Source organism: Nerophis lumbriciformis, linkage group LG08, assembly GCF_033978685.3.
Source record: "Nerophis lumbriciformis linkage group LG08, RoL_Nlum_v2.1, whole genome shotgun sequence".
Classification (NCBI taxonomy): Eukaryota; Metazoa; Chordata; class Actinopteri; order Syngnathiformes; family Syngnathidae; genus Nerophis; species Nerophis lumbriciformis.
In genome coordinates this window covers 30,729,501-30,801,589 of record NC_084555.2, presented here as the reverse complement: position 1 = coordinate 30,801,589, position 72,089 = coordinate 30,729,501, and the positions used below count along the sequence as shown (strand labels likewise).

The 72,089-nt window shown below is 42.5% G+C and overlaps 2 protein-coding genes and 2 long non-coding RNA genes across 6 annotated transcripts; 3 read left to right on the top strand and 1 right to left on the bottom strand.

Annotated features, from left to right (window-relative positions):
- The first annotated feature begins 6,115 nt into the window (after window positions 1–6,115).
- On the top strand, window positions 6,116–6,625 carry LOC133611283 (uncharacterized). Its single transcript, XR_012050559.1, has 3 exons — window positions 6,116–6,265; window positions 6,370–6,399; window positions 6,506–6,625. It is a non-coding gene; the product is annotated as an uncharacterized lncRNA (long non-coding RNA).
- A 23,654-nt stretch (window positions 6,626–30,279) lies between these two features.
- On the top strand, window positions 30,280–31,888 carry LOC133611657 (interferon alpha-inducible protein 27-like protein 2A). Its single transcript, XM_061968656.2, has 4 exons — window positions 30,280–30,432; window positions 30,544–30,573; window positions 30,685–30,846; window positions 31,661–31,888. The coding sequence occupies exons 1-4, from the start codon at window positions 30,423–30,425 to the stop codon at window positions 31,744–31,746; spliced, it is 288 nt and encodes a 95-aa protein (XP_061824640.2). The 5' UTR covers window positions 30,280–30,422; the 3' UTR covers window positions 31,747–31,888.
- A 145-nt stretch (window positions 31,889–32,033) lies between these two features.
- LOC133611656 (cytosolic 5'-nucleotidase 1A-like) lies at window positions 32,034–69,680 on the bottom strand. Of its 3 annotated transcripts, none has more exons than XM_061968653.2 (8): window positions 69,283–69,680; window positions 68,908–69,205; window positions 53,566–53,706; window positions 41,727–41,856; window positions 38,377–38,499; window positions 38,048–38,232; window positions 33,502–33,625; window positions 32,034–33,438 (listed from the first exon to the last, which is right to left on the bottom strand). In XM_061968653.2, the coding sequence occupies exons 2-8, from the start codon at window positions 69,028–69,030 to the stop codon at window positions 33,290–33,292; spliced, it is 975 nt and encodes a 324-aa protein (XP_061824637.1). In that variant the 5' UTR covers window positions 69,031–69,205; window positions 69,283–69,680; the 3' UTR covers window positions 32,034–33,289. The 3 variants fall into 3 exon arrangements, with proteins under 3 accessions (XP_061824637.1, XP_061824638.1, XP_061824636.1); XM_061968654.2 differs by having other exon boundaries at window positions 32,034–33,435; XM_061968652.2 differs by having other exon boundaries at window positions 32,034–33,625.
- Window positions 69,164–71,418, top strand: LOC133611658 (uncharacterized). The gene is made up of 3 exons (XR_009816012.2): window positions 69,164–69,292; window positions 69,364–69,521; window positions 69,690–71,418. It is a non-coding gene; the product is annotated as an uncharacterized lncRNA (long non-coding RNA).
- Window positions 71,419–72,089: the final 671 nt, after the last annotated feature.

Sequence of the window (72,089 nt, the reverse complement as noted above, 5' to 3'; positions counted from 1 at the left end):
CGCCGCTGCTGCCCACTGCTCCCCTCACCTCCCAGGGGGTGATCAAGGGGATGGGTCAAATGCAGAGGACAAATTTCACCACACATAGTGTGTGTGACAATCATTGGTACTTTCACTTAACTTTAACTTTACACATACAAACTAGCACACAAAAAAGCACATTCAATTAAAAAAAACGTTATTATGGTCTTACCTTTACTTATAAATGAAGTCCATGCGCAGCTCCTTTTGAACAAAAGCATCGATAACTTGTTTATAGACGTCTTCCTTATCTTTCTTCAGTTTTAAAAGTCTCTCTGTCTCGATGGAGATCTTCCTTTAAGTATTACCTCCTGCTTCGATTGAAAGTCCAGTTTAGAAAACTGTTTTATTTTAGATATATAATCCTCCACGTTAATAGTCCAGGCAAGAGGAAAAAACAAACGATCGCTGCTACCTGTTGCTGCTTGTTGTCACTTCTTCTGCAGCCGAGTAGTCGCAGAAATGTTCCCTGGGATCACTACCGCCCTCTACCACCAGGAGGCGGGATTACTGCGAGCCTCACACAGTGCGTCTTCACAGCAGTTTTATGATTGCTCAGCACAAGAAATACGTTACACACATACAGTTGTTGACAAAATACACCGTACATTATATACTTCAGCTAACTAAACTATGGAAATGTATAATATAATTCAGATAGCAATACAGTCTCACTGCACAGCAGGCCAGCAGTTAGCCGAGTCATTGCGCAATCCATGGTGAGGCTCAACTCAGTGATGTGCCTCAACTGGCTGTTGACTCACCGCAAGTCTCTTCTCAGTATTTGATCGGCAAATGTGAAAATTCAGCGATTTTGAATAAAAAATTATCTAAAACTGGTGAAGTTAAATAGAAAATAACTTTATATTATAATCACTGGATACATATAACAATTGAATTGTTTTTTTTTCTTTTTTCTTTCTTTTTCTTTCCATGATGGCACGTGAGGCCCCGCCTCACCTGCCTCCCCTGACTGCACGTCACTGACATGTAGATACGTAGACGCGCACACAGCTGCTTGGCTTGATGTTGAATATTAGCAGAGTAAAGACCGCCCATCTAACGTCAACTAATGCAAGTGAAATTAGTAAATTTTGAAACAAATTCCTACAATTTGTGTTTTATCTTTAACAATGTGTGTTTTGCCTGCTACATGGCTTATCTGTGTACATGTATCCACAGTTTTGATTTTAGTACTTACTAATAATTGTATTTTTCTTAAAGGACACACCAGGAGTGGCAACCATAAATCATGAATAATTTAATATAATGTCAGTAAAACTTTCTGTTCTATTCTAACCTAATCATTGATTATGGGAGACTTTATGTAATATGGAAAATTGTAAATTGTTCTTTGAGTGCAAAAAGAAAAGTCCAATGTATTTATTAATGCTTTTTAATTTATATTTTAACCTTGTAAAATTGTTATTTGAGTGCAATAAGAAACATATGGTTATTTTATTGTAAGATTTCCTTTTAAAATAAAGCCAATATTGACATATTTTTGTAGTTCCCTTTATTTGAAAAAGTATCAAAAAGTATCGCATACTATCAATATACATTTTGGTAACGGTACCGGTACCAAATTATTGGTATCGGCACAACCCTAGTCGTGAGTTTATCAAAGTGAAGTTATCAATCTCAGTTTTTAGATCAGTTTAATTTAAAAGGGTAATATTAACCGTCAGAGGAGTGTTGTCGCCGTCTTCATTATTACGTTTATCGTTACATCCCTACAATATAGTTTTGTTTCCCGGTGAAAAATCCGAACACTGCATCTTAGTAGTTGTAGTTCTGATTGGATCCCCACCGTGATTTAGCCCAGCCCCTCTCCTGCATGCTACTGTAATTGGATGGATTCCTAACGTGTCCACTCGTCTAAAGACGAAATTAAATATGATTGGATTTCGTCTCTGTCAACATTTTTGTCTCGTTTTTATTTTCGTCGAATAAATTGTCAATTAATTTTGTCATTGTTTTCGTCAAAGTGCATTTGTTGTGATTCATTATCGTCCTATTTTAGTCAGGGGATAATAGGTTGTTGACGATTACTAATGCAACATTTTTTATTACCTGGGAGTAACCTTCGACAATAAACTTACCCTTGATCAGCACACAATGGACATTCAAAAAAGAAGTCAACAAAGACTGTCAGCAATCGTAAACTTAAAGGACTATACGTTTCACCTCACCTACTGTTATTAGTGTACCAAAGCATTGTTCAACCCATCCTTCTGTACTGTTCCACATGTTTCTTCACTATGCTTTCTGTAACCAAACTCACACGCATTACAAACACAGCAGCTAAAATCATCGGCCTACCCACACCCAACATCTCAGATCTAAACCACAGGTCCATCATTTGACTGGAAAACACAATAGTCCAGGATATCACTCACCCACTTTACCAATATATCATCCCACTACCATCAGGGCGCAGGTACAGAACCATCAAATTCCGGAGGGCCCGCCTCGGGAAAAGCCTCATCCCTGCAGCTATAGCCGCTCTAAACAGCAGGCCCGGCCAACCTGTCTGACAAGCCTGTAAATGTGTTGGTGCTGTCACTGTCCTGTATGATCAAATCAAATCAAATCAACTTTATTTATAAAGCACATTTAAAATTCACCACAGGGGTAGCCAAAGTGCTGTACAATGAACAGGTTAAAAGATAAAACGAGTACCGAGCAAACACAACGCAACACAAACAGAACACGATAAAAAAATAAATAATTAAAATAGAATTAATAAAAACATAAAAACAGGATCACAGCAGGTGTATTATGGGGCGCCATTGCAGGATGGATATCACTCAGTGTTAAAAGCCATGGAATAAAAGTATGTTTTTAAGAGAGATTTAAAAACAGGAAGAGAGGAGGCTTGTCTAACACTCAGGGGTAGGTCGTTCCAGAGCTTGGGAGCAGCAACGGCGAAAGCTCTGTCACCTCTAAGCTTCAGCCTTGTGTCAGGGACCGTCAACAGCAGCTGATCGGCTGATCTTAAGGATCGGGTGGGGCAGTAAGGCTGAAGGAGGTCGGAGAGATAGGTTGGCGCGAGGTTGTTTAGACATTTAAAAACAAATAAAAGGAGTTTAAAATTGATTCGGTAACGCACAGGGAGCCAGTGAAGGGACGCTAAAATAGGGGTGATGTGCTCACGTCTGCGGGTCTGTGTTAGCAGACGAGCAGCAGAGTTCTGCACGAGCTGCAGGCGGGCGAGGGAGGCCTGGCTAATGCCAACATACAGGGCATTACAATATGATGTCTTTTTGCTATTTTTTTTTGATTGATTGAGACTTGTATTAGTAGGTTGCACAGTGAAGTACATATTCCGTACAATTGACCACTAAATGGTAACATCCGAATAAGTTTTTCAACTTGTGTAAGTCGGGGTCCACTTATATTGATGCATGATACAGATATATGCTATCATATATACTATCATCATAATACAGTCATCACACAAGATAATCATCAGGGTGTATACATTGAATTATTTACATTATTTAAAATTCGGGGTGTGGAGAGGGGGGGGTTAGGTTTGGTTGATTTTTGTCGGTAATGTGTAATGTTTATTGTCTAAATGTGTACGATCAGTGAAAATGAATTTCCCCACAGGAACCAATAAATCTAAATCTAAATCTAAATCTAAATCTAAATCTGATCCAACAAAATTAACCCTGCCACAGGATAGCAAGGAAGAATGCCTGGCTCCGTTTGATTGGTGAAATGGAGTCAAACGTCATTAAAGCTAACATTGGATTGGCGAAACCGAGTCATGTGACAGTGCCGGCCAGAAAAAGGCTGGCTGACAAATTAGACTTAAACTTAGACTTAGACTTTCTTTTTATTGTCATTCAAATTTGAACTTTACAGCACAGATAAGAACGAAATTTCGTTACATAAGCTCATGGTAGTGCAGGATAAAAAAGCAATAAGGTGCATATATAAATAAATAAATATATATAAATAATATATATAATATACATATAAAATAAATAAATATATATAAATATATATAAATAAATAAATTGATTACTGTACAGATAAATATATTGCACTTTTTCACATGCGTCCACGTTTATGGATGTATGTTGTATTGTATTTTTTATTCCAGCGAGTTAATCCATTTTGGGGGGAGTTGAGGGGATAATTTAATTATGATGCGTTCAAGAGTCTTACGGCCTGAGGCATGGATTTGGACGAATGGATTTGTCTTTGCAAGTTTTAGTCAAGAGATTTTTAATAATTATGATATCAATAAATGCAACGATTGGAATGAAACTCAATGTAACATAGTAAAAGTAGCGTTTCTTCTTCACAAAAATACTCAAGTAAAAAGTATGTTACAATAAAACTACTCTGGCAACTACACGTTTTTTCTAAACGTTTCTAAAGTAAATGTAACGAAGTAGATTTAGCGCTTAACTACTAGGTTAGAAAAGTTGTATTTGCATAATAGGTTCCCTTTAAGCTTTGGACAATACTGAACCAATTATCAAGTCATAAAACTGTGAATTGCTATTTTTAAAGACATACATTACATCTATATCATAGTGTATTTGACCAGACTGCATGCAATGTTGTTGTCATGTATGGTGTATTTTAAAAATGTAACAAAAGATTACAAAAGGTGGATGAATGAAGTGTTTTTCATCTCACTGTAGGTAGAAATGGTCTGTCAGCCACTGCCTCTGCAGCTGTTGCAGAAGGGACTTTCGTCCATCCATCCATTTTCCATGGCTTGTCCTTCAAGGTGTTTCAGGTGGAAGGCAGGGTTCATGTCATCGGGGCCAACACTATGAATTTAATTTGTGTCTTTATTGTGAAAAGCTTTTTTTTTGGCACTGGATTTATGAAACTTAATTTTTTTCGTTTGAACTTTGTGAACTCATTGTTTGTTTGTTTTTACATCAAATTATGCTGACAATTTCATTGAAATAACAAATTTGTTGGCAAAATGCGTGTGTTTAAAAAGTAAGTGTTTTTAAATTGTGTATTATACTATTGTACAGTGTATAAAAATTCCATGTAAAAAAAACTGTATAAAAATGCAGTGTTTTAAAATGCGTTGTGAAACAAATATCAGTGGAAGAAAATTCAGTGTATAAAAATTCACTGTAAAAAAAATAATAATTCAGTGTCAGAAAATGTGCTGCTTCAAAAGGCAATACTCACTTCCTGAAGAAATCAGACTCCGACTGAAGCAATCAATCTTGTCTCAGAACCAGCCAATAAAGTGTCAAGTTTGAAGTCGTGGCACAGATCTTGCAAAACATCATAAAAAAAGCAGTTAACTGGGCTACCTTGGCATAATACAACATTATTTACATTTCAATGCGGCCAGCTGGATATTTTCAAGCTATAGAAATGATGCCACTGGTTAGAATCTGCACTTTTGAGTGACATATAAAGCTGTGCTTCATGCAGACCAGAAGAGAATGGGGCACAGTGGGCGGGGCTTGTTTACCAAGCAAAAAGCCTGATAGCAATTGTCAGACGGAGGCAGACTTCTACAGCAAAGTTCTTCAGAACAGTGATATTAAATCGAATATGTGGATGTTTTTTTTTAACCCTTGGCGTTTATGTTTCGCCGCGTTTGTTGCATCTTTGTTGTTCTTGTTCGATTATAAAAGATGTCATCAAGGAAGTGGTCTGGAAAGTAAAGGAGCAACGTTTATGTATTCTCAATATTCAGTGTTTTATTGTTCATAGTTCATATTGTAAATTCCACATTCTATATTTTATGTACATTCTGACAGTCAAATTCACTAAAGTTCACTTTGTTTTTTAAATGGTCAGTTTATTTTTTTACTGGGTTAGTAAAAACACAATTTTTTGCTTGCAAACTAGCATTACACTTACTCGAGAAACAGTTTGCATCCGGTAAAAACTCGTAAACTGTAGTACTGCTGTTGGTACTTGAACATGTTTACCGTGGACATGAATGGAGAAATGCGTTACCGAAACGTTGTGGTGAATTTACCGGTCAATCCACATTCCTAACCTTTCAAATGACGCACTCTAATTTAATGATAGGATCCACCTTAGTTCCCATAAACACCCATCTTTATGTTTTGAATGATTTCACCAGAAACAAAACTTTCATCCGTCTGTTGAACGAATGAAAGGACGGCCTTTTTTTGGTTAGGTTTGGTTTTCCACAACCGCCCTCTCACATCTAGTATATATATAAACTCCATGCAGACTGGAAGTGTACGGAAAATGGTCAACAACAGGGCATTGAGTGGGTATCCTTCTTTATACTTTTATCATCATGAAAAGTGGTATAAAATTACAACATTATATAATTGATGATATCTAATAAGTGTGGGGTGTTTTGCATTTCAGAGACGGCTGCTGCTTTTGCTGTGGGTGCAGGTAAGATGATGATGTAAACACAAATACCTCATGACTAACACCCTTTTGTCGACATGCACACATAATTGTGAAGTTTTTTTCAATAATGTGGTTCACTTTGGTCCAGGTGTTGCAGTGGTTGCGACTCCAGTGCTTCTGGGAGTAGTGGGCTTCACCTCAGCTGGGATAGCAGCAGGATCCATTGCTTCAAGCATGATGTCAGTTTCAGCCATCGCCAACGGAGGAGGGGTGGTAGCAGGTGGCGTGGTGGCTGTCTGTCAATCTGTTGGTAAATATTATAAATATAATATGTTATAATTTCTTATTCTAGTAAAGAAATGCCGATAATTTGACAATTTCTTCATTATTATTATTTTGGTTGTAGTTTGTAGTGGCTAAAGGAAAAACACAGATTTTAATGTAGTATCTTTAAGCTTATTTTTACAAGGCAACCTATTCTGCTGAGCAGCAGTGGTGCAATACAATAGTTCACATGAAACATGTTCTTGCTCCTGGAATAAGAACATGTTTCATTAGTATGTTTTCAAGTGGTGTGTATGTGTCTTTTATAAACATAATAGTTTAGAATACAAGTTATTGGATTCATTGCAGTACAAATAGAAACTGATCAAAACTTTATTTTGCATGTTTTAATGGTAGAAATGACTTCTCTTGTATCTGAATAGCCACTTTACAGTGATGTGCCAATGTAGTGTATTTTCTAAGTAAATAAAATACAAAGAACATAAGGTGGCTAAATGGAGTGTTTTTCATCTCAATGTAGGTGCAGCTGGTTTGGGTGCTGCCTCTGGAGTTGTGGCTGTTGTAGGAGGTACTTTAGGAGCGCTCTTCTCGTCATTGTTCCAAATCAAAAGAATCAGGCCAAACTATAAAAAGCATGACAATAAAAAAAAAAAAAAAATACAACTTCAGATCGTTTTCTTTGTCTTACTTTGGCCGATAATAGAACAAACACATTCTGAAAATATTACAATAAAAATATAGAAAAAAATACCAGCAGCGGTGGAGTTCAGATCCATGAAGGAAAGAAGAAAGTGAATGAATGTTTAGAACTGAATACATTTACATATGCATAAAAATCAGTTTTCTTTTGTATTTTTTTTTAAATGAATTAAGTAACGTTTATGACAACCTTTTTTCCAAAACACAATATAGAATATGAGATATAACAGGATAATGCATAGATTTATCAACTGTTTTAAAAACGTCTACAAAAAAGTGGGACCACAAAAATTTACAATGGGACTCCTTTTTTATGACTTGATGGCGTCCCAGGGATCCCATTTTAAAAATTCCTAGCGCCCAACACTGATGGAGGAGTATTGGTGTGTGCAAAACAGCAGCAGGTGGCTGTGGCCTGCGGGCCCGTTCTAATACTAATCAAATATCATCCCGGGGTTCATAGATAATTCATAATTCAGGGCCTTGACTTCGACACATAAGAACTACATAGTTTGAGAACCTGTGTACGTGTAAGTGTTTATGTATGCTATGTATCCATCCATCCATCCATTTTTCTACTGCTTGTCTCTCTCAGGGTTGCGGGGGTGGCTGGAGCCTATCCCAGCTACTTTTGGTCGGTAGGCGGAGTACACCCTGGACAAGTCGCCACCTCATCAGAGGGCCAACACAAACAGACAGACAACAGTCACACTCACATTTATGCTATGTATCCAATATCTAAATTGTTTCTTATATTCGGACACATTTTTGGCACAGCAGATTGCATGTTTACCTTGACATGTTTCGGCTGTTACCGTGGAGCATTTATGCTCTCTCACACCTGAGACTCTATCCTCCAGAGATGAGCAAGCTGCAGGGAGCGTGGAAAAACGCCTGGAAAGAACATCCAGATAGGCAACACATCCCAGTAGTAAGTTGACCCTTCTTAAGACTGCAGATGTCGGTAAAAACTCCATCTATTATCAGAAACTTACTTGAATATAATAAACCAAACATATATTCAATAAGAAGACATAATGAACAGGCTTCACGGTGGCAGAGGGGTTAGTGCATCTGCCTCACAATACGAAGGTCCTGAGTAGTCTTGGGTTCAATCCCGGGCTCGGGATCTTTCTGTGTGGAGTTTGCATGTTCTCCCCGTGACTGCGTGGGTTCCCTCCGGGTACTCCGGCTTCCTCCCACCTCCAAAGACATGCACCTGGGGATAAGTTGATTGGCAACACTAAATTGGCCCTAGTGTGTGGATGTGAGTGTGAATGTTGTCTGTCTATCTGTGTTGGCCCTGCGATGAGGTGGCGACTTGTCCAGGGTGTACCCCGCCTTCCGCCCAATTGTAGCTGAGATAGGCTCCAGCGCCCCCCGCGACCCCAAAAGGGAATAAGCGGTAGAAAATGGATGGATGGATGGACATAATGAACATGTTCGAGTCAAATAAAATAAAATCTCAGTTTATTTTCTGTAGTGCTTATTCTTTTCAGGTTTACAGGGGAGCCGGAGTCTATCCCAGCTGATTCAAGGTGAGAGGCAGGCTACATCCTACACCAGTGTCAGACACTTTTGCTGTCAAAAGAGCCATTTTGTCCCTAGAGGGAACATTGTGGAGAATTTGTCAGCGCTTATTACCCAATCCAGTAATGCCTACCTTTTTGAAAATCCAGTCCACGTTTTCACTGTTACCTTAGTAAGGTAAAGCCAGACTGTGAGAAGTAGCATTAAGAGAATAAGCCTATAAGATGGACATACAGACATTTTTCAAGAGAGCAAGTTTTTACAACTGCTGGAAGCGACAATTAACTCCAGCTGAGAGCTAATAGCTAACAGCTAACAGTCATATGTAATTAATGAACCATGTGCTCCCCATTTTGATAAATAAAAACCTGGCTAGCAAACCAAGTCAAATTGTTTTAGCTCTGTGAGAAAGAAGAGAGGAGAGCTCATTCACGTATGATTATCATACTTGCCAACCCTCCCGGATTTTCCGGAAGACTCCCGAAATTCAGCGGCTCTCCCGAAAACCTACCGGGACAAATTTTCTCCCGAAATTCAGGCCGAGACGGAGGCCACACCCCCTCCAGCTCCATGCGGACCTGACCTGTTTTCAAGTCCGCTTTCCCACAATATAAACAGCGTGACTGCCCAATCACATTATAACTGTAGAATGATCGAGGGCGAGTTCTTGGTTTCTTATGTGGGTTTATTGTTAAGCAGTTTCATTAACTTCCTCCTAGCGCGGTAACAACACACAACAACAGCAGTCACAGATTTCGTCTACCGTAAAGCAGTTCGTCTGCCGTAAACAGCAATGTTGTGACACTCTTAAACATGACAATACTGCCATCTACTGTACATGCATATGTGACAATAACATCTACGGCTTTTAGAGAGTGCAGTGCACAACTGCACACACAACAAGGAGACAAAGTAGAAGAACGAGGAAGATACAGCCATGGCGACGCCGACGACGAGTAAGATGAAGAAATACGCTTGTAAGTTCCAAGCCGCAGCTGCGATTGGACCTGGATAGCCTCCGGGAAGAAGTAGTGGAGTACCAAGTGTTGGCAGTGAAGATCTTCCTCAGGAAGCAAAGATTGACCGGTTTTGGGCCATGCGAGGGAGAGATGGAACATTCCAGACTCTTTTGATGAAAGCACTTTTGTGCGTGCCACACAGCAATGCATCATCAGAGAGGGTGTTCAGCATGGTTAGAAAAATAGTGACAGAGAATAGAACAAGGATGGACAATTCAACCCTTAACTCAACAATGAGTAGATGAGTGTTGTGTGTGTGTATATGTGTAAATAAATGAACACTGAAATTCAAGTATTTCATATATATATATATATATATATATATATATATATATATATATATATATATATATATATATATATATATATATATATATACATATATATATATATATATATATATATATATATATATATATGTATATATATATATATATATATATATATATATACATATATATATATATATATATATATATATATATATATATATATATATGAAATACTTGACTTGGTGTTTTCTCGCTGTAAATATACTCCACGCCCCCACGCCTTGCCTGTACCGGAAGTAGCAGACGATATGCGCGTGACGTCACAGGTTGTGGAGCTCCTCACATCCGCACATTGTTTACAATTATGGCCACCAGCAGCGAGAGCGATTCAGCCCGAGAAAGCGACAATTTCCCCATTAATTTGAGCGAGGATGAGGAAAGTGAGAGTGAAGGACTAGAGGGCAGTGGGAGCGATTCAGATAGGGAAGATGCTGAGAGAGGCGGGTGGAACCTGATATTCAGCTGGGAATGACTAAAACAGTAAATAAACACAAGACATATATATACTCTATTAGCCACAACACAACCAGGCTTATATTTAATATGCCACAAATTAATCCCGCATAACAAACACGTCATCTGTCGGAAATGTAAACAATGAAACACCGGCCGTGTTTGTGTTGCTGAAGTCGGCCGCAATACACCGCTTCCCACCTACAGCTTTCTTCTTTGCTGTCTCCATTGTTCATTGAACAAATTGCAAAAGATTCACCAACACAGATGTCCAGAATACTGTGGAATTTTGCGAAGAAAACCGACTTATTAATAGCTGGCCACCATGCTGTCCCAAAATGTCCTCTACAATCCGTGACGTCACGCGCAGGCGTCATCATACCGAGACGTTTTCAGCAGGATATTCCGCGCAAAATTTAAAATTGCACTTTAGTAAGCTAGCCCGGCCGTATTGGCATGTGTTGCAATGTTAAGATTTCATCATTGATATACAAACTGTCAGACTGCGTGGTCGGTAGTAGTGGGTTTCAGTAGGCCTTTAAAATGCCAGCAAAGTCCACAAGGAGTAAAAACATGCAATGAAAAATACCATCAAAGTCCGCATCGTGTAAAAACATGCAATTAAAAATACAATCAAATTCCACAGCAATAATATATGCAATTAAAATCCACAACAATAAAAACACTCAAAGACATGCATGGCAATGAAACATAAAAAAATAAAATCCCCTACTTGTGTCCCATCACATCGGTGTTCCCAATGATGAACCCTGTTCTGCATTCTCTCAACTGCCTTGACAGATCATCCATATACAGGCCACATAGGTCTGGGGACAAAATCCCACCCTGCCGTACCCCATTGTCAACTCTAAAGGGAGAGGATAAACTACTCCCCCATTTTACCTTCATCGTCTGCCTGTCGTACCAATATGCCAGAATACGTATGATGCTACCCGGAACCTCCCTATGCTTCAGCTTGGTAAAGAGTTTGTGATGGTTGACTCTGTCAAATGCCTTAGATCAGGGGTCTCAGACACACGGCCCGCGTGCCAATTGCGGCCCGCGAGACGTTATTTTGCGACCCCCACCTTAATATAAAAGTTTAATGTTGGTGCGGCCTGCGCGTTTTATATGAATGGCGCTTGACAGCGTTGTGTGCGGAGCTGAAGGAATCTACCAATCACGGTGTGGTATATGGCTCTCGAGGGCCGAACATTGACGTCACTTGTGTGATGCAAGCAGAGAAACGTTTTGCCGCTTTTCCACGAGACCCGCACGTGCTCTTCCTCCCTCCCTCCCTCCCTCACTCGCCCGCCTGCTCGCTCTCTCTCTCTCTCTCCCTCTCTCGCTCTCTCTCTCTGTCACTGTGTGTGTGTGTCTCTATCCCTCCCACCGGGAGACGAGCTGTCCGGTAGATTCCGAAGCACTCCGCCGAAGTTCCGAGCGACAATACAAAACTGTGGTGCACTGGACCCCAGCGCTGATACTCCGACAGAGAGTCGCTGGGCGAATCGGACGTGTAACACGTTCGTCGTGATGTTAGCCCGTTCGGGGCTAATTGTGCTACCGTAACTGTAAACTCCACGACGAGGCCCCCCCTCCCGTTGGCTCCAGACAGAGACAATTTTTGTTATTTGGGTCCAAAATACCCCTGCGTTAGTGGAAAAGCCAAATATTTCAGTTCATACTCGGTCGCTCTTGATGAGACCACAGACATCACAGACACTGCCCAGCTCGCAATATACTGTACTGTATGTCCGTGGTTTTGATGACAATTTTGAAGTGATATAGAGGAGAAATGACAATGAGCATTATTACACTACAAATGGATCAATACAAATACCAATAGAAATAGCGCTATTGATAATGAACAATACCAATAATTTACCTCTATTATCAACAATACAGTTGTTCAAATGCAACAATACATATACGTAATGATAACTTGAGATACGAAAGAATGCAGAAAAATGGAGGAGAAGAAAGAGAAGCAACCTCCATTAACCTTGTAGATTGTTATAGTAACTATAGGTTAAGCTTTGTCAGTGTGCCATGTGTTATACCCAGTTTACCCTAGGGCAACAACGTTAATATATGTTTGATGAAACGTGATTATGTGCATGAGTGTACGTATGCATATGTACTTGTATATGTACAGAATGTGTATCTGTGTTTGTACAGTGAATGTATATGTACAGAATGTGTATATGTGTTTGTACAGTGAGTGTATATGTACAGTATGTGTATATGTATGTTTGTACAGTGAATGTATATGTACTAGAGATGCGCGGTTTGCGGGCACAACCGCGGAGTCCGCGGATTATCCGCGGGTCGGGCGGATGAAATTTAAAAAAAATTGATTTTATCCGCGGGTCGGGTCGGGTCGGGTCGGGCGGTTGAAATAAAAAAAAATTAGATTTCAAATAGATTCAGGCGGGTGGCAGTTAAACCAATTCGGAAATATATATACATAGTTAAATGTTGTTACCCACATACGAAAAACGAGCAGGCACCTGCTGCATATGCCACAACAGAAGAAAAAAAGAAAAAGAGATGGACACTTTTACGGAGCGGAGAAGGGACGCCTCGCCGGGGTCCGGGACCGAGGCCCCTTCCCCCGAGAGGGCCCCACCGGGAGCCGTAGCTGAGGCGATCCGCGAGAAGGGCCCAACGCACGTCCAGGGTCACCACCGCGCCCACCGCACCGACACCCCGCCTCGTCCGCCTTCGCCGCGGCCGGCGTCACGCGCAGCAGGTAAGCAGCTTACCTGCCCGCCACCCCCGTGGCCGGGGGCTCGTAACTCCACGCGCTCCGCCCGCGCAGCTTACCTGCCGCCACCCCTGTTGCCGGGGGCGCGTAACAGGGGTCACTCCGCGCGCAGTGCGCTCACGAAAGGGGTGGGGCTCACCCTGGTTGATAGCAGGACGGTGGCCATGGAAGTCGGAACCCGCTAAGGAGTGTGTAACAACCCACCTGCCGAATCAACTAGCCCTGAAAATGGATGGCGCTGGAGCGTTGGGCACATACCCGGCCGTCGCCGGCAGCGAGACGCGCTTGGAGGTGCGCTCAGCGCGGCTCCCATATGATTGCGCACTGGTGTGCGTCTGGGTCGTGACAGCGTGGCAAGCGAATGTCTGTGCTGCATTGGATCAGTCTCCTTTTTTTAACAGGCAAAAGCTTTATAACCTCACTAATGCCTTGCATCGTCTATATTAGACGGGCGGGTGCGGGCGGATGCAGTTCTGATCAAATGTTACATCGGGTGGATGGCGGATGGTTGACAACTTTCTGATGCGGTTGCAGATGAAATAATTGCCTATCCGCGCATCTCTAATATGTACAGAATGTGTATATGTGTTTGTACAGTGAGTGTATATGTACAGTATGTGTATATGTATGTTTGTACAGTGAATGTTTATGTACAGTATGTATATGTGTATGTTTGTATAATGAATGTGCGTGTGGATGTACGAACTTTGAGTATGTAAATATGTACTGTATTTGTGTATGTATGTTGGAGCGTAGGTACCTATGTATGTAATTATGTATGTATGTATGTATGTATGTGAGTATATGTGAATTTGTATGTACAATATATTCGACTCCCAGTGTGCGTGGCCGCCAGAGTACGGCCCCAGCCTCTCCGAGAGCCCAACCCACAAACAGTAGGTGTGGTGCCCAGGGAACCAGGGACCACCGCCCCCACGCAGCCAAGCCGGCCAGCGATAGGAACCCCAAACCCCGGCCCACCGCGCCGCCCACAAGGGTCAGCAGCAGGCCGCAGACAGACGCACCCGGCAGAGGACAAGGCACGAGAAAAGCAGGGGACAGCCAGACCCCAAGCCAGCAAGAGACCACACCCCACATGGGCAGAAAGGCGGGACGCCCCTCCCGGGGGACCCAGAGACTCCCCGCAACCGGACGGGAAGACCGCCCCTGCCCCACTGGCAACTGGGCCCCCACGAGCCCACCCCCCACCCCCGGAGAGCGCGGCGAGGCCAGCCCCCGGCCACCCCACCCAAGTCGACCGCCGCAGGACCACTCAGCACAGGGCCACGGGAACCACCCACCCCACCCGCAGGCACCCCAACGATGGAGATGGAACAAGCAGCAACCGCCCCGCCGAGTCCCCAACCCAGAGGGAGGGAAAAAAATAAAAATAATAATAATAATAATAATATTAATAAAATATATTTAAAAAATAATTAATTAATTTAAAAAAATAATTAAAAGAAGATCACAGACATGCTGACACACAGCTGAAGAGATTTTTTGAGTTGAGAGCAGAGGTGAAAGTCTTCATGGAGAAGGTTGGGGTGGCTGTTCCTGTGCTAAGTGATCCCAAATGGCTCATGGACTTAGCTTTTCTTGTTGACATCACACATGAGCTTAATGTACTGAACAAGAAGTTACAAGGCCAGGGGCAACTCGTCAGTGCTGCCTATGACAACGTGAGAGCATTCTCCACAAAATGTCAGTTATGGAAAGCCCAGCTCCCTCAGACAAAGCTTTGCCATTTCCCAGCATGCAAGGCACTTGTGGATGCAGGCACACCATTCAGTGGTGAGATGTATGTAGATGCCATTTTGAAGCTAGGGGAGGAATTTGATCACAGATTTGCAGACTTCAAGACACACAGAGCCACATTTCAAATTTTTGCAGACCCCTTCTCCATTGATGTGCAAGATGCCCCTCCTGTGCTTCAAATGGAGCTCATTGGCCTGCAGTGCAACTCTGACCTCAAAACCAAGTTCAGGGAGGTGAGTGGAAAAGCAGACAAACTTGGACAATTTTTGAGAGAATTGCCTCCCAGCTTCTCTGAGCTTTCTCGAATGTACAAGCGAACCATGTGCCTTTTTGGGAGCACATACTTGTGCAAAAAGCTCTTCTCCACCTTGAACTTCAATAAGTCCAAGTACAGGTCCAGAATTACTGATGATCATTTTCAAGCCATACTGAAGGTCTCAACTGCTTCCTCTCTCCAGCCAAATGTAGCTCAGCTATGCGAGAGGAAGCACTGCCAGGTGTCTAGCAGCAAGAAGTAGGCAAGAGAAGCCATGTTCAAGCCATGTTCAGGTTCACGGATTTATTTATTGCTACTTCTCACATAGTAAGTATGTGTATACATTGTTGCTGACTGGAGAAATCGAATTATTATTGTTATTACTTTTGACTGATTTATTTACTTAATTCTCATTTTGTTCATTTATATTTAGATTTTATTTTGTGTTGAAAATAAAAATAAAGACATTTAAAAATATATTTTTTAAGAAATCTTTTCTTGCGGCCTAGCCTCACCCAGACTCTGCATCCAGTGGCCCCCAGGCCAATTGAGTGTGAGACCCCTGCCTTAGATGCATCAATAAAACCTACCAATATTGTAGAGCCCTGCGCAATGTATTTTTCTACTGCTTCTTTTAAAGCTTTAATACACAAGTCAGTTCTATGCTTGTTCTTAAAGCCAAATGGGTTGTCTGTGGCACAAATAAGATCCCCGACTCTGCATATTATCACTGTGGAAGTCGCTTCCCAGCGGTCCCACGGACAGACTCTTCACAGGAGCCAGGCGTGCAAAGTTGAACAAAGTTTTTAATGTGCATAGATTTCTCCAAGTCTTTCTACCGCAGAACGTGACTTTTCAGTCACGTACGTATCCTCTCTTCCCTCCTGCTCCCGGCCGCTTACAGTTAAAGACAACAGATGTTTAGATTAACACGTACCACCTGTGAAATCGAATCACCTGCCAGCTGTGTCTCGCCATCAGCACTGCCACGCCCCCGTCTGCAGGCAGCGCTGGCCCCCATCTCCCTCCACAATCACACTTTCCAGCAGTTTAGATGGTATGCTGGCTGGGGCGATAGGTTGAGAATTGTCCATACTCCCTACCCTACCAGCCTTGTCTTTACTGAAAGGTACTAAAATAACTGTCAGCATAGCATCTGGCAGGATACCATGCATTACCAACCCTGTAAAGCAGATGTAGAGCAACACAGCTACCCTAGGGCTTGCTAGCTTCAGGTGCTCTGCAGTAATATTATCCATGCCACATGCTTTGGTATCAGCTAGTTGTCTGATGGCTTGGGAAATGTCATTGGGGCTGATGTGCACCACTTCCTCCTCTATGTTGCCTGTACAATATAGCTCACTTCTGACACAGTTGAATAGAGCAGCATAGTGCTGCCTCCATAGTTCAGTTATATTTCCTTCACCAGATACACCCTCAATGTTACATGGCAATGCTACTTTACCCACATTTATGTTTTTGACTTCCTTCCAGAAGCCAGTGACATTGCTGTCAAGCAGTTTCCACGCCATAGAGTCAGCTCTCAGGGCTTGCTCATGCTTGCCAACAAAGCGCACTGCATATTTGCATCGAGTATTGGTGAGCTTTTTATGCTCAAGAACAGGTCCCTGTCTAGGTCTACCAGCAATAACCCAGGACTTATGGGCCGCCTTAGCCTCTGCATGTGGGCCAGCTACTTAGTGTACCTGTTCCACCCAGGCTTGGTGTTTTTAGCTTTACTAAAATGAGTGAGTAGAGGTCTGCTGGCCTCTAGTAAAGCATACACAATACAAGTGTACATTTCACAGAGGTCAGCACAGTGAGAGGTGACATTATAGTTGATATTGGAACATAGAATGGCATGCATAGGTAAATGTATTTTGCTCAAGAGTTCACCTGATCTCCCACAATACAATACCACATCCTCTGAGAAGAGTTTAGACCAGTTTATCTTGGCCTCACTTTCGCTATTGTCCTCCCTCATTATCTCAGGGAGACTGCCAGTGTCAAGCGTGATCTCAACAGAGAAATGACCAGATGTAGTAGCCTCATACAGTACTTTCATAGACCCAAGTGTTGCATGACAAATCAGATGATCAAGCCAGCTAGTTGTTCTGTGGGCTTCCCTGTAATAAGTGAAGCTGTCCACAGGTAGAAGCACCTGGCTAGATAGTACCAGATTATTGTGTTCACACATCTTGATCATGTGTTTGACAAAGGAGGAAGCATTATCAGAAATATCAGCATTCATGTCTCCCACAACATAAATGGTCATGCAACAATTATCATCAATAAAATCATTAATAAATGCCAGCCTATTCATATATTCATCATCATTATGTCTAGACTCATATGGTGTGTATATGTTCAGAATAATAAACTCTGTATTATTCATCCTGACCTGAACACCAACACACCAGTCAGTTTCCAGTCTTACCACATTAATCATTACGTCAAACCTTTTATGCCACAAGATAGCAACGCCCCCGGGAATTCTCCCTCTGATGATGCCCTTAGAGAGATCTGTAGTTGACTCTCCTGCGCCGTGAAAATCATCATGAACAGAGTTCAACCTCCCTAAATCCTGTTTGGAGAGGAATGTCTCTTGTAGACAGAATGTCACAATTGTGAAGAAGTTTATCCACCGTGATACGTCACGCTCTGTCCCCTGTGCGCAACCCGCGGCAGTTATATGAGACAACACAAATGAGAGTTTATGAAGATGCAGCCACAGCTTCGTTTCTTCCCACAGGAATATTGCTAGCAGAGACTCTGCGCCCCCGGGGTTCAAAATACCTCCTAACATATACTGATACAACAATTCTTCTCAACAAAAGAGGAGAAATATAAACTTACAGAAAAATCTAACTTAAAACAATTGTATGCATGTATAACACATAAAACCTTTAGCGTATCAGTATGTGGAATTAAATTGGGGAATGGATTAAGCAAAGAAATCAAACAATATACTAACAAGATTCAGTTAAGAAACTGTTCAACGTGTTTACAAAGTACAAAAAAGAACAATTATGATAAACAGAGGTGGCGACTTATCTAGGGTGTACCACGCCTTCTGCCCGAATGCAGCTGAGATAGGCTCCAGCACCGCCCGCGATCCCAAAAGGGACAAGCGGTAGAAAATGGATGGATGGATCTTGAACTTTGTTGAAAATGTAACTAATCTTATTCACCTCATTATGTGAATTACAACTTATTCAACTATTTACTGACAACTTTATTATTATTATTTAATGGATTTAAATTGTGTGCAATTTAAGACCACACTGCAAAAACTGAAATCTAAGTAAGATTACATTTCTCAAATAAGGGTGATATTTGCTTATTTTTTGTCTGATAAGATAATTCTTCTCACTAAACAGATTTTGTGTTAGAGTGTTTTACTTGTTTTAGGTGTATTGGTCCTAAATAATCTCAGTAAGATATTACAGCTTGTGGCTGAGATTTTATAAGATGCACATTCCCGTCCGTCATCTAAGTTGTCCCAAACGGTAAGATTAAAAAAAAACTGGGCTTCTAGCCAAACGTTGTCTAGAAACAGGTAACAGCTACAGGAAAAGCCTTGTCTTTAAAATTATATGATGATATGACAATGAACGACACTTTTTTATCGTCAGAAACTGTTTGAAGGAACAACTTGTAAACTGTTAGCTGACTTTAAATTGAGTATATTTTGAGTTAGCTAATGTTAGCATGGTTGATGCGGTAAATGGGGGCGGCGGGGGTGTGCTCGGGAGGAGGCGCAGTGTTCATTAGAACACTGCACAATACAACACTGCTTTCTGACATTAGTCATATTAGTGCAGTTGTTCTTAACCTGGGTTCGATCGAACCCTAGGGGTTCAGTGAGTCGGGCTCAGGGGTTCGGCGGAGGTCAAAACACACCCGACTCATCGTGTAAATAAAAACTTCTCCCTATCGGCGTATTACGGATACGGCAACAGCTGATTGATTTGCAGGTGTGTAATTTTTTTGTGAGTTTATGCACTGTGTTGGTTTTGTTCTTTGAACAAGGTGATGTTCATGCACGGTTAATTTTGTGCACCAGTAAAAAAAACATGGTAACACTTTAGTATGGGGAACATATTCACCATTAATTAGTTGCTTATTGACATGCAAATTAGTAACATTTTGGCTCTTAACTAGTCATTATTAAGTACTTATTAATGCCTTATTCGGCATGGCCTTATTATAACCCTAACCCTCTAACCCTGGCCCTATACCTCTAACCCTAACCCTAACCAAATAACTCTAAATTAAGTCTTTGCTACTTAGAATATGTTCGCCATATTAAAGTGTTACCAACAACATACAACTTTGTCTTGAATTTGAAAAACAACATTTTATTTTTCACTAAAGAAGGGTTCGGTGAATGCGCATATGAAACTGCTGGGGTTCGGTACCTCCAACAAGGATAAGAACCACTGTATTAGTGGAAATGGCAGGCAGACTTTACCTAAAATGTAGATACCTATTATTGCGTAAGATGTGCTTTTGTGCTGCCACCACTGACTTAAAAATCAGGTTATGACCTTATACTGTATATTTACATTGTGAATGTATGTGTTTTTCAGCTGCTAATATTAGCATGGAGATGCTTTGATCTCGGAAATATCATCATTATCTGGAGGCAGTTCTCCAGATGCTGAACAGGTGGATGGTAAGAGCACATACTGAGATTGTATTTGAGTGTTTGTATTAAAACTACTAAAATAACTTTTTTAATTGTTTTATTATTATTATTATTTAGTAAATGCAAAAGTATCATCATAACTCTAAAACTACAAGATATAATAAGGATGCTAGTTTAGGCATTTTATTAGATCATAAAACATTAACTGACAATATTAAGATGCTTTATTTAAAAATGGACTAATATCTGTGACCCAATAACACAAGAACTGCTAGCATTCTAGTTTACCTGTAATCTTTATGAATTAGAATCATCAAGATTATTTTGTCATGGTAACAGCTTTAGCTCAGTCTGGTTCTGGTGGTTCAGCTGCAAAGAGCAGAGATAGAGAGAACACTCCTGTTGACTTAAGACTTAAGACTCATTGTAACTATTGCTTTAGTAGTTCAGTTGTGAGAAAGTGTAGTGAGTGGTGCGAGCATACTATCATATTTCATTTTAGAAGGCATTTATATTTTTACGTGGTTTAGTTTTAGATAACAAAAATGAAGTTATTGCTTATATAACCATTCATCTAAAAGTAAGTAACTTTGAATATGTGTATGTCTATTCAAACTGCAATGGTAGAAACTGAAACAGTGATTGTAATTTCATTACAACAATAGGGCCTGCAAGTACTGACAGCCTACAGAACCAGAACAGACACTACAAAGTTCTACAGGAGCTATACAAATCTAGGCCCAGACCTAACAAGAAGGATGTTGCCCAGCTGTTGGACCTCAAATACCAAGCAAGACGGGCTTACATTGACTCTGATGTTTTGAAGGAGAAGGACAAACCTACCAAGATCCTTCAAAAAAGTGGATCATGTAAGAAAATCAAATCAATTTAAGTTGATTTATGTTTAATATGATTGTTGGAGTAATTTCCTAAATTGTTTTACAAATTATACATTGTTAGCCATTTTAAAATGTTTAATATAAAGGACCGATGTTGGCCAGGTTTTTGTTTTGCAAAAATTGTTTAATAAGTCACAAAGCAGGTTACTCTGCAATTTCTATCTGCATAGTAGGTCAAAAACATTTTTAAATTCACTAGATTTTGATTGGAATGTAGATTTTAAAAGATATTTGCTATCTGTCCGTTTGTGGCAGATAATGGATGAACTATAGCGGATGCGCAGTCAAGGAAATTCCCACTTCATACCTGAACTGAAGAACCGCTGGAGGACATTTTGTGAGAAGATTCAGTTTTATGGAGTTTTCAAAAAAAGTCAAGAGACCTCCACTGGCAGATGAAGGTAATTACTCACACGTCACTTGATGACTTGAATCCATAGACTGGCCACAGTCGTCAGTGATGCTGGTGCTGCTCAGTTTCAGACATCCACCAAGTATTCACCATTGACATAACTTGACAACCATCCTAATCACTCCAACCACTAATGTGTCTTGTCTTGTTGCTCTGTCTTTCTCTCTGTTTTTATGTTTTTTTGAAAAACTGACTTCAGTAATTAAAATTATTGTTTTGTTTTACAGTAAAGCAAGCGGTTGCAATGATAAACATCTTTATCATCTTTCCAGCCACTATTGCTCCACCAAAGAAGTTGGGGCATGCAAATGAGGCCATGCTTCACATCCTTGAGGTAAAAAATGTTGTGTGACATTTTTTCCTGTACTTTACAGCAGGGCTATTCAGCTGTGTTGTTAAGGGGCACATTTTTAGAAAGCCAAGTGCTAGGGGGCTAGACATTTTCCTGATTTGTTTTGCACAGTCTTTCAGCATTTTGATGATGGCCAATAGTTCTAATTTTTTATGTTACTATGCACCTTGTGTCACGGCGGGGACTCGAACCCGCTTCCCTCCTGCAACTGAGTGTCACAGTTCCTCCTTTGGTTGCTCGCCCGGACACGCCCCCGCTCACGCTGAGCGCAGCACGCCGACACAGCGACAAGCCTGCAGACAATCGGCAGTCTGCACACCTTGGACTGATGAGGGCGAGCTGGATAAAGGACCAGTGGACCCAAGGATCCATGTGGGAACTTAGTTTACCTCTTTGTATACCGTAAGCCTTATGCTCTCTCTCTATGCGTTTTTCCCTCCGTGTTCTGACGTCCTTGTGGTTCTTCCGCAGTGCCTTCCCGAGTCTCCCCCTTTGTTATCTCCCGTTGTTTCCCCCATGGTTTTGGACTGCTTTCCTTGATCCTCGACCCTCGCCTGGACACGGACTCTGACACCTCTCTCTCGCCCTGGATCTTCTGCCTGCCCCATGGACTGCCTTTCCTGCCTTGTTCCTCCTCCTCGTTTCAACATTGGATAAGACTCAACAGCTAATTATTCATACACATAGTCTTCCACCATACACCCCTTCTGGATATCAGTTCACACTCCATTTCCGTAGTTATTATTATTATTATTATTGTTATATATAATAAATATATAATAAATATATATATGAATATAATAAAGAGGTGAAAATAAATTGGATTCATATCTTCATTTAAGTAAGTGACATTTACTGTTCTGTTAGTCAGGATTACTGATTGTAAGCATTAGTATGATTTATGAATTCCACAGCATGTGGCATTTTAAGAATTTTAAGAAAATGATACTACATAATGAGAAATATATTCTTAACTGCTGCCTTTCCATTAAGAAAAATAAACTAGTTTTTAGTTTAAGTTTGCTGGTTTCAAGAAATGTAATGCCGAGCGCATATCATTATGTCAAGATAATGGCACTCGCATTTACTTAATTTAAAAATATTTTTCAACATATTGAGAAAAAAGGTCTCATATTTTTGTTTTCTATCAAGAAAAGTGCACTTGTTGTTAGTGAGAATATACTTATTCTAAGTTTTCATTGAGGTTAGTTAATTTTACTTGTTTTGGAAAGTCTTGACAAGCCAAATTGTCTTGTTCTATTGGCAAATAGTTTTGCTTGGTTTAAGTAAAATACTTCTATTTTTTGTATTGATTTCTTTCTTGTTTTTGAACACTGACTTTTTGCAGTGCAGGAAGTGAACAAACGAGTTCGTAATTACTATGAAATGGAAAAGGGGGATAGGATTACATCAAATCTGCTATTTCCTACTCCATGTTGTAATTAGAAAATGGACATTTGTGATGTATCATATTGTAATTATGTGTTCGCATGTTTGAAATAAACTTACACCATCATAGTGTATCTATTTAGCGGCCAACGATATATTTATGACCTCACTTACAGCGTTGGCTTTGTTTATTTTTTTTAACTGGTTGAACGAATGTGACACAGATCATTTTAGTTCAACAAGTAACAAAAGGGACATTTTCATTTGGGACCGATATGTTAAAGAATAAATTACCTACTTTTCAGTGACGTGCAGTCACATCATGGAAAGAAAAAAAAGTTTAAAATATTTTTTTTTATTAAATTGTTATATGTATCCAGTGATTATACTATAAAGTTATTTTCCATTTAACTTCACCCGTTTTAGATTATTTTTAATTAAAATCGCTCAATTTTCACATTTGCCGTTCAAATACTGAGAAGAGACGGTGCGGTGAACAGCAGCCAGTTGAGGCACGTCACTCAGTGCCTCAACATGGATTGCGGACTCGGCTAACTGCTGGTCTGCTGTGCAGTGAGACCGTATTGCTATATGAATTATATTATACATTTCCATAGTTTAGTTAGCTGAGGTATATAATGTACAGTGTATTTTGTCAACAACTGTATGTGTGTAAAGTATTTCTTGTGCTGAGCGATCATAAAACGGTTGAAAAAGACGCACTGGCTGAGGCTCGCCTCCTGCACCCCCGCCGTAGAATGCACGGCAACCCCTGACGGGAGTGTTATATCAACTAAAGCCCACACTTAAACTTTCCACGTGCTAGATTGAATCTATTTAAAAAAGTTATTTCATAAGAAGCCAAAAAGTGCAAAAACAATAATGTTCGTGTTGGAGGAGTTGTGAATGACTGCAGGGCCACAACATTAGGTACACCTGCAGACTGCAGGTGTACCTAATTCACAACTCCTCCAACACGAACATTATTGTTTTGCACTTTTTGGCTTCTTATTAAATAACTTTTGTAACCTATTTTTATGGGCTTTCCTCTTTGTGATGTTCCTGTTATGCGCTGTTATACAGTATATGCCTTGAACTCTTATTTTGAAGGCGCTAAGAGCGGAAGTGACGACACGTTGGAGTGGAGCGGAAGTTTTTGAAAGAAGGTAAATAAAGTGGTCCTCGTGTAAACTGGAGCCTCCGTGTTTGTTATTTTGTAGTTTCATACCGTATAGGCGACATTTATAAACCCTCAATTACACTTTTTTAAATAGATTCAATCTTGGACGTGGAAAGTTTAAGTGAGGGCTTTAGTTGATATAATACTCTCGTCAGGGATTGCATTAATCCAGCACAATAGCGACTCATGGATTTATTTTATAAGTAAAGGTAAGACCATAATAACGTTTTTTTTTATTAAATGTGCTTTTTTGTGTGCTACAGTTTGTATGTGTAAAGTTAAAGTTAAGTTAAAGTACCAATGATTGTCACACACACACTAGGTGTAATGAAATTTGTCCTCTGCATTTGACCCATCCCCTTGATCACCCCCTGGGAGGTGAGGGGAGCAGTGGGCAGCAGCGGCGCCACGCCCGGGAATAATTTTTGGTGATTTAATAACCCCCTGTTAAGATTGTATATATCTGCGCTCTTACTCTGTAGCTTTGTTGTAGAGGTTGGATGTTGTAGCGCATGTTCTCCACTTGGGGCGCTCTGGTGCTGTGTAGTGTTTAACACCGCAGCAGTTGTGTGTTCAACAGGAGAAGAAGAATAAAGTATCCTTGGTGAGAGGACGTTGATGATCGGACTCGATGAAAGTGTCGTTCATGTGCACGCATAAAGAACTCCATTAAGCTCAAACACCTTAACAGGTTATGGTGCCCAGGAACCCCAGAGATTCCAGCCAACTCACGCAAACAAGGCGAGGTAGCGTTGAGTCGACGCACGGACAGAGAAGCCAAGAAAGTTTGCAGGTGTGGACTTGAGCTAACAGAGGAGAACTGCTTGACCAAGGATAAAGGTATTGCAAACGTGAAGTATTACACGGAGCATAAAAGTGACTTTAGCCAATAAAGTAACGTGTACCCTCGAAGAAGAAGTAACCGCGGTAAAGTTTGAGCTAATTAGCATAGCATAGTGCTAAAGTGCGGAGCTTCAACAAATATGGCGGCTCGTACTACTGGAGCAGTATCCCCGCAACTGTACTTTGATGGATCCGAAAGCAAGTATGACCTTTGGGAAGCAAGATTTTTGGGACACTTACATATTTTAAAGTTGAAAGACACTGTTCTAAATGAACCAGTAGGAGAAGAGCAAGCAGCAGCGGACAGAATAAAGAATCCAGACTGCTATGCAGAGCTCATCAGGTTGATCGATGATAAAAGCTTGTCTTTAATAAGACATGATGCTGCATACGATGGCAGGAAAGCACTGAAAATACTGAGGGACCACTACTCAGGAAAAAGCAAGCCACGAATAATCAACCTGTACACGTCCTTGACAAAACTACGGAACGCAGACAGAGAGTCAACTACGGACTACATCATCAGAGCAGAAAACCTGATTACAGCACTTCGTGATGCCGGTGAGACTCTCAGTGATAGTCTGATCATAGCCATGATTCTTGGAGGCCTACCTGACTCTTACAAGCCATTAGCTGTACATGTAACGCAAAATGAAGACAATGTGACATTTACAGATTTCAAAAGAAGATTACGTATTTACGAAGAGTCAGAGAAAATTAGTACTGCTGAGCCAACAGACAATGTGATGAAAACGTTCACAAAACAAGATAGAAATATCCAGAAGAAGTACACCAGCAGCACTCAAAGTAGAAGTGAAGATGGAGATCTGACATGTTTCAAATGTGGATTAAAAGGACACAGAGCAAGAATGTGTATCCGAAAAGTGTGGTGCAACTTTTGTAAGAGCAACACACACCAAGAAACCATAAGCAAAAAGAAAGATAAACGAGACAATGTCAGAAAAGTTACTGATGAACAATCCAATGATTACCTCTTCAAAGCAGCACAAGAAGAAAGTGAGTCAGCACCCAAAATAAAGATGAAAGGCATTATGGTGGATGCAGGAGCGACATCCCACATTGTAAATGATGTAAATAACTTTACAAGCTTTGACAACACTTTTCAACCAGAGACTCATTCAGTGGAACTAGCTGATGGGACAAGATGCAGTGGAATGGCCCAAGGAAGAGGAACAGCAACGATACATCTAGTGGACAGCGATGGACGACAGCACAGGGCACAACTACGAAATGCTCTGTACATGCCCTCATATCCCCACAACATCTTTTCAGTGGCGAGAGCAGCCGACGGAGGAGCAACCATAACTTTCAAGAAAGGAGAGAGCCACATGATCACTAAAGATGGTAACAGATTTAACATAAACGAAAATGAGAAGCTATATTATCTACCAACTGTTGATGCAAATGAAGATCAGTGTAAAGTTTGTCATGACGTACAAACATGGCACGAGATTCTAGGGCACTGCAACTATGATGATGTAATCAAACTCCAAACTGTGGTCAAAGGTATGGTAATTAAGGGAAATGTTGTTAAGCCAGATCAGATGTGTGAAATATGTACAAAAGGCAAGTTTACCCAAACGAGAAATAGGGAGCTAGATGCTAAAGCAAATAAACCCCTGGAGTTAATCCATACAGACCTAGCAGGGCCAATGAAAACTGAGAGCATAGAAGGACACAAATACGCACAATGTTTCACAGATGACTATTCAGGTGCTGTATTAGTATATTTTCTTAAGTCAAAAAGTGATGCAGTAGCTGCAACAGAAAAGTTCTTAGCAGATTTAGCACCCTATGGAGATGTGAAGTGTATACGTTCAGACAACGGCACTGAGTTTACAAACAGAGAGTTCCAAATGTTACTAACAAAGAACAAAATAAGACATGAGACGTCAGCGCCTTATTCGCCACACCAAAATGGCACAGCAGAGAGAGAATGGCGAACACTGATTGAAATGGCTAGATGCTTAGTGATAGAAAGCAAACTACCAAACTATTTGTGGAACTATGCCATTCAAACAGCAGCTCATGTTAGAAACAGGTGTTACAATAGACGGACAAAGAAAACAGCATATGAGTTACTTACAGGAAAAGTACCAAATGTGTCACAAATGCAAAAGTTTGGGTCTACATGTTTTAGTTACAAACAAGAAAAAGGAAAACTAGACTCCAAAAGTGAGCAGGGCATTTTCATAGGATATGATAAAAACAGCCCAGCCTTCCTTGTATATTATCCAGAAATTGAAAAGGTCCAAAAGATCAGATTGGTGAGATTCGCAACCAAAACAAGTGTAGAGAGAGAGACACAAACTTTGGAGCCATAAGCAGGACATGACATTGGCAACAGAGACAATGCAGTCTGTGACAGTGACCAGAAGGATGAGGACAGAGTTCAACCTGAAAACAAAACTGAGGATTTAAATGAGCAGGAAGATGTGGAACAGTCAGCGGCAAATGCCGAAACAGAAATCAGAAAGAATCCATTCAGGATAAAACAAAAGCCAGCTTATTTACAAGATTTTGAGACTGATGATTCATTGGACAGATTACAAACATGCGTTGATTTCTGTTATCGAGCAGTTTGTGACATTCCAGAAACTTATCAGGAAGCCGTGTTATCATCCAAGTCAATGCACTGGAAAAACGCCATGGATGAGGAGATTAACTCACTAGTGGAAAATGACACATTCCAGTTGACTGACTTACCACCAGGTAAGCGAGCTTTAAAAGCGAAGTGGGTTTATGCACTCAAAACAGACACAGATGGATCTAATAAATATAAGGCGAGATTTGTTGCCAAAGGATACGACCAGAAAGTAGGAACTGATTACGAAGAGACGTTTTCATCGACAGCTGACATGTTAAGTGTAAGAATTCTCATGCAGAAGGCGGCACAGGAGGACTTAATCTTACATCAGATGGACGTGAAGACCGCGTATCTGCACGCACCCATAGACTGTGAAATCTATTTAGAACAACCACAAGGATACGAGAAAAACTCTTACACTGGTGAAAAACTGGTATGTAAACTGAACAAATCATTGTATGGACTCAAACAGTCGGGCAGAAACTGGAATACAGTGTTACACACCCATTTATGTGAAAATGACTTTGTGCAAAATGAAGCAGATCATTGTGTGTACACAAGAGAAAAATATGGTCAAAAGGTAATACTTATTATTTGGGTAGATGACCTTATTTTAGCTGCTTCAAGTGAAAAATCAATGCAGGATGTAAAAAGAATGTTAACTCAGAGATTCAAAATGAAGGATTTGGGAATCCTAAAACATTTCTTAGGAATAGACTTTGAACAAACAAATGGACTAGTCATAATGTCACAAGAGAGATATGTGAAAAAGGTTTTACAAAGGTTTGATATGGAAAATTGTAAACCAGGAGAAACTCCTTGTGAACCAAAACTTGATTACGCAGAAAATGCGGAAAAGTTGAAACAACCAAGACAGTACAGAGAAGCAGTGGGAAGTTTAATTTACTTATCAACATGCACTCGTCCTGACATAAGCTTTGTTGTGAGTAAACTATCTCAACACTTTAATGAACCTACTATGGAACATTGGAATACAGTGAAACATGTATTCAGATACCTAAAAGGTACATCAGAACAAGGACTTAACTTCAAGAAGAATGTAACTGAAAGACTCGGTCTGACAGTTTACTGTGATGCAAGTTGGGCATCAAATGAAACAGACAGACGTAGCACATCAGGCTATTGTGCAACTTTGTGTGAAGGCAGTTCATTCATTTCATGGAAGACAAGAAAACAACCAACAGTAGCTCTTTCTACCTGTGAAGCAGAGTACATTTCGTTAGCTTCAGCTATACAGGAGTGTCTTTACATTGAACAGCTACTAAAAGGACTTGATAACTATCGATATGTTAAAACAAAAGTGTACGAAGATAACCAAGGTACGATTGCACTCACTAAAAATCCTGTTAACAGACAAAGATGCAAACACATTGATGTGAAATACCATTTCATAAGAGACATTGTTGCTACTGGTAGGGTATTACTGGAATATTGCCCTACAGAACAAATGGTTGCTGATATCCTGACAAAACCAGCTACTAAACAGAAGTTGAAATGTTTTTCACAGAATATGTTTGGCATTTTGGGATAAAGACTAAAAGGAGGAATCTTAACAAAACAGGAAGATGAAAGATGTTCTTGAAATATTGTTTACAAATTGGTTTAACACAGTGAGCTAATAGCGAGTGGGGGTGTTAAAATTGTATATATCTGCGCTCTTACTCTGTAGCTTTGTTGTAGAGGTTGGATGTTGTAGCGCATGTTCTCCACTTGGGGCGCTCTGGTGCTGTGTAGTGTTTAACACCGCAGCAGTTGTGTGTTCAACAGGAGAAGAAGAAAAAAGTATCCTCGGTGAGAGGACGTTGATGATCGGACTCGATGAAAGTGTCTTTCATGTGCACCCATAAAGAACTCCATTAAGCTCAAACACCTTAACACCCCCAATTCCAAGTCTTGATGCTGAGTGCCAAGCAGGGAAGAATGCTGGTATGAGCTTTTAAACATAACCCGTTAACTGCTGCCAATCAAATGGTGAATAAGATACTCTTTAGGGTTCATATGTTTGTAAATCTGACTGTGATGAAGTCAGTGCCTCACCAGCCATCAACCTCACCGCACGTCACTGCTACTTTTTTTTTTCCAGTGATGGAGTGGCTGTGATGTAGGGATCTAGATTATGCGCAGTTATACTACAGGAGATCTATGTTTTACGCATGTGTGTGATCTGTATCATTCCGCCGAGTCGAGCCGGTGCTGTAAGTGTTCTATGAAGTTCAGTCAACAAGTTCAAAGAAACAGATCTTCCTCGTTTTATTAACTTCCCAGCAGCTAAACATTCATGTATTATTTACAGTCGGCTGCAGTGCCCTCTATTGGCTGAAAGGCAGTGTTGCAACACTGACACATAAATAACGATGTAGATGTTGTTGTTCTTTTAAACATACACCCAGTCCAGTGGTGACAATGACGTCACAGCATTGCCACAAATCATTGATAGCTGTATGTGTGTGTGTTGTGTTAGTTATTTATTCATCCCGAAATGACGCCCTATTGGGTTGGCTCTATTCTGGAGAAACGAAACTGAAGGAAACGACGTCCCTTGACCCCGCCTCTTACATTTTAAATAACACCGACCCAGACTGAGAGAGCACGCATCAAGCAGGACGACATGGGATTATGTGAGTATCTCTACACTTATTCAGCATGGAAAGTGATATATAACGTTAATATTAGCAATTTGACCACCAGGTATTTAACAATGTTGGGGGGGGGGTTATTTTGTATTTCAGTAACGTTTGCAGCTGCAATTGTAGGCGCAGGTAAGATGATGTAAAAACAAGTATTTCTTAGGCAAATTCACACTTCTTCCCCGCTGTTGGTAGACACGCATTTGTTTGTCTCTTCGCCAATGTGGTTGACTTTGGTTCCAGGGACTTCGGTGGCTCTGGCTCCAGTGGTTCTGGGAGCAGTGGGCTTCACCTCAGTTGGGATAGCAGTAGGATCCTACGCTGCAGGCATGATGTCAAGTGCGGCCATCGCCAACGGAGGAGGGTTGGCAGCAGGGGGCTTGGTGGCGGTCTTACAGTCTGCTAGTAAGTACAGTCCGTATAATATCAAGTACTCTAGTAAACTGGTGTTTTGGAATATCTAGTGTGCAGTAAACACTGAAATGGCCTTTGTAAATGTTGAAGTATTAATTTGACAATATATTTAATATTTTGTTGGTAGTAGTTTTCATTACATCAGTGTATCAGAAACAGTTTATATAGTCCATCCGTACATCCATTTTCTTCCGTTTATCCGAGGTTGGGTCGCGGGGGCAGCAGCCTAAGTAGAGAAGCCCAGACTTCCCTCTCCCCAGCCACTTCATCTAGCTCCTCCCGGGGGATCCCGAGACGTTCCCAGGCCAGCCGGGAGACATAGTCTTCCCAACGTGTCCTGGGTCTTCCTGCCGGTCGGACGTGCCCTAAACACCTCCCTAGGGAGGCGTTCGGGTGGCATCCTGACCAGATGCCCGAACCACCTGATCTGGCTCCTCTCCATGTGGAGGAGCAGCCGCTTTACTCTCAGTTCCTCCCTGATGACAGAGCTTCTCACCCTATCTCTAAGGGAGAGACCCACCACCCGGCGGAGGAAACACATTTCGGCCGCTTGTACCCGTGATCTTGTCCTTTCGGTCACAACCCAAAGCTCATGACCATAGGTGAGGATGGGAATGTGGATCGACCGGTAAATTGAGAGCTTTGCATTTCGGCTCAGCTCCTTCTTCACCACAACGGCTTATATAATGTATTTCTGAACTCCACGCAACCTAAAAGATGACTCATCTGTTAACCATAGCACTAACATAGTTGTGTATAAGATACGAAAAGGTGGATAAATGCTATGTTTTTCCTCTCACTGTAGGTATGGCTGGTCTGTCAACCGCTGCCACTGCAGGTGTTGGTGGTACAGGAGCGACTATAGCAGGACTCATTGCTGCAATTGTCTGAGACCAAAGCTTTTTTGTCAAAGGGATACCACGACATCATATTATAGTCATATAAAGAAGTGAACCTCTGTTCATGTTTATGCAAATCATATGATAGTGCGTCTCCTGACAAAATCCTAATAAAATCACGGTTCAGACATTGACTTGTTATGCTGCATTTTCTATTCCTGGTCACAAGAATGCTGGAGTCTATCTCAGCTGTCTTAGGATGAGAAGCCTGGTATACCCTGGATCAGGTTCTTCAACTGGCGGCCCGGGGGCCAGACGCCATACCAGCCCCCGAGTTCAGGACAAATCCTGGGAGACAAACATTTTTGCAGCAAATTCCTAAAAACACAAACATGCTCTTGTTGTACAGAGGAACTTGGACCACAAACACATTGGCAGATCCTTGCATTGAAATTTTAACCTTGCTCGCAAACATAGAACACTGGGGTCCAAATTACTGATTTACATAATTAAGGTGTTCCTCAAGGCAGCCCTTTTAGTCCTCTGCTTTTTGGCAGTTACATTTCTTTGATAATGTGATGTATTCAACTAAGGTGTTGTTATAGCGTGTTTACTTCAGATGCATTCAGTCATCATTTGTTTAACTTCTTTAGTTATACAAGTGGTGTTCCTCAAGGCTCCATTTTAGGCCCTCTTTTTCATCACTTGGGCTAGTCAACTGGTGGCCCATGAGTTCAGTTCAAACAACTTGAGAGAGACTCACATTTTTGCAGCAGATTTTTAAAAGCACTATAAGTGCTGTCATAGAGAAGCTTTGTCTAGCCTTTTTGCAGAAGGTCCTTAAAAACAGCAAAGCGCTCCTGTAACTGACAAAATAAAATAGACCAAAATCAAATGTCTACTGGAGAGGACATTGGTTCTCCAGAATATACAAAATAAGACTGATAGTGAAGGGAGAAGGTCCGTCGCTTTCTGGTAATGTGGCTCCAAATCAAATGAGTTAAATATCCTTGCCCTCGACGGACTACCTGTCAATTATACAATTCAGATAGTCTTAGTTTGTCTAATTTACAATCAGAAAACAGGCTCAACTATTAACAATACGTTCTGAAAGTGCCATAATGTCCTTAAGGCTATATGCCCTATTAACTTATCTTGTTAGTGATGATTATGATTAACTGCAGCTGGTGGTGTCTCTTGTTTTTATTCTCTAAAGACATGTGCCACACTCTTAAATGTCCAAACAAGAAAGGAGGCACAACAAGCTCAGTTAGAAGCTTACCCATACAACATAATATCTGTTACATTTCGATATATTTTTTCCTTTTACCAATATGCCACATTTCCGATCAAAAAATACCTGAATAGTAATTGAGCACATTTACAACATGCTACTGACATGCAGGACCAATATTAAACACAACATATGAGACAATGCACCAAATTGACAAAATGATGATTTACAAGTGTTAAAATATAAGAAGAAATACAATATAATTTTATGTAACCTTCTGTTAGCATACACAACTGACTGACTGTTATTGCCTCTTCAACCCAGCTTGATACCTTGATGTGCTCAAAACTGCTTCTCGGAGTCATTTCTTAGCAACTTTTTGAGCAATACCGTAGGGAACATGACAGGCCACCGTGCCGAGCTCGGCCGCACCTTCCACGTGAAACATCTGATCGTCAAAGAAGATGTGTGGTCTGATCTTCTCCAGCATGGGGCCCTTGGGTGCTCCTGCTAGAAAAAGGGCCTCGTCGATTTCCAGGCCCCAGGAACGCAGAGTTATTAAGGCTCGGGTACCTGAACTAGCGGCGCTGCGAGCCGTCACCAGGTAGGTACGGATAGGGCAATCCATGCGCAGGCCTTTGTCAAAAAACTTCCTCTGTAGTTTTCCCAAAGCCTCCAAGAAGCCCTTCAGGGGGCCCTGCAGCAAGAAGGAAGAAAGTATACTGTGTATGTAACATTAGCACTTTCTTATACAGCTCATACTGTATCACATTGACAAGGGTTTATACATTGTTTGGTTATAGGTTACCTTCATAGACGCTTTGGAATTTTTGAAACGGAAAGGTTTTTTTGTAATTGTTGCGGCCCCAAGTGCCTGAATTGACCGCAGCTTTATGAGCAAGTTGCGACGTCTTATTTTTTTTCAACAACATTTAAAGGGGAACATTATCACAATTTCAGAAGGGTTAAAACCATTAAAAATCAGTTCCCAGTGGCTTATTTTATTTTTTGAAGTTTTTTCCCAAATTTTACCCATCACGCAGTATCCCTAAAAAAGCTTCAAAGTGCCTGATTTTAACCATCGTTATATACACCAGTCCATTTTCCTGTGACGTCACATAGTGATGCCAATACAAACAAACATGGCGGATAGAACAGCAAGGTATAGCGACATTAGCTCGGATTCAGACTCGGATTTCAGCGGCTTAAGCGAAATTGAAGAAGAAACTGAAGCTATTGAGCCATATCGGTTTGAACCGTATGCAAGCGAAAACGACGAAAACGACACGACAGCCAGCGAAACGGGAGAAAGCGAGGACGAATTCGGCGATCGCCTTCTAATCAACGATTGGTATGTGTTTGTTTTTAAGTGTTGTAATGTTTTTAAGCTAAATTATTGGTAAACACAGTTTATGTATAATCATTTACGTAAAACCGCGAGTAATGAATAAAGTTTTCATCAATTAATATATTCTGTAGACATACCCTCATCCGCTCTCTTTTCCTGAAAGCTGATCTGTTCAGTTTTGGAGTTGATGTCAGCAGGCCAGGAAAGCTAGGGTCGATATTCTTCTCTTGATCATCTTCGGTGGCATAAGGGACGGTAGAAGCGGTGTGAGCCAATACATCCAGGGGGTTTAGCTCGCTCGTCTGCGGGAACAAACTGCCGCCATTGCTTGCCGTGCTACCGAGGTCCTTTGTCCCTGAATAGCTCACACACTCCGGCAGATTCAATGGGTGTCTGGCGGCAGATTTCTTTGACTTTATCGTTGGAAATGCATCTGCTTTGAGTGTCTCAGGATATTCACACATTCTTGCCATCTCTGTCGTAGCATAGCTTTCGTCGGTAAAGTGTGCGGAACAAACGACTGACCATTTTCGTCGGCTTTCCCCACACCCTTGTATTTTGAACAAATTTCGTCCAATTTCTTTCCACTTTCGCATCTTTGGGCCACTGGTGCAACTTGAATCCGTCCCTGTTCGTGTTATTACACCCTCCGACAACACACCGACGAGGCATGATGTCTCCAAGGTATGGAAAACAGTCGAAAAAACGGAAAATAACAGAGCTGATTTGATTCGGTGTTTGTAATGTGTTTGAGAAAATGGCGGATTGCTTCCCGATGTGACGTCACAACGTGCGAATAATAGAAAGGCGTTTAATTCGCCAAAATTCACCCATTTAGAGTTCGGAAATCGGTTAAAAAAATATATGGTCTTTTTTCTGCAACATCAAGGTATATATTGACGCTTACATAGGTCTGGTGATAATGTTCCCCTTTAATCAACTTGTAATTTTATGAATTTGTTTTAAATGCATTAAGCAATTCTTGTAACCTCACAAAGCACAGGATTGCAACATAAATTGGAAAACAAATAACGTATTGATGTTTTAACTTAAAAGTAGGCACTAGATGGCATTAAACACACATACTCATAGCTCAAATTACCATACCGTTTTAATGAACTATAACTTATAATAGTGATAAATATATTACAGAAAGAAAAATCACTGCTCTGTCATCCGCAAGTTGCAGTCATTCTCCTTGTATGTTTTACTCTTGAAAAGTGGCCCTCTTAAGGATTCATTAATGTTCCGTCACATGTTAAAAACATTTGTGAACTGCTGAGAGCAATTTGTAGCGCTATTATATCTTGGTAAATAGGCGATGAAGAGGGATTATCATCACACGTCAACATCTCTAACAAGTAAATGCTACCTCTTTGCTAGGTCAGGACTAAAAAAGAAAGTATGTTCTTGATTGCCTTACCCTGCATAAATACATGTTACATCAATACATGAATAAATCAGGAAATACATGTTTATTTACTACATTACCCAGAAGGCTTAGTGTGGCAGATGACGACAATTGTGCCGTTTGAGCAATAGAGTTGAGGTACAGCTAGGGCTGGGCGATATATCGATATACGCGATATATCGCGGGTTTGTCTCTGTGTGATATAGAAAATGACTATATCGTGATATCGAGTATACATTCTCACGCAGTTACTTTTAGCTGCTGGCATTACACTACATGCTCTACTCGCTCTTTCCTGTGTCTCCTTCTCACAGACAGCAAGCACACCTTCTTACACACGTCACATACTGTCACGTCATACGTCACATACGTATACGCCCTCACTGAGCCGAGAGGTATCAGCATGGCTAACGTAAGCTGTGATGCTAGCGGAGTGGTGCGAGCGGTGATATGAGAGAAAGAAGGTGCGAATCTGGTAACAAATGGAGGAATAATTAATTCACAAGAAAAACAGCAGGGGGTCCATCGTCTGGCGGTGGTTTGGCTTGGTGGGAATATGTCGAACAGACAACCGTAATTTGTCAAGTGTGGGGCAAAAGCGTTGCTATAAAAAGTAGCATTACTGCTATAACAAACAGTTCAGGGTGTCCCAAGTTACCGGAGTGTGTTCGGTAAGGAGGAGGAGTTTTGTCCCTCCAGAGTTGCCGTAGGGCTGTGACGTAGGGTGTGTGTGGTTATGGAAGGAGGTGTGTGATGTTGACATTAAAGAAGCGGTGGCTACCGAACCTGCTCTAATGTCTCCCGTTTATTATTTTATTAGATAAGTACACTGTATAGGTGAACCCAGGACACTCGGCTACACTGCTAATATGTAGCATCATTTGAAAAATCCCCCGCTAGACAATGAAGAGTGCTTACTCCGCACGTCAATATCTCCGTTTGGTGCCACACATCCACACCATCAAAATGCAGAGGCAAACATTTCCAGATCAAAACCGTATGAAAAATATAGTGATTTTTTTAGTTGTGATTTCCTTCTCTGCATGAAAGTTTAAAAGTAGCATATATTAATGCAGTATGAAGAAGAATGTTTTAATGTAGACACATAGAATCATCATACTGCTGTGATTATATGCATCAAGTGTTCATTCAAGGCTAAAGCAAAATATCGAGATATACATCGTGTATCACGATATGGCCGTAAAATATCGCGATATTAAAAAATGCCATATCGCCCAGCCCTAGGTACAGGCTGGCTACAAGTTGCTGTTCCTGCTTTGTCAACACAAGATAAAATTAGTGTTAGATATACAATTTATCTAAATAAAATGTACACATTGGTAATTAAAAACAAGTGTAATAATTACTTCCATACAATATCCCTGTAATAATACACATTTACAGTGGCACTTGAGGGTTGCAGGTTCGATCCCCGCTTCCGCCATCCTAGTCACTGCCGTTGTGTCCTTGGGCAAGACACTTTACCCACTTGCTCCCAGTGCCACCCACACTGGTTTAAATGTAACTTAGATATTGGGTTTCACTATGTAAAGCGCTTTGAGTCACTTGAGAAAAGCACTATATAAATATAATTCACTTCACTTCACCTCCAAACTCGACCATATTCCACTCCACTCTGAGGTTATTGTCATCATAAGACCCTTTTAACTGTACATTCAGTGTTTAGGTGACATTACATTCTGCCATTACAAGTGTCGAAAAAAGTTAAGTGAGGTTTAATGAAATTAAATTAAACTTGAGTAAAACTGCTTACCCTTGGAAGGCAGAAAGGGAGCAAACAGCACGGCGTTTGCAGAGCGACACTGACACCTTGTGGCGATTAAACGGAATGGCTGAAATTAATAGGTTTGTCTGTTGGCATTCTGCATTTAAAAAAAACTAACTGAAACACAAATAAAGCAACAACAGAAGTATCCCACACTTCTCTTTTGTAAAGTAAATATGTACAGCAGATACAGGCATCGAGATATTATTTACCCATGTGGCTAGACAGGAGATGTTAAAATAAAATAAAAACTAGAATGATTTATATATATATATATATATATATATATATATATATATATATATATATATATATATATATATATATATATATATATATATATATATACAGATAGAGAGAGAGAGACTGAAAGTTTGTGCTTGTGTGTAAGATGGGTGGATGTATATGTATATGTATATGTACAGCGTGCGTGCTTGTGTGTAAGATGGATGGACGGATAGATAGATAGATAGATAGATAGATAGATAGATAGATAGATAGATAGATAGATAGATAGAATAGAAAGAGAGAGAGTGTGTGTGCTTGTGTGTGCGTGTGTGTGTTTGTACTATACATGGTCCAGTGGCTTGTTCTCATGTGCCTTCTCGTGCTCAAAGAACTTGTCCAATCCATGGGCTTTAAAAATGCGTTCCGACTCATCAGAAAAGAGGACACCGTCACCGTCAAAGGCAACTCGAAGCTGACTCTCTGATACTTCCTTCATTTTCTCTTGAGTGAACATGGTGGCTGCGGCTATACCTGACACACACACACACACACACACACACACACACAAACACACATACACACACATATACAAATTGTAATAAAAAGACCTTACAGGCCAATCATTAGGATTTACTACAGGGTGCAAGTCAAATATGTCCCTTGTTTTGCACTGACCTTCTTCCAGAGCTTCTCGAACCTTGGCCGAGTCAGCAGAAAGATACAAGTTGGTGTGGTAGGCTTTCAGGTAACCTATAGGACTGTTTCCTCCCGTCATACAGAAGCGCTCGATGAACAAGTCTGTAAAAGAATGGCAATCACTGTCAATTATTTAATTTTCTAGTCCAATGAGAGCAGCGTCATTAAAAATGTCTTTGCAAGTATAATAATGTTCTAGAGTGTCAAAAAAGTAAACATATTAAATGTATTAAAATACAATTGCATGTCTTTGATGTCACATGAGGGATGATGTGATGAGTGCATGGAGGAGGGAAACTGCAAAAACCAAGCTGCAGGGTCTGTTGTATGTACCTGTCTACCGGTAGTTAGAAATACCGTAATGTAGGATCATTTGAGCACTTCAATGCAATGCATACACACTATAAGCAATCACAAACAGGATACATACTGCATTGAGACTATTTAATAATAATAATAATAATAACAATACTACTACTACTACTACTAATAATAATAATAATAATAATAATAGATTCGATTTACATAGCACTTTCTCCACACTCAATTATTTTTGCAGTGAGAACTAAAAACCCTTTACAGTCATCTCTTGTTTATCGCGGTTTACTCGTTCCGGACATTACTGCGATTAACACATTTTTAAGACGTAGGAATCAGTCATTATAAATCAAATATTTTCATAGCTAGTGCACAAAAACACATTCTAAGACCTTCAAAATATGTTTTTCAACAATATGAGAGCTATCTATCCATTAAATAACACCCGGTGCTCAGGGAGATGGCACTGGAGGTGTTGTTGCCCACTCTCACAGATTGGGGTCTGTCTGTGAGTAAGTCAAGCAGCCAGTTGCATAGGGGGGTACTGAATCCAAGGGGGGCCAGTTTGCTCACCAAGTGCTGCGGGATGATGGTGTTGAATGCTGAGCTAAAGTCCAGAAACAACATCCGCACGTGTGTGTCCTTTCCTTCCAGATGTTCTAAGCTCAGGTGGAGTTCAGAGGAGATGGCGTCCTCTGTGGAGCGGTTAGGGCGATAAGCAAACTGGTATGGGTCGAATGTGGGGGGAAGTCTGGAGACAATATATTCCTTTACCAGCCTATCGAAGCACTTCATTATGATGGGGGTGAGTGCAAAAGGGCGATAATCATTGAGGGAGGAGATTGTGGGTTTTTTAGGCACTGGAATGATTGCGGCCATCTTAAAACATGATGGTACCACAGCCTGGGTCAGCGAGATGTTGAAGATGTCCGTGAGAACCCCAGCCAGCTGGTCTGCACATCCCTTAAGCACCTTGCCTGGAATGTCATCAGTTCCCGGTGCTTTCCGGGGGTTCACTCTCCTCAGGGTTTTCTGGACATCCGCTATGTCCAGGTTGAGCGGCTGCTCATCAGGGCGAGGGATAGATTTTCTCGCCGGAGTGGTGTTAAGTGCCTCAAACCTCGCAAAGTAGTTGTTAAGATCATCTAGGAAGCTGATACTGTTGTCACAGGGACAGGGGGCAGCTTTATAGTCCGTGATGACCTGTATGCCCTGCCACATTCGTCTAGTGTTTGTGGGGTTGTCGAAAAAGTCCTGCACTTTCAGGACTGTGAGCACGCTTTGCAACCTCAATGGCACGGTTCAGGTTAGCTCTGGCTGTTTTTAATGCTACCATGTCACCAGACTTAAAAGCCTTATACTGAGCCTTCAGCATTGCACGTACCTCACTGTTCATCCAGTTCATCCATTTCTCGTTGGCCCGTGTGGGGATGTTCTTGATCACACTGACATCCTCCATGCACTTCTGAATGTATGCGGACAGAGACTCTGCTTACTCCTCCACACGTGTGATGATTATCGGTGGCGGCTGCCTTGAACATGTCCCAGTCTGTGGTTTCGAAGCAGTCTTGTAATGCTTCCATTGCTCCCTCTGGCCAGGTCCTCACCTGCTTCACTGTAGCTTGCTTCCTGATCAGCAGGGGCTTGTATGCAGGAATTAGCATCACAGATAGATGGTCTGAGGAGCCGAGGTGGGGGCGTGGTACAGCTTTATACGCATGTTTAATATTGCTGAACACTAAGTCCAATTTGCTTCCACCCCTGGTTGCAAGATTCACATATTGATGGAAATGAGGAAACACAGTTTTCATGTTAGCTTGATTAAAATCTCCTGCCACGATGAAAACTCCCTCTGGATGTGTAGTTTGCAGTTCATTGATGGAGCAGTACAAAGCATTCAAAGCTTCTTTGGTGTTAGCACTGGGAGGAATGTACACTGCTGTGAAGATAAAAGCACTGAATTCCCGGGGTAAATAAAATGGCCTGCATTTTATAGTTAATATTTCTACATCGGGAGAGCAGTGACATGAGACTATCTTCCCATTATTGCACTAGTTGTTGTTGATGTATATGCAAACACCACCGCCTCGGGATTTACCGGTGAGAGTGCTGCTCCTGTCCGACCGAAACATAGTTAGCCCCTCGATGCTAACTGCCTCGTCCGGAACGGTTGGTTTCAACCACGTTTCTGTGAGAAATATGGCGCAGCAGTCTCTCATCTCGCGTCTTGCATTTAAATCCAGCTTCAGGTAGTCCAGTTTGTTCTCCTAGAGGCGGACATTTGAAAGCAGGATGGAAGGAAGCGGCGTTCTGTGAGGATTATCCTTTAGCTTTGTTGTTAGCCCCACTCGGCATCCCCGCTTCTGCTTCCGATCACACCGCTTATGTGTCTTCCGTTGACGGTCCCCGCTGGTATATATAACATGCTTATTAATTGAAGCCAAACAGCTCTAGTCTAAGAGGACGGTGCCAGATCCAAAATATGTATCCTTTGCAAGGGTTTCGCTCGTTAGGGCTCATCAGGACATGATAAGTCGCTGGTCCAGAGAAGAGTTTGGGACATAGAGAAGGGAACAGGAATAAACTGTGACATGGAAAAATGCTACAAATAGCATTGCAAATGTTTCTTCTTTGCTTGATTACACCAGTGGGTCTGATGGGTCCTCAACTCCCTCGCATTCTCCTGGGGGTCATTATGTGGTGTATGATCCAATTTTAACCAAACAGCAGACCGGGAATTGGTCAAAAAGAGGGGCTTAGCGCTACAGGATGAGAATCACATTCCATTTGTCTTTCTCTACTTTCCTCTTTAACAAAGGAAGCAACTTCCTGTACATATTTGCGTGCCTGGGGAAATTCAGATTCACATCACAGTGGCAAGAAGTGAATATTGCTAAATGAATAACATTGTCAATCCATTATAATCTGTGTGACAACAGACATTGTGTTTACAATTGATGAAGTACGTCTCATGAAAAGCGGAATCCCCCCTCTATCGGTGTGTAACTCACGATGATGATTGATGGTATTGATAAGCCTGAGGCCCACGTGTGCGTGGTTGTTGGTCACGAGCACCACATCAAACAGCTCCTCGCTCTGAGGGTAGAGCTCTCGCAGCCGAGTGTTGACGGCCTCCAGAGCCTGGGAACACGACCAAAGACAGATTTCAGCGCAAAATACACAAACATACTGCATCTGTGGGGGAGGCTGCACGTGTGTTCGCTCTTTAATCTTTACTCTGCATTCATATCACCTCCACACGCACCAAGCAGTCCGCAAAACATCCAGTGTTGTTTTAAAGTCTCAATATGTAATATATTTGTAGTACGTGTTGTATTGTATCTCATAGTCAGCGTCCTCTGCAGTGTGTGTTTCACAGCAGGGCTTTCTGCCACGACAGGTCGGACTTAGAATATATATTTGTTTTGTGTTGGTTTCTGTGTCAGCACTCCTTCCTCCCTGTTTTTTTCCACTTCCTGTATGCTTCCTCTGCCATGTCACATGCCTGTCTGGAGCGCTGATTAACATATAATTAGGAGACTCACCTGTGGACAATTACTGATTAAAGGGGTATATTTGCCAGTGCCGGTGCATTGTTGAGTGTACACCTTAGTTGTGTAGGTGATGTTCAATAAACAATTGGGAACTGAGGAAACGAATTGTTGAAGCTTTGAAAGTGGAATTCTTTCCCATTCTTGTTTTACGTAGAGCTTCAGTCGTTCAACAGTCCACGGTCTTCGCTGTCGTATTTTACGCTTCATAATGCGCCGCACATTTTCGATGGGAGACAGGTCTGGACTGCAGTTGGACCAGGAAAGTACCCGCACTTTTTTTTTACGAAGCCACGCTGTTGTAACACGTGCTGAATGTGGCTTGGCATTGTCTTGCTGAAATAAGCAGGGGCGTCCATGAAAAAGACGGCGCTTAGATGGCAGCATATGTTGTTCCAAAACCTGTATGTACCTTTCAGCATTAATGGTGCCTTCACAGATGTGTAAGTTACCCATGCCTTGAGCACTAATACACCCCCATACCATCACAGATGTTGGCTTTTGAACTTTGCATCGATAACAGTCTGGATGGTTCGCTTCCCCTTTTGTCCGGATGACACGATGTCGAATATTTCCAAAAACAATTTTAAATGTGGGCTCGTCAGACCACAGAACACTTTTCCACTTTGCATGAGTCCATCTTAGATGATCTCGGGCCCAGAGAAGCTGGCGGCGTTTCTGGATGTTGTTGATAAATGGCTTTTGCTTTGCATAGTAGAGCTTTAACTTGCACTTACAGATATAGCGACAAACTGTATTTAGTGACAGTGGTTTTCTGAAGTGTTCCTGAGCCCATGTGGTGATATCTTTTAGAGATTGATGTCGGTTTTTGATACAGTGCCGTCTTAGGGATCGAAGGTCACGGTCATTCAATGTTGGTTTCCGGCCATGCCGCTTATGTGGAGTGATTTCTCCAGATTCTCTGAACCTTTTGATGATATTATGAACCGTAGATGTTGAAATCCCTAAATTTCTTGCAATTGCACTTTGAGAAACGTTGTTCTTAAACTGTTTGACTATTTGCTCACGCAGTTGTGGACAAAGGGGTGTACCTCGCCCAATCCTTTCTTGTGAAAGACTGAGCATTTTTTGTGAAGTTTTGTTTTCAGAATCAGAATCAGAATCAGCTTTATTGTCATTACGCAAGGTAACGAGATTGAGGCCATTCCATACAGTGCGATGTGTGCATGCTAGAAAAAATGAATATATACATGAAAAAAAAACAAAAAAAAACAGGGTGGTTGGTGGAATGGGTTATTGCACTGAAGAGAAGGCAGTTATGAGGGACAATGGGGCAGTCCGTTCAGGATGGTTATGGCCCTGGGGAAGAAGCTGTTCTTTAGCCTGTTTGTTTTGGTTTTAATGCACCTGTAGCGCTTCCCAGAGGGCAGCAGGTGGAACAGGTCAGAGCCAGGGTGGGTGCTGTCCTTGATGATGGCACTGGCTCTGTTGAGGCAGCGGGAGGTGTAGATGTCCGTCAGAGAGGGGAGAGGGCGGCCGATGATCTTCTGAGCCGTCTTGACCACTCTTTGCAGCCTCTCCCTGTCTGCTGCAGTGCAGCTGCCGTACCATACCGTAATACAGTAGGTCAGCAGGCTCTCGATGGACGAGCTGTAGAAGGTCAGCAGCAGGTCAGGCTTCAGGTTGTACTTCCCGAGGACTCTAAGGAAGTGTAGCCGCTGCTGAGCCTTCTTGATGATTGATGTGGTGTTGACTGTCCAGGAGAAGTCATTAGAGATGTGGACTCCAAGGTACCTGAAGGTGTGGACCCTCTCTACACGCTCGCCGTTGATGTAGAGGGGGGCAGGGTCGGTGCTGCTCCTCCTGAAGTTGACGATGATCTCTCTGGTCTTGCTGGTGTTGAGAGCGAGGTTGTTCTCCGAAGACCAGGCCGTCAGCTTCAGGACCTCCTCTCTGTAGGCAGCCTCGTCACCCCTGGAGATGAGCCCGACCACTGTGGTATCGTCGGCGAACTTGACGGTAAGGTTGTCACTGTGGGCCGGACTGCAGTCATGGGTGTAAAGGCAGTAGAGGAGGGGGCTCAGCACACAGCCCTGTGGGGAGCCGATGCTCAGCGTGCGGGAGGATGAGAGGTGCGGGCCAAGTCTCACATTCTGGGGTCGGTCCGTTAGGAAGTCCCTTATCCAGGCGTTTGTGAGAGGGGGGAGGCCAAGAGTGTCCAGTTTATTGCAGAGTCTGTCCGGGATTATTGTATTGAAGGCAGAGCTATAGTCCACAGAGAGCATCCGGACGTAGCTCTGCTGCTGCTCCAGGTGGTTTATACCCAATCATAGCACCCACCTGTTACCAATTAGCCTGCACACCTGTGAGATGTTCCAAATAAGTGTTTGATGAGCATTCCTCAACTTTATCAGTATTTATTGCCACCTTTCCCAACTTCTTTGTCACGTGTTGCTGGCATCAAATTCTAAAGTTAATGATTATTTGCAACAACAAAAAAATGTTTATCAGTTTGAACCATACTTGCCAACCCTCCCGAATTTTCCGGGAGACTCCCGAAATTCAGCGCCTCTCCCGAAAACCTCCCGGGACAAATATTCTCCCGAAAATCTCCCGATTTTCAGGCGGAACTGGAGGCCACGCCCAGAGCCGGCCCAAGGCATAAGCGTACTAAGCGCTTGCTTAGGGCCCCGCGGCCACCAGGGGGCCCCCAAAAGCAATTAACAAAAATGTCTTATTTTTTATTTTTTGCATGTACGAGTCTGACTGATGATTTCTAAATGATCAAAGATATATTATTGTACAAAAACACAATTTTAGGTCAACAGAGTGCTGCTGCTGATCTAGGCCTAGTGATTCTTCCTGCCTCTCTTTAAATGTAAAACTGCCTCTGCTGCACCTGTGACGTTTGCCGCCCGCCGTGCAATGCCAGTGCGCACTGGGCATCAAAAGCGCAGATAGAGGCAAAACAATGTCACAAAAAAGGACATATCCTTCAGGTGCAGAAAAAAGGAAGAAGAAGAAAGTGGAAGAGGAGAAAAAATGCCATGATAAAGGTATTTTGCATGACTTGGTAATAAAAAGTTTATCAAAGAGATTTGTAGCTGTAATTAGCTTTAGCTAGGTGACGTTAGCTAGCTAGCAATATGTTTTTAGCATCAGGTGCTAGCAATATGTTTTTAGCATCAGGTTACTAGTGAGATATGTTGTTTGCACAAATTGTTTGCAGCAGAGCACGGTAATTTATTTGAGTAAAATAAACATTATTTTTTACATCAACTCATAAGTTATGTGAAACTTCCCCAGGAGCATTGTTAAAATACTTTGGAGGCACAGAATCAGCCCAGAGCCAGTCCACATCCTCAGGCTCAACTGTGAGTGATGAATCAGGTGAGGAAAAGACTGTCACGGTATACATTTAATTTCTTAGTATAAACATTACACTTGAAGGGAAATTAATATAGTCAAAGTATCTCATTAATATGTGTGCCTATATGTATGTATGTATGTATTTCATCTTAGGTCCATCTCCATCCTCTACAGTGCTCTCTCACACACCTCCACCCTCTGTGCCCACTGTCCCCTCCATGTCTGAAACCACAGCTGATTTATCTAGTAAGTTAACTGCAAAACACCCTTTGTAATTGCTCATTGTACTGCAGAACATTCTGAGATTAATAATTATGTCCAACAGTGCAATTTAATGACCTTATAGGTCCTTCTTTTTTAGTCATTGTCTTTCTTTGGTCACTTCCTCAGCAACTTCCACCACAACGTCCCCTTCACACCATGGACCATCATCAGCTCCGCCAGTTGACCCAGCTGAGTGGCCTTCTTTCCTCTCAGATTCAGACAGGACTGAACAGGTGATCAGAGGACCACTGTCTATTAAGGAGAACTTTTCATTCCCCAAACGGCATGATGACCGAAGTTTTCATTATCATTATACCTACAGACAGCTAGTCAATGGAGAAAAAGTCAAGCGTAGCTGGCTGACTTATTCAAGAAGTAAAGATGCAGTCTATTGCTTTTGCTGCAAATTATTTTCCAAAAAGTCCTAAAAACTGGCAGCCGAGGGACAGCTGGATTGGGTCAACATAGGTGCACTGCTGAAACAGCATGAAAACAGTGAAGATCATTGTAGCAACATGGTGAAATGGAAGGAATTTCCCTTGCGTCTTTCAAAGGGGAAAACTATTGAGAATTTAACTTCAGTAGACTGCGCTCTCTTTGTACAAAGTAAACATTAAATATGAACAATTAACTAAAAATATAAACTAGTAATTAAAGACTAATATGTACAAGACTGATGAGACAAGATGACACTTTTACCGTAAATGCAAAGCTTTATCACTTGGACTGTTCAACCCCAGGCCACTCTTGTAGCTGAATGTTTTCTACATTTTAAGATTAGGAACCATATGTGGCACTCTGGACATCATTCGTTCATTCATTGGTATTATTTATGTTATAAACTGGGCCACCCCCATATCTTTATAAATGACATGTCATTTGTAAAGACATGCCAGGCTGACAATAGGATAATGTAAACAACACTGCCAGAGCCGCAATGAGTTTATAGTAGGTGTGTGAATGATCAATCAATATTATTGGCAGAAATAGAGGGCCCCAAAATCTAATTTTGCTTAGGGCCCCATGGAGGCTTGGGCCGGCACTGGCCACGCCCCCTCCAGCTCCATGCGGACCTGAGTGAGGACAGCCTTTTTTCACGACGGGAGGACAACAGGGTGACAAGAAATAAATCATCCAGACTAGAGATAAATTGTATTATTATGTTTATCTTACCTAAAAATAAATATTTTTATTAATTAAAAAAATAAATAAATAAATACATTTTTACTGTATTTTGCTAAAAACATCAAAATTAATTGTATTTTTATTTGTATTTTTTCTGACTCCTTATTACATCCAGGCATTAGAATTATACATTAAAATAAACATATTTGAAATAATTAATTTTAAATGATCATAATAATTCATTTAAAATGACGAAATTAAATTATTAAAATAATTGCTTGTTTATCAACAACTTTAGCATTTTATTCATTACATTTTGAAGCTCCTCCTCTCTGAGCTGCCACCTTAACGTGGTAGAGGAGTTTGCGTGTCCCAATGATCCTAGGAGCTATGTTGTCCGGGGGCTTCTATGCCCCCTGGTAGGGTCTCCCAAGGCAAACTGGTCCTAGGTGAGGGATCAGACAAAGAGCAGCTCGAAGACCTCTATGAAGAACACGAACAAGGAACCCAGATTTCCCTCGCCCGGACGCGGGTCACCGGGGCCCTCCTCTGGAGCCAGGCCCGGAGGTGTGGCACGATGGCGAGCGCCTGGTGGCCGGGCCTGTCCCCATGGGGCCCGGCCGGGCACAGCCCGAAGAGGCAACGTGGGTCCCCCCTCCAATGGGCTCACCACCCATAGCAGGGGTCATAGAGGTCGGGTGCGATGTGAGCTGGGCGGAAGCCGAAGGCAGGGCACTTGGCGGTCCGATCCTCGGCTACAGAAGCTAGCTCTTGGGACGTGGAACGTCACCTCGCTGGGGGGGAAGGAGCCTGAGCTAGTGCGTGAGGTGGAGAAGTTCCGGCTAGATATAGTCGGACTCACTTCGACGCACAGCAAGGGCTCTGGAACCAGTTCTCTTGACAGGGGCTGGACTCTCTTCCACTCTGGCGTTGCCGGCAATGAGAGGCGACGGGCTGGGGTGGCAATTCTTGTTTCCCCTCGGCTCAAAGCCTGCACGTTGGAGTTCAACCCGGTGGACGAGAGGGTAGCCTCCCTCCGCCTTCGGGTGGGGGGACGGGTCCTGACTGTTGTTTGCGCTTACGCGCCCAACGGCAGTTCAGATTACCCACCCTTTTTGGATTCACTCGAGGGAGTACTGGAGAGTGCTCCCCCGGGTGATTCCCTCGTTCTACTGGGGGACTTCAACGCTCATGTTGGCAACGACAGTGAAACCTGGAGAGGCGTGATTGGGAAGAATGGCCGCCCGGATCTGAACCCGAGTGGTGTTTTGTTATTGGACTTTTGTGCTCGTCACGGATTGTCAATAACAAACACCATGTTCAAACATAAGGGTGTCCATATGTGCACTTGGCACCAGGACACCCTAGGCCGCAGTTCCATGATCGACTTTGTAGTTGTGTCATCGGATTTGCGGCCTCATGTTTTGGACACTCGGGTGAAGAGAGGGGCGGAGCTTTCTACCGATCACCACCTGGTGGTGAGTTGGCTGCGATGGTGGGGGAGGATGCCGGACAGACCTGGCAGGCCCAAACGCATTGTGAGGGTTTGCTGGGAACGTCTAGCAGAGTCTCCTGTCAGAGAGAGTTTCAATTCCCACCTCCGGAAGAACTTTGAACATGTCACGAGGGAGGCGCTGGACATTGAGTCCGAGTGGACGATGTTCCGTACCTCTGTTGTCGGGGCGGCCGATTGGAGCTGTGGCCGCAGGGTAGTTGGTGCCTGTCGTGGCGGTAATCCTAGAACCCGTTGGTGGACACCGGCGGTGAGGGATGCCGTCAAGCTGAAGAAGGAGTCCTATCGGGTTCTTTTGGCTCATGGGACTCCTGACGCAGCAGACAGGTACCGACAGGCCAAGCGGTGTGCGGCTTCAGCGGTCGCGGAGGCAAAAACTCGGACATGGGAGGAGTTCGGTGAGGCCATGGAAAAAGACTTCCGGACGGCTTCGAAGCAATTCTGGACCACCATCCGCCGCCTCAGGAAGGGGAAGCAGTGCAGTGTCAACACCGTGTATGGTGGGGATGGTGCTCTGTTGACCTCGACTGCGGATGTTGTGGATCGGTGGAGAGAATACTTCGAAGACCTCCTCAATCCTACCAGCACGTCTTCCTATGAGGAAGCAGGGCCTGGGGAATCTGTGGTGGGCTCTCCTATTTCTGGGGATGAGGTTGCCGAGGTAGTTAAAAAGCTCCTCGGTGGCAAGGCCCCGGGGGTGGATGAGATCCGCCCGGAGTTCCTTAAGGCTCTGGATGTTGTGGGGCTGTCTTGGTTGACAAGACTCTGCAACATCGCGTGGACATCGGGGGCGGTACCTCTGGATTGGCAGACCGGGGTGGTGGTTCCTCTCTTTAAGAAGGGGAACCGGAGGGTGTGTTCCAACTATCGTGGGATCACACTCCTCAGCCTTCCCGGTAAGGTCTATTCAGGTGTACTGGAGAGGAGGCTACGCCGGATAGTCGAACCTCGGATTCAGGAGGAACAGTGTGGTTTTCGTCCTGGTCGTGGAACTGTGGACCAGCTCTATACTCTCGGCAGGGTCCTTGAGGGTGCATGGGAGTTTGCCCAACCAGTCTACATGTGCTTTGTGGACTTGGAGAAGGCATTCGACCGTGTACCCCGGGAAGTCCTGTGGGGAGTGCTCAGAGAGTATGGGGTAACGGACTGTCTTATTGTGGCGGTTCGCTCCCTGTATAATCGGTGTCAGAGCTTGGTCCGCATTGCCGGCAGTAAGTCGGACACGTTTCCAGTGAGGGTTGGACTCCGCCAGGGCTGCCCTTTGTCACCGATTCTGTTCATAACCTTTATGGACAGAATTTCTAGGCGCAGTCAGGGCGTTGAGGGTATCTGGTTTGGTGGCTGCAGGATTAGGTCTCTGCTTTTTGCAGATGATGTGGTCCTGATGGCTTCATCTGGCCAAGATCTTCAGCTCTCACTGGATCGGTTCGCAGCCGAGTGTGAAGCGACTGGGATGAGAATCAGCACCTCCAAATCCGAGTCCATGGTTCTCGCCCGGAAAAGGGTGGAGTGCCATCTCCGGGTTGGGGAGGAGATCTTGCCCCAAGTGGAGGAGTTCAAGTACCTCGGAGTCTTGTTCACGAGTGAGGGAAGAGTGGATCGTGAGATCGACAGGCGGATCGGTGCGGCATCTTCAGTAATGCGGACGCTGTATCGATCCGTTGTGGTGAAGAAGGAGCTGAGCCAGAAGGCAAAGCTCTCGATTTACCGGTCGATCTACGTTCCCATCCTCACCTATGGTCATGAGCTTTGGGTCATGACCGAAAGGACAAGATCACGGGTACAAGCGGCCGAAATGAGTTTCCTCCGCCGGGTGGCGGGGCTCTCCCTTAGAGATAGGGTGAGAAGCTCTGCCATCCGGGGGGAGCTCAAAGTAAAGCCGCTGCTCCTCCATATCGAGAGGAGCCAGATGAGGTGGTTCGGGCATCTGGTCAGGATGCCACCCGAACGCCTCCCTCGGGAGGTGTTTCGGGCACGTCCGACCGGTAGGAGGCCACGGGGAAGACCCAGGACACGTTGGGAAGACTATGTCTCCCGGCTGGCCTGGGAACGCCTCGGGATCCACCGGGAGGAGCTGGACGAAGTGGCTGGGGAGAGGGAAGTCTGGGCTTCCCTGCTTAGGCTGCTGCCCCCGCGACCCGACCTCGGATAAGCGGAAGAAGATGGATGGATGGATGGATGGATTTTGAAGCTCTCAGAAGCCCATCCATCCGTCCATCCATTTTCTACCGCTTATTCCCTTTTGGGGTCGCGGGGGGCGCTGGAGCCTATCTCAGCTACAATCGGGCGGAAGGCGGGGTACACCCTGGACAAGTCGCCACCTCATCGCAGGCCAAGTTGTTATATTCCTTAATATTTATTTATGCAAGTTTGAAGTATCAATTATCTAAACACAGTTTTGTTTGCATATTTTCAGGATGTAGATATATATATATATATATATATATATATATATATATATATATATATATATATATATATATATATATATATATGTATGAAATACTTGACTTGGTGGATTCTAGCTGTCAATATACTCCTCCCCTCTTAACCACGCCCTCAACAACGCCCTGCTCCACCCCCGACCACGCCCCCAGCCCCCACCTCCCGAAATCGGAGGTCTCAAGGTTGGCAAGTATGGTTTGAACATCAAATATGTTGTCTTTGTAGCATATTCAACTGAATATGGGTTGAAAATGATTTGCAAATCATTGTATTCCGTTTATATTTACATCTAACACAATTTCCCAACTCATATGGAAACGGGGTTTGTAATTACACATATTTAGGGTAAAAATATTTTTTGCAAACCAGTAATTATAGTCTGCAAATGATGTGTTGTTGTTGAGTGTCGGTGCTGTCTAGAGCTCGGCAGAGTAACCGTGTAATACTCTTCCATATCAGTAGGTGGCAGCAGTTAGTTAATTGCTTTGTAGATGTCGGAAACAGCGGGAGGCAGCGTGCAGGTAAAAAGGTATCTAATGCTTAAACTAAAAATAAAGAAAAGGTGAGTGCCCCTGAGAAAAGGCATTGAAGCTTGGGGAAGGCTATGCAGAACGGAACTAAAACTGAACTGGCTACAAATTAAACAAAAACAGAATGCTGGACGACAGCAAATACTTAGTGTAGAGCAAAGACGGCGTCCACAATGTACATCCAAATATGACCTGACAATCAACAATGTCCCCACAAAGGATAAAAACAGCTGAAATATTCTTGATTGCTAAAACAAAGTAGATGCGAGAAATATCTCTCAAAGGAAGGCATGAAACTGCAACAGGAAAATATCAAAAAAAGAGAAAAAGCCACCAAAATAGGAGCACAAAACAAGAACTAAAACACTACGCACAGGAAAACAGCAAAAAACTCATATTCATATCCAACAACTACGACAACGACATTTTACTGTCAACTGAGTTTCGTTTTTTAATGATTTCTGCTGGTGGTGTGCTTCCATATTTTTGCAACGCAAAAAATGTGCCTTGGCTCAAAAAAGTTTGAAAAATACTGCTTTACAGTATATGTACACTATATCAAATGGTTTGTAAATTAACTGCTTGCAACATTTCTCATTGTCACTTAAAAAGAACCGTTCAAAAGATAAGACTTATTTGCGGACTTAACATCGCTAACACGTTGTGAATAAATGATAAATGGGTTATACTTGTATAGCGCTTTTCTACCTTCAAGGTACTCAAAGCGTTTTGACAGTATTACCACATTCACCCATTCACACACACATTAACACACTGATGGCGGGAGCTGCCATGCAAGGCGCTAACCAGCAGCCATCAGGAGCAAGGGGTGAAGTGTCTTGCCCAAGGACACAACGGACGTGACTAGGATGGTAGAAGGTGGGGATTGAACCCCAGTAACCAGCAACACTCCGATTGCTGGCACGGCCACTCTACCAACTTCGCCACGCCGTCCCCAAATGCATGATATGTACTTATAACCTGAAATTAATATCCATCCATCTATTTGCGCTGGAGCCTATCTCAGCTACAATCGGGCGGAAGGCGGGGTACACCCTGGACAAGTCGTATTTAATTCATCATTCATCACAACTTCTTCCAATATTATATCTTTTTTGTGTCTTTTTCTGCCAGAGGACTGACATCCATTCATTTTCTACTCCGCTTGTGCCTTATTAGTGTCACCGGCAAGCAGGAGCCTATCCCAGCCGGCTTATGATTTTTTTTCTACATTTAAAGTACTTCCTGGTGGTCTACATAACATGTAATGGTTCTTTGGTCAAAATTGTGCATGGATTTTAGCAAAATCTAAGCCCCCTTCGACTGCGTCTCTACCCCGTCAGCCATGTTAGAGTTTTAGCGTTTCCATTGAGTCTATGACAGAGAAATATTTGATACTTTTACTAACAATGGCAACAGCGTAGGATTTTAGCATGCATGTGCATGCACGAGCCAGTCTGCACCACAACAAGAGGATAGAGAAAAATAAGGAACTTATTGACTAAAACTTTGGACTACAACTAAATAAAAATGGCGGACAAGTGCAAAGTTCTTCGGGTAAACCTCTACCATATATGGAGATATCCGCTGACATAATAACTAAGGCACATTATGTCACAATCGTCTCAAATTCCAAACGGCTCGTTTGAAACAAGTTTGGAAGAAGGCAAAATTGTTTATAAATATCTCTGCCTGGCCTCCATTGTTTGATTTCAAATGTTCAGGACTTATATGGATCCCAAAAACACAAAAACAGGTACCAACCAACAAGTAAGAAATGTTGGTTTTGATTAATAGGACCACTTTAATGCAAGTGGTGAGGTACACCCTTGACTGGAAAAAAAATAAATGATCAATCTTACAGCCATGTCTGTAGTTGCTTGATGGATAGGCTTTATTTTAAGATGTGTAGCAAAGCCTACTTCTTGATAAACCTGTCGCCTTTGAAGTGGTGGTAGTACGTATAAATGGGACGGACTTATGTCCACAAGGAAAATGAAAGTGCTTGTTCTCTTAAAAGTGGTGCAGACCAATGAGGGGAATGACAGATTTGAGGGAAATGATAGTGTAACCATAGTGGTGTTTCTCTGACCTTAACAAAGGAGAAGGCAGGGCCAGGACTGAAAGGCTCATTTTCATGCTCCACCTGGTACTTGAGATACTGCTGCTCCGGCTCCATGTTGAAAAGGACTCGCGACGATACTGCAATGGTGACGGCATTCTCAGGTTTGGGCTGAGAAGTGACAAGAATCAGAATGATAGAATTAGACCAGGCCAGTTAAAGGGAGTCTTGTTAGCAGGATTCAATTGTCAAACAGTGTATTACTTCTGTTACATCTCAGAATGGCAAAGAAGCATTTTGTTGTTGTCGGGCTGGCAAAGATGAGGTGACAGTGATGTAAAACACGTCTTCTACTCTCCAAGGACACATACCACAATGCCTGACAATGTTAACCCTTTGGAGGCTCAAAGTATAAAAACACGCTGAGAGTTTGGCAATAAAGAAAAGCATTTGCCATTTGGTTTGAATCAGGGCTGTCGAAATCAACGCAGACTGATCCATCATCCTTATTAATCTCAATAAACATTTAAAACAAAAATAACAACAAATATATATATTCCTGGATCACATTAAAACATTAGAATTGCATTTAAGTCCAAATAATGGGTCTTTTTTAAAATGTTTTTAAACTATGCACACATGTAATAACCTGTGGTTATAATCCAAAATAAAAAGTGTGATTAATGGGATTCCAAAAATGTTTGACAGATCTACTTTTAACACAAGTACCGGTAACCCATCTGCATCTTTGAATGACTCAGAATCCTTGAAACTTCTCTGGCAGCGCTATTCGTGCAGTTTGTCCAAGGGGTCACGCATAAGCAAATGGACATTTGAAGTGGTAGCCACATGTTACAGATGCAAACAGGTCAATATGGAAGACGCTAAACAGCATATTGACCCTCTTAATGGGAAATCTGATTAACAAAAATACATAATGGAACAGTCCACCAACAAAGTATTATACACACGCTGCGGGAAAGGAGGTTTTTTTTCTGTTTTTGCTTATAATAGCACATAAATAGCACAAAAAGAGTAACAGGTCCACATTAATGTGGATAAATGTTTGTTAATAAAAATAAACATGATGTCAAAGGTAGGGTTGCCCTGATACAACTTTTTCACTTCCAAAACAATACCAATTTTGGAACTTTGAGTATTGGCCGAAACTAATATTAATCCGATACAATATCAGCATGAATCATAGTACAAACTTTTATTATTTTGTAGTGTAGAATGTTAGAAAAGGTTTGATCAAGTAAAATTAGTCGAAGAGAGAACAATGGCAGATATGAAAAACACTATGATAGATTTATGTTTTTGAAGGGGAGTGTCAATTTGTTTTTGGCAACACCTAGTGGTCATAGTAATTAATTATATTGGGTGCTTACCGAGGTAATGATGCGGACACGTTTGTTACTGGATACTTTGTGATACACATCTGCCTTGGATATTTGGTAACTAAGTCATATGCAACTATAATAATTTGATACTTGTTTGTATTAAAATGTTTTTTACCAAAGAAGAAGGTATTTACTCAGGTGCACATTCATATACACTTACAGACATTCATAGGGCAACACAATAGATTGCTGAACAGGAATGTATGGAACTGAAAACCTTCAGCAGCATAGCCCATAATAGTCTGGAATAAAAATTAAATAAGGATGTACAGTTTGTAGATCCAGATACAATGTTTTCCTTTTCATACCAGGAATAATTGTTTTTTATTATACAGACAAACAATATAACGGAAACATTAAAATCGACAACAACCTGTTGATCATTCACTAAACAGCAGGAGTTTGTATGCAAACTACAACAACATGAAGCATTTTTTGGAACAATTCAACAAACCCTTCAAAGTTATCAGAAACACGAAAAGATGCTAAAAAAGGAATGGATTTGGACCTGGAAGGACATGAACTAAATTATATCAACAGAACCAACAAGAACGGAGTTGGTTGTGTACGTGATGAAGAACCTAAACTACAAAGTGGTAAAAAAAATATGTCGTTAGCTATTGATAATATCTTACAATGTCTAATCATTGAAATATGTCACGAAAAAACAAGAACTAATAATCAGCTGCATATATCGATCACGTAAGTCAAACATTGAAACGTTTTAGAACTGGATTCAGGCAACTTTTACTGACATTGGTCAAAAAGTAACTTTCTTATGTGGAGACTTCAACATTGACCTCTTAAACAAACAAAAGCCCATAGAAGACTATATTGACACAATGTATAGCCTGACTTTATATCCTAAAATCACAAGGCCAAGCAGAATCTGAGGACACAGCGCCACACTTATTGATAATATTTTTACTAATGATTTTGATAATAATATCACGAGTGGTCTACTAATATCCGATATGAGCGCAACATGGGGCATCCTAAATAGCATTATTAAAAAAAATTGTGCTAAGAAGGATTATCCTAAATACTTCTCAGTTGAAAATGTAAAAAATTCCAATATGAACAAAGTAGCTGAAAGCTTCAATAAGTACTTTGTGAACATTGGACCAAATCTGGAGAAAGAATTACAGATCCTGAGTCAGTTGAGGACTTCAATGACATTATAGACAGAAATCCCCACTCAATCTACCTCAAAGGTGTAATAATAAAAGAGGAAATAATCAATATTGTGAAATATGTAAATCCAAGACTGTGTGTAACGAATTGATATGGAAACAATAAAAAAGGTTATTGAAGAGATTTCAGAACCTTTAACATACATCAGCAACTTATCATTTCAAACAAATCATTTGCAAATTCCCAGATAAAATTAAAATAGCAAAAGTTGTACCAATTTATAAGACTGGAGACAAATACCAGTTTAGAAACTACTTACACAATTTTCTAAAATTATTGAAAAATTGTTTAACAATAGATTGGACAAATTCATATATAAAAATAAAAATACTCACAGACTACCAATACGGATATAGCCAACATCTCAACATCAATGGCATTAATCGAAATAACGGAAGAGGTAACCAATGCAATAGATAGCAAAAAATGTGCTGCTGCAGTGTTTATAGATTTAACAAAAGTATTTGACACAATCAATCACAGCATCTTAATAAACAAATTAGAAATGTATGGAATCAGAGGGTTGGTCTTGAACTGGGTAAGAAGTTACTTAACCAACAGGAAGAGCTGAAAATATCTTGTGGTGTACCTCAAGGATCAATACTTGAACCAAAATTGTTCAATCTCTACAACATTTGTACAGTTACAAAGGACTTAATGTTACTATTATTTGCAGACGATACAACTGTGTTTTGTTCAGGAGAGAACACACAAAAGCTAATACAAATAATAGAGGAAATTAACAAATTAAAAAGATGGTTTGACAAACACAGACGATCTTTGAACCTCAGTAAACTAAAATAATGCTATTTGGTAACAGTAGAAGGGAAAGTCAAACACAAATACAAAAAGACAGAGTAGATATTGAAAGGGTAAAAGAAAACACATTTTGGGTGTAATAATAGATGATACAATGAATTGGAAATCTCATGCAAAAAATATACAACATAAAGTAGCAAGAAACACGTCAATAATGAATAAAGCATGTTCTGGACCAAAAATCACTTCATGTTCTCTACTGCTCACTAGTGTTATCATATCTGAGTTATTGTGCAGATGTGGGGAAACAACTACCGGTACAAATGTGCGATTCATTCACTAACAGTGTTACAAAAAAGATACATTCGAATAATACATAATGTTGGATATAGAGAACATACAAACCCTTTATTCATTAAATCACAATTATTGAAATTCAACGATTTGGTGCATTTACAAACAGCTAAAATTATGTACAAAGCAAATTAGAACCTGTTACCCAAGGAAAAATATAACTTTAGAGAAAAATCTAATTTAAAGCATTTGTATGCATGTACAACACTTAAAACCTTTAGCATATCAGTATGTGGAATTAAATTATAGAATGAATTAAGCAAATAATTCAAACAAAGCACCAATTCAGTTTAAGGAACTGTTCAAACTACAGGTGTTCACAAAGTACAAAGAAGAACAATTATGATGAACATCATGAACCTAAAAAAAAGATAGTGATTATTTATTTATTTAACATTTGTTTACTTACTTATGGTATATTTATTTATTTATTATTTATTTTATCACTGTTCTGTTACAAACAGAGAATAAGGAAATGGGATAAAATTGCTATGATATGAAAAGGGGTAGGATTAAATAAGCTCTGCTTCTTCCTACTCCTTTTTGGACGTGCTGTAGTGAAACAACTCGAAATATGTGATGCATTTCCTTGTATTGTATGCATGTTCGAAATGAATTGAAACTGAACTGTTTTAGACTGCAATATTTTTTATTTTCAAAGCCACTTATACATACAGTATGTCTAGCTTCCATGTTATTGTGTGCTTAGCTGTTGTGAAACTGTTGTGTTTTAGTGTGTTCCTGCCTTCTCTGTTGTCTGCACCTGTGTTTTAGTGATTCATCCTCGGCGAGGTGCGGACCTGGTGACACACCTGCTCGCAATTAGCCCGCCAGTATTTAAGCTCATCACCTACAGCTTGACCTTGCTGGTCATTGTTTCCTGAACTCCGCACGTGCATGCACCTACTTCGCCTCATGGTACGTTGCTTTCCCTTGTCCTGTTATTGCTAACTTCTTTGTGTTTGTTCCCTAGCCTCCTTGAGGCAACAAAGACTTTATGCAGTACTTGGTGCACCCTGGCCTTCCCCCCTGCCAACCACTGAGGAACCTGTTTTGTTAATATACATGGTGTGCACTTTTTGCCCCATCGCTCTTTGTTACATTTTTGGACTTATTAAATGTATTACTTTTTGTATTTCAAACTTGCCTCCCGTCTTTGCATCCCGGGATCACCCCCCTTGACCAGTTCGTAACATAATGACCAGCCACAACATGGATCCCGCAGAGACTGACCCAGTAAAGAGGGCGCTGCAACAACAGGCCAAACGACTTGGTCAACAGGAGGAACAATTTGGCGTGCTTGGGGCTTGCGTCAACACCATAGCGGAACGCCAAGCCGCCCGCCTTGATGCATTAGAGGGACAGTTGGGAAGTGTACTCACCGCGCTGCAGGCGATGTCTTCCCCTACTGTCGACCCAGCAGCCCAGCAGACACGTCCACGTTCCACAGATGTTCCGTTGCCTAACGACACCCCTCCTGCTCCTTGTCCACCACTCTCCAAGCCTGAGCGTTTCTCCGGCGAGTCAGGTGACGTGCGTCCCTTTCTCACCCAGTGTGAAATCTATTTTGAACTTTTACCCACTTCTTTTTACACTGAAAGAGCTCGCGTGGCTTTTGTCATGTCCCACATGAGTGGCCGGGCGTCCGCCTGGGCCACCGCAGAATGGGCGCGTCAATCTCCGGTGTGTGCCTCGTACGCCGCTTTTTCCAAAGCCATGAAGAACATTTTTCAACGCGAGATACCAGGACGCGAAGCGGCCCGATCATTATTACGTCTGCAGCAAGGACAGCGCAGCGTCACAGACTTCGCAATTGAATTCCGAAGGCTGGCTGCTGAAAGCGGATGGCCCACTTCCGCATTGGTGGACGTCTTCTCCCTTGGTCTGGCTGATCGAGTCCGGAAACAAATGATCCCGCTCAAGACTCCTGACAGCCTCGACGAGCTCGTTGCTCTGGCGGCGAGGATTGAAAATCGCCTCGTTGACTGGGAAAGAGAGAGGTTCCTACACCAGGAACTCTGCTCTTCGATGCATAGTGGGAGTGGCCATGAAGCGCGTCAAACCTTCACACCGATACCCAGTGTCGATGCCCCGCCGATATCACTGGAAGAGGAACCGATGCAGCTCGGAGGAAATCGTCTCTCTCCAGCTGAGAGAGATCGTCGCCTTCGCCTCCGGCTGTGTTTATATTGCGGCAAAGCTGAGCATCGCTTATCCTACTGTCCTCATCGTCCTGACCGCCGCCGCACGCAAGCTTCGCCTCCCCTACGCACTCAAGCTTCGCCTCCACTACGCACTCAAGCTTCGCCTCCACTACGCACTCAAGCTTCGCCGCCCCGCTGTGTTCCAGCTTTACTCCCTCCAGCGACCGATCCGGCTCCTCTACTGCCATCTACAGGTCAGACACTTTCAAGGCTCCAACTCACGGGTATGCTCGCCCGGGATAAGGAGCAGAGTTTGGACATTAGGGCTCTAATTGACTCTGGTTCTGATGACAATTTTATCGATGAGGCACTTGTTAGACGTTTTTCCATACCCGTTGCCAAATTACCCAGACCTAGAGTAGTTCGATCCCTCGATGGAGGTCACCTGGCGAGCATTACTCACCAGACTCAGCCCTTATCGCTTAAATTATCTGGTAACCATTTTGAGTTAATCAATTTTCTCATCATTCCCTCTCGTTCCGCTCCTGTTGTGCTCGGACTTACCTGGCTTACTAAACATAATCCCCATATTGACTGGGCCAAAACTACTATCATTAACTGTTTGTTTTTTTGCCATATTCACTGTCTGCGGTCCGCATGCCCTCGCACAGGTGCCACACGTATCGTCATTCAGGAGGTCATAGATCTGTCAACTGTGCCCACTGCTTACCACGACCTTAAAGAGGTCTTCAGCAAGGACCGCGCGTTGTCGTTACCTCCTCACCGTCCTTATGACTGTTGTATTAATCTCCTCCCTGGCGCCACACTCCCTTCATCCCGCCTTTATAACATTTCGAAATATGAAAGAGAGTCACTAGAGGACTATATCACCACTTCGCTTGCTTCTGGTCTCATCCGTCCCTCTAACTCTCCTCTAGCCGCCGGGTTTTTCTTTGTGGAAAAGAAGGATAAGACACTCCGCCCTTGTATTGATTACCGAGCCCTTAACAGTATTACTGTCAAAAATAAATATCCTCTCCCACTTCTCAACTCTGCTTTTAACCCTCTACACACTGCTAGACACTTCACCAAGCTGGACCTCCGCAACGCATATCACTTAGTCCGGATTAAGCAAGGTGATGAATGGAAGACCGCGTTTAATACCCCACTTGGACACTTTGAATACCTGGTCATGCCTTTTGGCCTCACCAATGCGCCGGCTGTTTTTCAAAGCCTCATAAATGATGTCTTGCGCGACATGCTTGACCGATTTGTGGTATTCACGGACCACAAGAATCTGGCCTACATTCGGACTGCTCAACGGCTCAACCCAAGACAAGCTAGGTGGGCGCTATTCTTCGCCAGATTCAATTTTACCATGACCTTCCGACCCGGCTCCCAGAATGGTAAGCCAGACGCCTTGTCTAGAATGTACGCCTGCCCCGAGGAAGGGGTCAAGACCGAGACCATCATCCCTCCATCACAAGTGCTGGGAGCGCTACAGTGGGACATCGAGGGTCGCGTGACAGAAGGAATCAAGAATGTTCCCTCTCCCAAGAACTGTCCGTAGGGGCGCTTATTCGTTATCCCAGAACTCCGGCCGGAAGTGTTAAACTGGGCCCACAGCTCCAAGATCGCCTGCCACCCAGGTATCACCCGTACTACTTTCCTCCTAGCCCAGCGCTTCTGGTGGCCAACTTTCAGGGCTGACGTGAAAGAGTTTGTGTCTGCCTGTACCACCTGTGCCCGCAATAAGGCGTCACATCGGGCACCAGCTGGCCTTCTGCGGCCACTCCCCATCCCCTAGCTCCCGCCCGTGGTCCCATGTGGCATTGGATTTCATCACAGGACTTCCACCATCAAAGGGCAACACTGTTATATTGACTTTGGTGGACCGCTTTTCAAAAATGGCACACTTCATCCCTCTTCCAAAGTTGCCCTCTGCACTAGAGACTGCAGATCTGCTGGTACGTCACGTGTTCCGGCTGCATGGTATCCCGGTGGATGTGGTCTCGGACAAAGGGCCACAATTTTCTTCGGCGGTTTGGAAGGCCTTCTGCAAGTCGTTTGGGGCATCGCCGAGCCTTTCTTCTGGATACCACCCGCAGACAAACGGTCAGACTGAGCGCACAAACCAGGATCTGGAATCTGCCATCCGCTGCGTTTGCCATCAGCAGCCGGCCTCCTGGGCACTTTGTCTACATTGGATTGAGTACGCTCACAACACACTCGTCAGCTCCGCTACAGGCATGTCTCCATTTCACTCCGCCTACGGGTACCAACCTCCCGCTTTTCCTTCCCTGGAATCAGAAGTCGCCGTCCCATCTGTTGCGGCCCACCTACACCGCGCACGGCAAGCATGGCAAAATACCCGGTCTGCTCTGTCACGCACCTCGGAGCGCAACCAGCGTATCGCTAACCGCCACCGCAGCACAGCACCGGATTACAGGCCCGGTCAGAAGGTATGGCTATCCTCTCGTGATTTACCTCTCCAGGTGGTCTCCAAGAAACTGCAGCCACGATTCATTGGACCTTACCCCATTGAGCGAGTCATCAATCCCTCATCGGTTCGACTACGCCTTCCGGACTCTCTCAAGATTCATCCCTCTTTCCACGTCTCCCTGCTCAAGCCTGTGTCCTCCAGTCCCTTGAGTCCTCCAGAGGTGCCTCCTCCACCTCCCAGACTTATTGATGGCCACCAGGCGTTCACGGTCAAGGCCATTCTCGACGTGAGGAGAAGGGGCAGGGGTTTCCAGTATCTGGTCGACTGGGAGGGTTACGGCCCTGAGGACCGATCCTGGGTCCCGCGTTCACTTATTTTAGACCCTTCACTGTTAACTGCTTTTTATATTCGTTTTCCGGAGAAGCCAGGTAAGCCGCCAGGTGGCGTCCATTAAGGGGGGGGTACTGTTGTGTTTTAGTGTGTTCCTGCCTTCTCTGTTGTCTGCACCTGTGTTTTAGTGATTCATCCTCGGCGAGGTGCGGACCTGGTGACACACCTGCTCGCAATTAGCCCGCCAGTATTTAAGCTCATCACCTACAGCTTGACCTTGCTGGTCATTGTTTCCTGAACTCCGCACGTGCATGCACCTACTTCGCCTCATGGTACGTTGCTTTCCCTTGTCCTGTTATTGCTAACTTCTTTGTGTTTGTTCCCTAGCTCCTTGAGGCAACAAATACTTTATGCAGTACTTGGTGCACCCTGGCCTTCCCCCCTGCCAACCACTGAGGAACCTGTTTTGTTAATATACATGGTGTGCACTTTTTGCCCCATCGCTCTTTGTTACATTTTTGTATTTCAAACTTGCCTCCCGTCTCTGCATCCCGGGATCACCCCCCTTGACCAGTTCGTAACAGAAACTGCTATCTCCGAATAGCCTATAACCAGGGCCGCATTAATGCACGGGCTTACCTGGCTGAAACCCAGGGGCCCCCAATTTTGACGGCGGAATGCAATGGTTGGTGTTTATGGCTGCCAATCACACACAGCTTAGCTTTGTAAAGCGATTGTCTACTCTCGCTCTCTCTCTCTCTATCGCCTGTGTTGATTAAAGTTAAAGTTAAAGTACCAATGATTGTCACACACAGGTGTGGCGAAATTATTCTCTGCATTTGACCCATCACCCTTGATCACCCCCTGGGAGGTGAGGGGAGCAGTGGGCAGCAGCGGTGGCCGCGCCCGGGAATCATTTTTGGTGATTTAACCCCCAATTCCAACCCTTGATGCTGAGTGCCAAGCAGGGAGGTAATGGGTCCCATTTTTATAGTCTTTGGTATGACTCGGCCGGGGTTTGAACTCACAACCTACCGATCTCAGGGCGGACACTCTAACCACTAGGCCACTGAGTAGTAGTAGTATTCCTACTGCTCTGAGCAGGGCACAAACCCAGGTCGTCGGTGTGAGAGGCCAGCGTGTTGACTACTGGGAAAAAAAGAACAGACAATTTCTAACATTGCCAACAATATTCTTGAAGTTGACTGGCCTCTGTTATACTCGCAGAGACGTGCACACGTCCGTCACAAATTAGATGTATTCATGAACAGCATTATTTTCAGAATGGATGATATTTTTGTTGTGTTGGGGGGGCTGTTCAGGTTGGAGGGTGGAGGGTGTTGAGGCTTCGGGGAATCCCTCCCCCTAAAGTGGCCCTGCCTATAGCCTATGTTTACCTTTTGTAAATGACTTGACAAAAAAACAACACAAGACTAACCTTATGTGTTTATTGGAGGACATTCAGACATGGGGACATTCAATTACCAGGCTGTATATCTTCGCACAAGTAAACACGCCGCAAGCCTGCTTGTATTGGAGCTTGTATCAGAGATTTTCGATGCAATACTTTTTTTTTTGCTGATATCCAATATCAATATCAGATCGAGACATGAAGGTGTTTGATAAAAAATTAAGTGCATTTATATTGGCGTCTTTCTTGAGCCCATTTTCTCATATAAAATTAAACACGGTGAACATAGAATTTTAAAAAAGGAAATATAATCGTGCCTAATCTAAATTAATCAACAGCATCCCTGTGATTAATCTGATTAAAATGTAAATTGTTTAAGTTTAAATAAGAATACAATTTTGAAAAAAACATTAATACCAAACTTGCAACCGAAAGTCATGCATCCTGCAAGAGGCCTGAGTTGTTGTTACTGTGCTCTTATGTTTGTTTTATAGTGGATGCGTTAACAGGTTGCCAAAGAGCCTGCTAATGTGTAACATGAACCATCCTGCTTTGCCAATTTTACAGCTGACAATCACTTTCTCGTTGCTAATGGAACTGCAGTGGCTCCCAAACTTTTTTCACCAAGTCCCACCTCAGAAAACACTTAGGCTATGTCTACACTAAGGCCCCGTTTACACTAAGCCGGATAAGGTTATCCAGGATAAATTACAGCTAATATAGATTCCTAATGAAGCCTTTAGCTTGACGCTCCTCTACTTTCTCCTGGCTCAGCTTGCTTCGGCAATAAAAAACAAACTCCAGACGCTCCTCTTCGTTTTGTATCGTTTACTTGTCACTTAATTATTCAAAAACGTAAAACAATAACGATGTGGGAACAAATCAATGGCAAAATAAAGAGAGTTTGTTACAGTAGGAGTTAGAAAAAGCAAGACTAAGAAAAAGTAAGAGTGAGATCAAAAAACTGTGTGGCTCAATTCCCCCGCACCTGACTGCCATTACCCACAATACATTGTGTCCAAAAACCCACCTACCACACAGATCCTTCCGCCATATATGCAATCAAACAGTTACGTCATCAAATTATTTAGACAAATGTAATAATTACAAATAAAGTGTACCTTATGATTATTCTAAGCATGCAAATAAAGTAAATAGTCCCATTTTGGCTGAATAAACAAAAAGCACCTTCCATGAAATGTAAATGAACATAAACAGCATTTAGGCTCCTACAGCTAACCTTATCCGTGTCCACACACAACAAGGCCACCGTTTAAGACCCCCGCCCCCTCCGTCCCCCGGCACCGTGACCTAATGATATGGGATCGGCAGTTCTTTTGACTGTACTAAATCACTAGAATCAGTTCTTTAAATTGTGTCGTTCAAAAAATGTGTTCACCGAATCCCCCCCCCCTATTTTTTTTTTTTGTCGTTCGCGAACTGACACAAGCCCTCAGCACCCAATAAATGACGCGCACAGTGACTGAACGAGAGCCTCAATGTGACGTCCTCCTCCGCGACACAGTCAGTTCTCTGTGTCAGTAGGTTCGCGAGTCCTGATTCTGTCGTTCACTGAGTGATTCATGTCCTTAATCCGCGGTGAACGAATCGTTCGCTCAGTCCCTCCCCCCGGCCCCATGATGAGTAGCTGGCTGCGTAGTTCGCCGACGTCGAGGGTTCAGTTAGTCACAGAATGCGCCAGTTCCACTCATACCGGCATGGTCGCGGCGGAGCTCAACTGAACTGAGAAAGGAACGAATCAGTTTATGAAGTGATTCGGTTCAGTACGTTCACTCAACGTTCGCGAACGACACAACATTACCGTGACCAAATACGCATTCGCGGAAAATGCGCACCTCATAGTCACCTCCAGTGTTGCTTTGTGTGCAAGTTCTTAAATGTAACTTATCTGAACAATATCAAGTGTTGTGGTATTTCAATTAACTGGAATCCAGTGTGCTGCGGGGCCCTATTGTAGTGAATCACACCTGAGACATCATAAATTAACCAAATCTTTAATAAACAAGTGAAAGTACACAATGTGACAAAGAACATTTGACAACAATCAAACTAGGGATCTAGATATCTGGTCAGGACACTCCTCACTCTTTTGCCTTCACCTTCATTGTCCATTCGTCTTTGGTGACTTTATATACTCTGGACCTAGACGTTGCTTTGCCAGTCCAAAAGCATTCGCCGTTTTCCGCCGTCTTCCCCTCGACGGCCAGGTAATACAAAGCACACGCTACCTTTTTTAGGGGTTATCCGGCTTAGTGTAGACATAGCCTAAGCCGGATAACCAATTAAACTAACAATTATTTCGCCTAAGCCCCGTTTCAGCCACACTAAACTATCGTTTAAGGTCCTCCTCCTCGGACAATTTTTTACACGGGTAAGTGCGGCGTGTATTTCTTGAATCTCCGGCTCTTAGCTTTGTATCAGTGTTGGGACTAACGCGTTACAAAGTAACGCGTTACTGTAACGGCGCTAGTTTTGGCGGTAACTAGTAATCTAAAGCGTTATTTTTTATATTCAGTAACTCAGTTACCGTTACTACATGATGCGTTACTGCGTTATTTTACGTTACTTTTTATGTAGTATAAAGTGTGTTTTATCGGAGCGCAGCTGTGTCATCGTTCTGATTCTTCTTGTGTCACAAGCCGGAGAAGAGAGAGAGACACGCGCTCTGTGTGTTTGTCTGGGTGTGAGTGTGGGGAAGGGGGGGGGGGGGGGGGGGGGGGGGGGGGGGCGTGTCTGATCATGGCGGAGCCAGAAGTCGAGTTTGTTAACATGGAGATATTTTCACTACTTTTCTTTTGTCGAGCACAAAGAAAACAACATTTTAGTTAAATGTAAATTGTGCTTTGGATCAAAGATCCCATCTATTGCCCAAAACAGCAATTTCAAATCTGCTGAAACAAGCTACATAAGCAACATGCTTCGACGAAGCTAGTAAAGAGAGATAGAGACTCCAATGACACTTCACCTCCACCACCACCACTCAAGGATTAACTCTGCCTCTGCTCATCATTCAGCACTGAAGGTACACACTCTGTCAATCAATGTTCCCTCTAATTGTTCATGTGTGTGAGCAAACGCAAAAACTCCCTGAGCATTCAGTGGAGCCCATGTGAGCAACATCAGACGTGCACACTGTGGCTACACCAGCAGCACACCTGTCCCAAACCTGACTAAATAACAAGTTAAATCTCCATCCATCCATCCATTTTCTACCGCTTGTCCCTTTCGGGGTCGCTGGAGCTTATCTCAGCTGCATTTGGGCGGAAGGCTGGGTACACCCTGGACAAGTCCCCATTCATCGCAGGGCCAACACAGATAGACAGACAACATTCTCTTATTATTATAATCAAATGACAGCAGTCATTTCCATTTCTAATATAAGTGCCCACTTACAATGACAATAACAAAAAATATTGTTTTTCATGAACTGTGTACTTGTATTGTTTGTCTGGGTGGAGGTCCTGCTTTGGAAATGGTGTGTACCCCTTTAAATGATAAATGATAAATGGGTTATACTTGTATAGCGCTTTTCTACCTTCAAGGTACTCAAAGCGCTTTGACAGTATTTCCACATTCACCCATTCACACACAGATGGCGGGAGCTGCCATGCAACACGCTGACCAGCAGCCATCAGGAGCAAGGGGTGAAGTGTCTTGCCCAAGGACACAACGGACGTGACTAGGATGGTAGAAGGTGGGGATTGAACCCCAGTAACCAGCAACCCTCCGTTTGCTGGCACGGCCACTCTACCAACTTCACCACGCCGTCCCTTCAGACATTGCATTTAGTTCCCATTAAAACATTCACATGTTGCACAATGAGATGTAAGCAGGGGATCATGTGTACATTCCTGCAACTTCCTGTTTGTAAAAAATATATTTTTATTAGTATGTATTTAATATACTAACAGCTCTTAATGATTAATATTTATAAATTAAGATTCCTAATAAATGACACTAGAATAAGCCCACATTTGATTGGTAAATCATAGAGTAACGACCTGGAATTACACTTTATGTGTGGTGTTGGAGTTGTCCGACTTTTTGTGTGGCTGTAAACGCATCACTGGCTAAGTGCCATATGTGCATGTGTTGGCGCAAGTAAGAAAGAGCGAGCGGCTGCTGTTGATATAACAGTGATGTGTTTATGGCCGACAATAAAGAGTTTTGCTCAGTAAAGTGATGGATGAAATTCATGTCTTCAAAACGTCTCGACAGACGTGTTATTATATTTGAACAATGATGACGAAAACGGTTTTCTCTGTCGTGTCCGTGTCGTGTCGAAAATTGTTATGCGCTTATTTTTTTATTTGCTTTTGTGCGTGGCATAGATTTGCCGTGCGCAGAGGACACTTGAGCAGTGCGCAATTGCACAGGCGCGCTCCTTAGAAGGAACGTTGCTGTCAATTCTCTTATATACTCTTTCATTCTAGACTTCTAGAGTGTTTGATTATCACATCACTCTAAATGTATAGACTATAAAGTTCACAAACATAAAGAGGGATCGTAGTGGGCCAGGCCAATCTTTCCTTTTCTCTAAACTAAAACTGGGGAAATGTGTAGAGTGTTCTGGGCTTCAGACATGATTTTGTGTCAGAATTCCTTGAGGAAAAAATGCCTGGTTAGGCTTTGTGTATGTAGTGTGTGCCTTTCTTGCTTTACAGCTATGCTGTTATTATGCTGTTTGTTACTTATGTAGGTTATGTTGCAGCTATTTAAAATAGTTTTGTCAATTTGTTCTGGCCAAAAACAAATTTGTCTTTGGAACTCTGATTGGTGTTAGGGACACTCAGCTGTTTCCCGAGCACTAATCAGAGGCATTATTTAAGCCTACCTTTGCCGGTCAGTCGGCCTGGCTTCATTGTTTGCTTTTGCTACAGCTACGTAAGTATTCCTTGTCTTCTTGCCTATGCTAAGTGTTAGCCTTAGCTTCGAATGCGATCGGCACATTTTTCCTCTGGCTTGTTTTCAGTTTTTGGTACTTGTTTGACTTTCGACAAATAAACCATGTTCCTACCTGCACGTCCTGTCCGGAGTGGTCCGTTTGCATCCGGGGGGAACAAACCCCGCAGTAAGCTGCGACCCCCCTGTCGTGACAGTTTGAGTATTTAATTAAGTGATTATTTGGCGTGCCACTAGATGAAGCCTGCCTACCACTGGTGGCACATGCACCACAGTTTGAGAATTCCTGGAAATCCAAACTTATATTTCCATTATCACACATGAAACATCTATTCAAAGGATAAGACTACCTAATTCATGTTGAAATTGAGATCATTGCAAATGAGGCGCATGGTGTTTAGGAGTACTTACAGGCTGAGGTTTCCGTGTCGGAGTCGAGGGCTTCACAACTCTCCCAGCGTCTTCCCAGCTGCCACTTGTACCGTTTCTGTTCTGTCCACTGGCAGCCAAAGTTTTACCGTTGCTCAGATTCATGTTGCCCTCTTGTTTCTGAATGAATTCACCCCTCAACTGCGTGATTTCCCCCTTCCTTGCCCCTCTTTCTCTCTGCCAGGAGTTGGTACCAAAGTGCTGTCTCACTCATGCACATGAACTCACTGGAGCTCCCATATGCACTCAGCGGAGGAAATCAGATTTCAGCGGCACAGATCTGGAAAAGGGATACAAATGTGGACGAAGGACATGAGATGAGCGCTCCTTCTATAAGCGGTCGACAGTTCTTCTTACCCGCAGCATTGTGAGCCTTTTTTTCCTCATTTAACTCGTCGGTGCTTCTTTTTCCTCTCTAATCCACACGATTTACTTCAGGTCATTTGGATGTTCTCCCCTTTAAATCCTCTGAGTGTGTGATTCCCCGGAGCAGAGGGGCATCTGACTGAGTGTGACGAGCAGTTGTTGCATCCCACCGGATGGCGGAAACCGGTGTGTCACGACGCGTGCTATACCTTCATGTTGCATCTCCTCTTGTAAGACGCAACCTATTTAGAGCACATATTATGATGTAGTTATTGATCCATGTGATTACTTCCACTTCATATTGCTGCTCAGCAGTGTGGGAAATGGAGTCCACTCTGAGTGATTTACCCCTCCACGGTGCCTCTTTGCCTCACCTCATCTTATCATTGCCCCTGCAGCACTGAATTACGCAGCAGCACTCTCTGTCGCCAGGCAACGGCCACAGTGCCAGACTGGCTGGGAGGGACTCCCGCATCGTGGATCTTATTGGCCATGGCGGCGGCAGTCGGTGTACACTCACAGAGCACTTCATTAGGTACACCTGCACAATGAAGCACCAGTCCAAGAAAACAGGCACATGTTGATTGTGCTTTGAAGCTCTTACATGTATTACAAATATGATGCTTGAATAGCCCAAACTGCCAATTTAGAGCAACAGATGGACTTCTGGGGAGATGATGATGATGAGCAGGCCCCTGGCATACAGTACTTTATGCCAGCACTATTCAACGGGTGGACCATATCTGGCCGGGAAATTACAATATACCGGCCCCCAAATTCAGTAAAATTGGGTGTCAAACATTTTTGCAGCAAATTCCTAAAAACATTAAAGTACTCCTGTTTTATAGAAAAACTTGGAACACTTGGATCCTAACAGGCATTCCTCAAGGCACCCCTTTAAGTCAGCTCCATTTTGGTAATGTGATTTATGCTGTAGCTCCTTTACTGCAGATGCAGTCAGTATAGTCATTTGTACAACTTCTTTAGTTATACCAGTAGTGTTCTTCGGGGTTCCATTTTGGGTCCTCTGTTTTTCATCATTTGGGCTAATCAGCTGGTGGCCCCTGAGTTAAAAAAAAAACAAAAAACTTGTGAGAGGCTCACATTTTGCAGCAGATTCTTAAAAACACAAGAGTGCTGTCATACAGATAATTTTTGTGTAGCTTTTTTGCAGAAGGTCCTTTAAACAGCAGATAGCTCCTGTAACTCTGAGAAAATAAATAGCCCAAAATGAAATGTCTCCTGCAGAGGACGCTGGTTCTCCACAATATACAAAATAAGACTGATAGTGAAGGGAGAAATGTGGCTGCCCGGTCACTAGCTTTCTGGAAATGTGGTATCCAAAACAATTTAGTTGAATAGGCCTGCTCTATGTGTTTAGTGTCACAAAGCAAAATGTTTGTCCCTTAATTACTTGAAATGTTTACCAAGTGAAAATCGATTTGACACGAATATGAACATGAGTATTAATTACAGCCCCTCTATTACAGACATTGTTCAAATCAAGATATGTGTCCCTGTAAATGGCAGCAAATTTTGTTCATGAGAAAAATGCAGTTCTGTCACTTTTGTGCCTTTATTTTGAAGAGCCCACTCTATTATGTTACTTCCTTTATTACTGACGCTTAACTTCCTGCTCCCGTCGCATGCTCACTTTACTCCAGAACTGGTAAAACATGCTGACAAAGATTTATTTGTCATATTCTGTGTGAGGGGTTATTTTATTGTGCCTCGTGTTTGTGTTGCTTATATGTCACATTTAAAGAGAGTCACTACGAGCAGTGTGTGGAAGATAGGCTAACAAGCTGAGCAAACTTAGCGCCCTTGGAAGCGGAAAGAGGTAGGAGGAGACTAATGGTTTATTTCTTGTAAAACGAGTGGTTCATTTCATTTAAAACAAACGGGAAAATTTCATTATTTTTATTTATTAAAGTGTGTTCATTTATTCATGTGAAAATTCATTATTTAAGTTTACTAAAAATATTTGTTTATAAGTTTAAAAATGTAAACATGATTTATGCATTGTTTGTGGAAATATGGTACGATGGTATTTGTATTTTCTGTCCATCTTCATAGTTTTCACGGTGTCAAAAATGTGAGGAGAGAATTAAAGTTGCACCAGTCGAAGCTCTGCATCTTGTGTCATTAATCCAAGTGGGCCGCTACAGTCACTAATTATTACTTGTCTTTGTTTTACAGCATAGTTTCAGTATATTTCATGACTGTCTTGGACTTGTGTTTATGGTTTCCTGGCATTTGTATTTTTCCTTTCCAGTGCTCTTATTTTTGTTTCTACTTCCTATTTGCATCCATTTGACACCACTTCTTATCTGGTCTGGAGGCCTAACAGCAGGAAAAGTAACGCGAGAGGCGAGACGGTCATCAATAAATAACGTGCCCCTCAGTTCAATCGTTACTGTTTGTCTTTTCTGCTTGGCTCATCTAATTACAAACCCTTGGTTACACAAACTAGCTTATTTACTTTTCAAATGACAGCGCTGATCTCTTTTTTGTATAACTACCTGTCATTTGTACGACGTTAGTTGGCGACAAGAAAGACATCTTGCAGCACTTGGTCCTCACAGATGTTAATGTCCTACTTACAGTGGCTGTCTATTTTGAAAAGGCATTGTTTAATTTATCAGTGGTAAATGCAGATAATCTCATCCAGCATAGTTTGTTGTCCTGTTGTCTGTCCATGTAGCATTCATGCTAGCGACGCCATCCTCCCGTTTCGCTTTAATGTGCTTTTTTAAACTTGAAGTGCATCGATGATTAGAAAGTTTGTCGCTGCAATA

Coding starts and splice junctions, on each gene's coding strand:
- LOC133611657 (XM_061968656.2), top strand. Junction 30,574..30,684: donor AGCTGCAATTGTAGGCGCAG/GTAAGATGATGT, acceptor CTTTGGTTCCAG/GGACTTCGGTGGCTCTGGCT. Junction 30,847..31,660: donor GGCGGTCTTACAGTCTGCTA/GTAAGTACAGTC, acceptor CTCTCACTGTAG/GTATGGCTGGTCTGTCAACC.
- LOC133611656 (XM_061968652.2), bottom strand. CDS start 69,030: ATGAATCTGAGCAACGGTAAAACTTTGGCTGCCAGTGGACAGAACAGA. Junction 53,707..68,907: donor CGACACGGAAACCTCAGCCT/GTAAGTACTCCT, acceptor GTCACTTCTCAG/CCCAAACCTGAGAATGCCGT. Junction 38,500..41,726: donor CAATACCATCAATCATCATC/GTGAGTTACACA, acceptor ATTCTTTTACAG/ACTTGTTCATCGAGCGCTTC.